Raw genomic sequence first — 72,089 nt, 5'->3', positions numbered from 1 at the left:
GGAAGTGGTGTTCTACGAGTACCACACTCTTTTAGAAAGAAATATCTGAGAAATCGTTTGGTTATTTTTAATATTTTGTTGGGATGGTCACGTCGGTAAATATCTCCTGACAATTCATTTGTTTTCTTTCAATCGATTTGAACTTTCTTTTAAGGACTTTTGCAGAAAATTGACTTCTTAATGTTCATCTTCGTCCAGCTGCTGGATAAATTGATAGGCTATGAATTAAATGTTACCGGCTATTATTAGGGCCATGTCACATACTGCAAAATAGTTAGGCTTAATAACGTTTCTTGAAGTAAGCTAGAAATTTTAGGTTCTGAAAACCCTCATATTATACACAAAGCAAATAAATGTGATGTTTTATCTTCAGTCTACTTTTCCGTTAGTTTAGCCTTTTAGAAAGTCTTGAATTTGGCTTATGATGGCTTTTATCTCTGTAGCTATGTTCATCATCCCATAACAATAAAGTTGTCTTTCCATTTTTAAGCCGTAAATTAATATCACAAATTGTTAAATGTTCAAGACTTTGTCATGTTTGTTCATACTGTATCCCTCCCTTTGACCCACCTGTATTGACCAGTAAGTAAACTGCCTGCCTGAGTCTCTTTGCTGCCTATACACAATATGATAAAGAACCGTAATTCAAATACCATACTAGATACAGGGGTTTCGTACAAAAATGTTAATCATTTTTCGGCTTGTGAAGGAAGTCACCTAGGCTTGTTTCATTTCCTCCTGTGGTAGTTTTGCCTCTTCTGCATAGAAAAAGTGACTCATGTTTTACAATCAATGCCTTTGCAATCTGAAGGTATGTTCTATACCATTATTTCTTGATTCAAAATATTATTATGAGTTTGCACGGGCAATTTAGATTTTTAGTGTTTCTGGCGACACTTTAAAAACACTTAACCTTTTCCATTATATCCTACGCCCATGCATGAAAGAGTAGACTGACAATTGTATAGGTGTCAGCGGCATGAAAAATTGTAGTAGCCTCCTCAGTGGACATGTCTGAAAACAGGCTTATTATCATCGACGGGAGACAGATGGAATCATTCGTAATGGGAATATGGCAGTATGCGGCTTTCTTTTATTCAGAGAGTGTCAATAGAGAGCTTTTTATTGGGGATGATAAGGAAGCAAGACTGTTTTGCAAGAGGCAAACATTTTTAATCACTACAACAGGTTAGTTGGTATTGTTAAGTCACACTTTTCTCCAAATATCCAACTTGAACAATGTCAAAATACTACACAATAGTATTTTACATATACTACACCGATAATTCCACTTGGCTGTCCCTGTGTACTTCTTTTTGTATATATTCCTTGAAACCATGCGTTTTTTTCAGGATACCTGTTCTAAACAACGTATTTACAACATGGAAGCCGCCTTGGCTCTCGCACTGCTTAGAAAGCAATTGTGATTTTATCAATATCAATGAGTGCTGCATCACCTACTTCAAGCACTGACGTCACTAGTCCTTTGTTGACGGGACCGGATGATCCGCACGGCTGTCTGTTGTTGGAAATACCCACAGGAGACAGGTATATAATGGACTCAACATTCAGAAGTATTGCGATGGCGATAAACAAGTTTGGCGTTCTGCAGATATGAAGTAACTCTAGCGAAATACTCATGGTTATACTCATCAATACACATTTTAAGTCCTGTATTATAAATCGAAGGTGTTTGTGCAAATTCGAGGAAGAGAAATAAGATAAGGCTGAATTTGGTAAGTAGAGCCAGGCCACCTTATTTTCCATATTGCTTATATTTCAGACTATTTAGGTGTTGCAAAGGGCACTACAAGGACAAATCTCTCAATATAACAGAGAACTGTATTGGTCGGTTTCATTTTATGTCTCTCTTTCATTTTCTACGTATGTTGTAGACTTCTTTATGTTTGCATGTACAAATGTACCATTACGATGCCAAAATAGTTCTGTTTAATCCAAGATTGTACTACATCGCTTAACATGTATGTTATTTGCTGTCATCGCCCTGCCTTCACTCCCGACTCTGTATCTTTCTTTTTTCGACTATTGTTGTCTACAGAATGTCCTGACGGCCTTTATGGTTCTTTTTGTCAGAAGAATTGTATATGTGAAAATGGCGGGACATGTGACAAACGTGTTGGATCTTGCAATTGTCCTGGACACTATTTTGGAGAAAACTGTCAATTTCCTTGTCATTGTGAAAACAATGCAGCCTGTTCGCCTGATGGCATGTGCTCGTGTACAAATGGCTTTTACGGTACACGTTGTGAATTTCAGTGTTCATGTCCTCCAAAACCAATATGTAACCTTCTAACTGGAGAATGTGTTTGTCAAGATGGTTTCTTTGGACCTTCATGTATACCTTGTAACTGCTCGACAAACGAAAGATGCGATCCGTTCGATGGTTGATGCTTCTGTAAGCCGGACTACTATGGTTACTGTTATAACCAGAGATGCTAGTGTTTTAATGGTGCTACCTGCACTAATATAGATGGGACAGAGTGCAAATGTTCGCCAGGTTGGATAGGGTCTGATTGTACCGCGTGCGACACTGTCAAAAACGGAGCAACATTCTGTGATGACAGATGCCTTCGTTGTTACAATGGAGATACCTGCAGAGTCTCTAATCGTGACTGTTTGTGCACGCCTGGTTGGCAAGGTGACAGATGTGATCAAAAGTGTGATGAAGGTTACTATGGAACTAATTGTTCAAATGTATGTAAGTGTGTACACGGTGATTGCGATCATGTGACTCGTACTTGTCCATGCAAGAACGGATGGACAGGTCATCATTGTGAGCAACCCTGTCCTGCCAATTGTATAATCTGTAAGGATTAAACGGGAATGTTTTGTAAACCTGGATGGTCTGGTGTTCATTGTACCAACCAATGCAAATCTGGTTTCTATGGCAGTGGCTGTAAAAGACAATGTCGCGAGTGTTATTGTGCCAAAACATGTCATCATATTTCTGGAAGCTGTCCGAGCATAGAGAGGTGAGCACCTATATTTCCGTTGAATTCACTTTCTGAGTGATCTTCTGCACACTGTACAAATTTCTAGAGAGAATGATATCGATATAAATCACAAAGAATGATACTATCCTTGGCTTGATGGCAAGTCAAAACAGCGATTCGTCTTTTTTCGAATATTAGAAATGTGGTTACTTAAGTTGAAAACATTTACTTCCTTAGTGTATAGATATTTTAATTATCTCTTTAAGTAATCCAACCCACACTTACACAATTTGTACTCTATACCGTATTGGTACAAAATGTGTAACCAATAGCGGTAATTTACAAGAAACAAAGTGACTGGAATGTATCATGTACTACTGAAAATGTTAACTAAGGGGACTTATTTAAGTTATGTCGTAAATGTAAATCCTAAAACAAAGTTTCAAATGGTGATCATAGTTTTGCTGCATTGAAACCGTTATTTTGAGTTTGAGTATCTGACGTAACAGATGATTCATTTAAAATACTTTCATGCCAATAGCACAGCATTTATAGTAATGTGCTCTTTTCTTGTCAAAACGTTGTCAAAAAACATTAGATGTAAAAACGGTGGTAAATGCATAGAAGATCATCATTTTAAATGTGAATGCCATGATGAATGGAATGGTCCTGTCTGTAATAACTCCGTGAATGTATAGGTAAACAAGTCAGGTAACAATATTTCATACGGACATAATTGTTATCTACAATATATGTTGCTCATTTAAATTCGCAATTATATTTCTTTAAAACAACACTTTTGACGATGTCAGACTTTAAAGATGTCGATTTGATGGTACGTAAAATGCAAATTTTGATGTTCTGCTAAAATATTTACAAGTTGTTAAATTCCGTAGTAAGCAGCCAGTTAAATTTGATTAACATAAACCATTTTACCATTCTACAAAAACAACTTATAAAATAGGATTGTTCTAGTTCACTTGAATGAGAATGCGTTTATAAAGGCATTAATTCTTATACAATACTAGAACATTTGAAGTTTATTTTTGACAGCAATATAGATACTGGAAATATACATATTGGAAGTACAACATAAGCGAACTGCTATTTTGTGTACCAAACAATTGAACTATCTTTCTGTTGACTCAACACGAGCCGTTGAATATTAGGATGGCGCATAAAAACAAAATATCGTCCAGATTTCTACTGATAGTCTACAAATATGTTATATTGTATTTCTTATATCTGCTGCTTTTTACATTGACGACGGCAGTCAAATGACACTTCGCTCGGAGGCTGGTTTTGGAGTCGCTCAGAGAAAAAAAGCAAAGGTCCGTTCTAATCGCTGTACTACTTGGTGTCGTTGCTGCCATTATCGTTGTAACCATATTCATCGTAACTGTCGTTCTCTCTTGGAAAAAGAAAAGAGAAAAGGGGTAAGACGGGCTTATTTTATGCTTTCTTAAAGTTGTTGATCATTTCTTACTTACTGACAAAAATGTTAAAAAATAACACAAAGTAATGCACTAAGAATACAAAACAGCAAATAACAACATGGACTATATAATTATAGTATCGGTCTCACACTTCCGAATGACAATGTACTCTTGAATCTGTGTTAAGGTCTTCCAGGGAGCAACACACTGTTGCATTATGTGGATTCAGAAGGTCACATACAAACGGTGCCTTATCATATTATTTGGTTAATATTATTCGTCGGAGGTATCACATTGCATGTGTATATTAGGGAAAACAAGTTAGCAAATACATTGTTGACTTTCATTTCGTTTGCAGATACGACAATTTACTAAAGGCAACAGAAGCTTTTAAAAGGTGCTAATTCGCGAAACATGTCACATGTATGAATATTCAAAATATGATTTATATTAACATGTTTTCAGAATATTCAAAGCATTTCATACAAAATGTTTCTGCCTTGTGTGCGATCGATTACAGAAGTAGGCAACTATACAGAAAATTCCCTCTAAATCCTCTTCCTGAATAAATACTTTGCCGTTAATTTTAGTCTTAAATCCTTCGTCACCACAGACAAGCAGTCACAAAGTCATTACACGTTCGTTGGTTTCTCTGAGTAATACGATACGCCTACGTTTAGCACTATGTGAGGAGTATCATCTTGACCGACAAGATCCACAGACAATTGAAAGCAAACATAGGTATCAGAATACTGATCAAAATACTATCGTCATAAAACAGGTCATTCGCTTACTTGTTTGTGTCGCTAATAACGTAATTATTGGCATCACAATAAAGAATCTCTTTTCCAGTTTACACATTAAGAAATGCTGATGAAACTGTTGTGGCAGCGGTTGAATCTGAAGAAATGAAATTCTTGGATACATCAGACCATGAGGCAAGGACTAATAATGAAATTGATAAAACCAAGTCATCTCAACCGCCTCATTCCAACGGCCATCAAGAAACTATATTGGCAGTGACCGTTGATGACGAAACGGATGTCAACCCGTATGACTTCCTATGAACAGTGACTCAAGGTCATTAAGGATCGACGATACAGGGATGGCTAATGCTGAAACTGCAAATGGAGTAAACGACGCTGCAATGACAATAATTAACGACATGGGTGACAATCCGTATGATATTCCAACGAACAGTGAGGCAGGATCACCCGATTTAGCAATCCACAGAGAATTACATCATATCTTATGCATGGCAGAAACGAGGTTGTTTCTCAGCAACAGACGTCACGCAACAATTTCTCACGACGGATGAATTCAACGAAGGTCAATATGCCATAGTTCCACTATCCAGCCTTCATTTCAATTTGGGATCAGACATATCAGATAATGTGTACGATAAATTAGACGGACTTCGGTATTCCAAGTATCAGACACAAAGTCATTCAAATGTCACGGCCAAGAACGAAGTGAAGTTTCAGAGTTAACCAAGTGCTGATGACACTGGTTCTTTGCGCACGATCACCATCAACCTAGTTCTGGTCGATTTCGTCAATACAGCACATACAAATGCAGTAAAGTGTCCTGTTCTCCACCAATTTACGTTCTCATAATATGTTCTCGAAACATTGAACAGGATTCCAGTGCACATGAAAAGCCAACAATCCTACATTGATATCGTCATTAACCTTGGCGTGATATTTCCCTTGGCAAACAGTAACGTGTTTTTGTTCGCATAGCTGTGACGCTTAAACCATTCCCTTACTGTTGTTAGACCTAACCCAAGTAAGGAACACCCTAGCTGTACTTCAAACAAAAGCTGCAATACGAATCTAGCTTACAAATTGTATATATGACCAGATCTGCTCGACACAGATAGAACTGTCCTATATAATACCGTCGAAACCACAAAATGTCGAAAGTAAAAATACGTCACTGTACGTTGTTTATGTCTAACTTCATGAGACATGAAAACTTAACAACAAAAGGGGAACGGCATGGTCCTGGCCTAAATACCTCAAAGGAAGGGGCAAATAGAGTACCACTAGAGTTGGAGAGGGAGACACAAAGCTTTGGAATGACTCAAACAATTTGTGTATTCATTCATAGTTCTCACACTTTAACCCATTTGCAACACGTAAATTCTATGTTGACTCTCCAACGTTTATATTGCTTTCTGGCACGCCAATTATAGATTTCATAATGAAATTCACCAAGTAAATACAGCTGTCGCTGGCTTATATTCATGAAAATTTCCACAAAGAGTTGACATAGGTATGATGGCCATTTTGAATTTTAAGTATCGATAAACATAAGGTAATTTGTCTCCAATATTAGATTATGTATGGTTGTCCCCGACGTTTATTCTTAATTTTTAAAGGAATGGTAGAATGTTTCCTTAGTTGTAGCAAAGGACGTTTGTCAATTTCAAGGTGCGCACTATACATTAATATCGACACCTTTTATACCTCTTGTGTGTTTTAATCGTCCAGAGCAAACAATGAGACCGAAATATTATAAATTCTATGAGAGATAGAAAGACCACTACCTCGTGGGCGCCGTCATGAAGTTATTCACTAATTTGAAATATGTGCCATTAGTAATTGGCTATGAATGTCCTGGGAGTTACCATTGCTTTATGTACAGTGCGGAATCATAGCATGATCAATCTCTTGTTGTCGTTTGTACAGTATGAAGCGCCACCTGTATGAGTGACGTAGGGACGCGAGTTACGTACTTTTACTTGGTTGGAAACCTTTTACATAGTTTTATAGCTTCGACGGAAAATCAGACCATGGCGCTTGGCATAGATTTTGGATATCATATAAAAACTACGGCAAGGTTGTAGACAAGAGAGAACCTTGTTTTGAACGCAGCACAAATGGACAATTGAGATCTGGTTTATTTTCGCACTTATTTGGACCACTTGATAGAATAACACCAGAGGCTGCCTTAGTGATTCAATATTCGTTAATTTGGCTTTTTATAAACAATGGATCATGACTTCAGGAGAATAGCAGGACATAACTATCGCAGGAAACTAAATTATGTAATGTATGACAAAAGTCTAAATGTGATCAAAGTCTCAAAGGCTACCTTTGTCCATTTTAATGAATAACAAGGCATAATGGGTTGTCAAACAAAACAATCGGGTTTTATTTAGATCTAGATCCGTATTATTTGTCTAGATGTCTGTAGTTCAGCTGTGTCTTCTTCATTCTCCAACCTAGTCACGAATGGACGGACCATTATTTCCTGGTAGGCAGTGGTTAGGAGAGGTATGCGAGGCGAAGTTGCTAATTTTTCCATTCTCACTGCTTTAGACACAAAGGCCACTCGACTTAATTCGAAAAAAATATGGATTTTTAAACACACTTTATTTAGCCCCCGCTTTGTCCAACAAAATAATAAATTGAGGAAGAGTTATTACTGGAAGCGACTTTTTTCAGAATACTGACTCGAAAATACCTTTAGCCTGCCATCAAAGCTCGACTGTTGATGTAAAATGCAAATGTTTAAATAATGTAAGTTCCTGAAGATGACATGTATTATGTTATCATTTGAATCGGTACATCAGTATTGCAGTATTCATTTGCAAAATACCACGACATTTACACGCGAAAAAGTTGAGTATCTTCATGGAAATTGGCACTAATTAAAATATACATCACCGAAATGTCGGAAAGCATAGAAACTAAATTTGACACCAATTTATAGTCTATATCATTACCCTTAGAGAAAGTGGCAATATTTGATTTGTAAATTTGGTAAAATGAAACTCTATGACATCATACCAGGCAATGTTCATTAACTTACTCGCCATTTTTCCAAAGGTAACTATATATGATGTCGATCTCTTACCTGATCATTGACTCTGACCTGTTGCCTCAACTTAAAGTCGGGTGAAAGGCCATATGAAACTAATTCATCAACTGAATGCTAAGACTCGATGAATCTGGGTGATTTAGTGATATTTTAAACATGATTTTTTTAAACAGTTTGTGAGGTCGAAAGGTCGCAAAAATCTGTATTTAGGCGAGATAATTTCCCCCGAAAACTAGTGCCATATCGAATAACGAAACAGAAGGTGCCCGGTGCTTTCTTTAGTTTGAGAGTACCAAAGCACTTTGGATGACAACGATTGGGAACCCATAATCATTATAACAGGTAAGCAATGCCCTATACTTATCTGTTTTGGTGGGAAAATACTGTCTCAGCAGAGAAGATGGTTCAGGACAACTTGTGATCATTAAGTTGTCACATTTCTAAAGTGAACAAAACTCGCAAGCCACATATAATATGTTCGCACTGGCTTACGAAAAGTTACTTTGACCAAAGATAAAATGCGGGTTATGAAGTGTAACGAACAACCGTTTCAAGTCCGTTTGCCAATTTTATTATCGGTAAATGTCTGATGAATTTTTCGAATGACGTTCTGAGATTCTTTGAGAATTATGAAGAGATAAAGTTTGATAGGTAGGTCACATTTAAAACGATATATCGACACTAAATGGACGTAAAAGAACCTCATACAAAGTCATTCTCTAATTGTTGTTTTACATTACGTAAAAGTATATTAAATAGCACGAAAATGAAACCCGTAAGTCTAACTTATATAGAGTGACAACGTTTCTGAAATAAGTCTGCATAAGCGACATGTTTTGAGACACGTTAAACCACAACAACTGTGAACTCTAGGAACTTAACCTAAAGTTGGTGTAAATTGCGTTTATGGGAAGTAAAACCGAAATAAAAAATGCTTCTCCAGAGTTGATAAAAATGGCGGAAGTCATGTGAGTAATTTATTTAATTTTCAGAACACGTGATCCAATAAATACACTTTCCCCCTTGACGTTAGCGGTATATCTCTCACACCTATAATCAGTTAGTATCCATTTAAAATTTATTTGTCGTCACCAGATGATATCACATTAGTCGCCTACATATCATTAACAGCCGTCAACCTTACGGATCATGTACATTTACTGTGCTAATATACGATTGTTTACTTTTTGCATTCGAAATGTCTGTGATATACAATGTAACGTTCATGTAGACCAGAAAAATCAACGATTGCGCATCTTTGGTAGCATTCAAAGTAATCCCGTTGATTCTTATCATCTTCTATCAGAAACCTTGCAACTTAAACGCTTGATACAATCATGTGTAATGTTGAAGGGACTTAATCGGTCCAATTTTATGTTTGCACACAAAAATGGCTCGTAAAAGTCTATTTCTCTTATTTTAACGACCAATCATAAAACCTGTTAGCATATAACGGAACCTGGCAACGTTTGCCAGTTTCGTTTCATCCTATTAACTCACTACCGTGCTTTTGCTTTTATTTAAATTTATCACTCACTACAGTGTTATTCATATCATTCTGAAGTAGTATACCTGATCTTTTTAGCATAATTCATTATTTATCAAAACGCATTGGCTTAGCTAAAGTGGACATGAATAACATTTTGGCGCTTAACTAATCTGGATTTGAATAGGTATAGGAAATGCCACGATTTTTGTTGTGGGTTTACTATGGAAACCTCACACACTTGGTCAGAGGCTGAAAAAATGGCGGGCAGACTATTACAACCATCATTGTTTAATGACCGCCAAAAGATAGATCTGAACGTCGTCCACACTGCCCGCACTTGTTAGTTTTCACTCTCTGGAGGTTCTAATAAAAGTCAACACAAAAACTCTTTTGTAACAGATTGCATCAGCTTACCTGGACGTTTTCTGTCAATACTAAAACAGGAAGCTAGTTAGTTGACTCTACACGAAAATCCGGTTGGAAAAAAGAAACAAGAAAAAGCTGTAGTTTTCAATTATCTTTCCAAAATAACTAGTGCAATATATGTATTCAGGTCCATCTGCCATCATAGATGATTTGTGCGTAATTTGCACTATCCTCACTTTTATTTCGCATCTTTTGTTTGCAGCCATCTTTGCATTGCGTCAACTACCTTCTTTCCTGTTGATTGTTTTGATAGCAAACGTCCAGGCATTCTAATGCAATCAGTTACAAAAGCCTTTTTGTGATGACTTTTATTAGATCCCCAGACAGTGAAAACTGATAAGTGTGGGTAGTTCAGAGACGTTCAGATTGATAGTTTGGCGGTCCAAAGCTAAAAATGGCTGTACAATAGGGAAATTTGAATCTTTTGTGTCTCAGGTACCTAAGAAAGTATGTTGTTGCGGGCAAAAGTAATACGTAACTGTTATGATGACTGTTGAAAAAGTTTTTAGCAGGGATATGGCAGACACGGATCTTCTGTCATTAGTAGACATCGAAGAAGAAGGGAGGGAGATATGAGACAACTATTTGGTCGAAGGGAAATATTTTCAAATCACATGCAAGAGGGTAGCTTCTTTTAGCTTCCACTTTTCCGTCCACATTCTAATCTCGGCTAATATACTTTGGTTACTATTTCCATCAATAGGATCGTTAGCTTCCCTTGTATACTTCTGTTGATACGTACGTATTCTCAGACAATGTCTTTTTATTTCAGAAAACCCGTTGCAAAAATGGGAATTATACCATGGAAGGATTTTTGCCAATACTGATGCAAGGAAGTGTGCTATTATTGACAATAATATGCACTGCATCCACTTCAAACAGTGACATCACTGTTTCAATGAGGACTTCACCTAGCGATCCACATGGTTGTCTTCTGTTCGTAATGCCGGGCACTGGAGCAAAGTGAGTAACTCGACGTTAGAGTGTTCTGATAATGATGGAATGCCTTTTTCTTCATCAGGAAGTACATCGAGTAAATAGTCATACTCACACTCTGAGATAACTCCAATGTTCTTAACTGAGGCATCTATAGAATATCATGATGAGGCACTACCGTCAATGCCAGGTTCAAATGTTAATAAATCAGGTGACATTATGCTAATTTCACTAAAATGTATTTTCCAGGGTGTTTACGTGTTGTAAGGGTTACTACAAGAATGATACTGCGGGCATTACAGAAAACTGCCTCGGTATGTATCTTTGGGATATAAATCTCTGCCTATTTACTACAATTGTTCTTTACTTGACATCGTTGCCTTACGCATATTGATCATGTTCTAATTCATGTAATATGACGAAATATTTACATGGTAACAAATGTAACTTATGTTTTCCTTATCACATTATCACTGAATTTACTCCTTATACATTCTATTTTGACTCCTTTATGCAGAATGTCCTGACGGCTGGTATGGCTCTGTGTGTAAGAAGAAATGCAAATGTGAAAATGGCGGAACATGTGACAAACTTGATGGATCTTGTGAATGTCCTGGGCACTATTTTGGAGAAAACTGCCAGTTTCCCTGTAACTGTGAAAACGATGCACCCTGTTTGCCTAACGGCATATGTTCCTGTACAAATGGCTTTTACGGTACACGTTGTGAATCCAAGTGTTCATGTCCTCCAAATGCAGTGTGTGATAGTGTTCGTGGAATGTGCCTATGTGAAGATGATTTCTTTGGACCTTCGTGTCTACCTTGTAACTGCACGAAAACCGAAAGATGTGACCCTTTCGATGGACGTTGTTCATGTAAACCGGGTTACTATGGTGACAGTTGTAAACAGAGATGCACATGTTTTAATGGAGCCACTTGCACTAATGAAGATGGGACAGATTGTAAATGTTCACAAGGTTGGACGGGATCTGACTGTACCGTGTGTGACACTGCCGCAGATGAAGAAACATTCTGTGATGACAGGTGCCTTCGTTGTTACAATGGAGACACCTGCAGAGTCTCTAATCGTGACTGTTTGTGCACGCCTGGTTGGCAAGGCGATAGATGTGATCAAAAGTGTGATGAAGGTTACTATGGAACTAATTGTTCACAGGCATGTAAGTGTGTACACGGTGACTGCAATCATGTGACTGGCACGTGTCACTGCCATATCGGATGGAGTGGTCATCATTGTGAGTATTCTTGTCCAGACAACTGTTTAACGTGTGGGGACGGTTTCTGTACGTCCTGCAAACCTGGATGGACTGGTGTGAAATGCACCAATGCATGTCAATATGGTTTCTACGGTAATGGATGCCAACAACAATGTCCTTATTGTTATTGTACTAAAACCTGTCATCATATTTCCGGTGGCTGTCCAACAGTGAAGAGGTAAGCATTATATTCCTATAGAATCGCCTTCTTGTTTCTCTTCCATATCAAATATATGAAAAATGAGAGTGATGGTAACTAAAACCACGAGGAATGATACTATTGTTGACATGATGGCAAAGTATGAACGTACAGATTTGCCTTTATGTTTCAAAGATAAAAACGTGCTCGCGTAAGTTGGAAATATTTCATTTCTCAGTGTAAATTTTTTTTGTTAGTCACCATTCGTACTTTTATGGTATTGTGCAAGATTCGTATCGAACACTGGAAATTATGCGCTCATGTGTGAAGAAAATCACAAACAGTATCATAAGGCGAAAAAAATTTACCTCCCTGGTGTACAGATTGTCTTTGGTAGTAACATTCGTACTGTGCTCAGCATTGTGCAAGGTTTGTAACAGACAGTGGAAATTATACGCCCATATGTGAAAGAGCAACAAACAGTATCAGAAACCACTGGAACATTTTATCTAAGTTTACGTCGCAACTGTAACAACCTTGAAAAACATAGTTTGAAATAGCGTTCATGATTTCCCAACATAAATAGCGTAAATTTGATGCGACATTATCTTAGTAACGGATGATTCATTGGAAAACGGTTCCATGTAAACTTGCACAGCATTTGATGCTCTTATTCTCTTTTTAACGAAAATTTCCCAAAAAAACATTAGATGTGAAAATGGTGGTAAATGCATAGAAGATAATTTTAATTGTGAATGCCCTGATGAATGGAGTGGTCCTGTCTGTAATATCTCAGTGAATTTGAAAGTAACCAAGCCAGGTAAGACAATGTCATAATACGGGGATAAATCTGATCGAGTGAATTGTATATCTGAAATACATGTTATCCACCAGATTCTATGTTTAGACTTTTAAAAGCAGCATTTTGGATCCGGTCAGTCTTTCGGGAGGTCAACTCTTGCTTGTACGTATACTTTGGACTTTCTTTTAAGATAAAGATGACACATTCCGTTGTAAATAGCACCAGTAAATTGGACCTTCATCATACATCATTTTACCAACACAAACAACAACAACTAAACAACAGCTAGACAAGTGGGGTAGAAGTATTGTTCTAGCTCGCTGGTATGAGTGGGTATGAGTGAAGTTTTAATAGTTGCATTATTTCATGTTAAATACCACCTCATTTAAAGTCACTTTTCCAACAATAATGTTTCTGGAATGAAACATCGGAAGAGTAACATAAATGAAGTGGTTTTTTATTATGTCAGGAATCAATATTGCTTTATATAGACTTAATACCTGTCCTTGAATAAAAAGGGGAGGCGTAAAGTAGTCTATCATGCAGCTTCCTGCTAATAACCTACAAATAAAATAAAATTAACTTTGGTAAAAAATCTTCTTCTCTGAAGCAGCATGTCCGATTGCTTTTAAATTCGGTATGCAGTTTACTTAGGATGACTATGTACTTTTGTCTTTTCATGTCAGCTGTTTATAACGTTGAGGGCGGTAGTCAAACTACACTTCCCTTGGTGGTTAGCTTTGTAAGCGCTCAGAACAAAAAGAAAAAGTCCGTTGTAATACCTGTACTGATTGGCTGTTTCCCCCGCTGTGACCATTCTCATAGCCACTGTCGTTCTCATCCTGAAAAAGAAGATGAGAGAGAGGTAAGCATTTACGAGCTTTCTTTACAGTTGTTCATTTCATACTTACTGACAAAAGAAAGTTGACATAATAACGCAAATTGACACACTATGAATACAAAATAGCAAATGATACAATGATATACACGATTAACGATATTACACTTCTCAATAACAATGTTCCTTTGAATCTTGGACAAGGTCTGTTCGGGATCTCTGTCATTTTGCAGTATCTTGATTCAGTAGACCACATATAAACGATTTTGTAACGTCTCAATTATAAATTTCGATACTTTTACAACGAAACGATCAGGTCAATTCACATTTTATAACAACTGTGTACATCACATGCTTGTTTAATTTTTAGAAATGCAGTTATTAAAGCATAAATCTAATGATCCATGATCTAACAGTTTATGGTTTATTAAGTATCAGGTTAGAAGCAATATTTAGCGGATATATAAAGAAGGGAAAAGGTTGTTTTATTACGTTTGCAGATTCAAAAATCCATGAATAGTAACATAAGCAGTTAAAAAACATAGGAGTGCTATTGTACGCAAAATGTCACATACATGAGTACTAAAATATGATTAACAGGAAACTCGATTGGAACTTATTTGGGATAATTTGATGGTGAAGTGATGTGGATGTAATATGTAAATGTGATCTCATCTGCCTTTCTTTTTAAACTTAACAATTGTTTTCATGAGTAATTTGCAATATGGCAACATTCAGCTATAGGGCACCTCATACTTTTGAAAAAATTGAAAAATAGGAAAATCCAATTATCCCAAATTAGTTCCAATCGTGTTAGGAACATATGTAGAGAATATTCGAAATATTCTATACAAAACCTTTCTATATTGTGCTCGATAGAGGTCCTCTCACTGAATGAACGCTTCCGCTGCTTGTTCAGTTCTGGTGTTGACATCTTTCTTCACCAAAGACGAGCAGTCACCCAGTAATTGTACGTTGATTGCTGTGTCATTTCATGATTTTATATTTACTACATTGTGGAGGGTATAATCTTGACTGGCAAAATCCATAGACAACTTTAAGCCAATGTCAGCATCAAGATATTATAGACATGATAGATAGGTCATTTACGAAATTGTTTGTGTTGTTAATAACTAAGTAGTCGTTACAATAAGTCATACCGTATCATTCTGCTTACTTATTCAGAAATGCGGATGCTAATGTTGTAGCAACTGAAGAATTTCAAGATTCGAAATTTTAGTATGCATCGGGCGACTGTCCAAGGAATAATAATGGATCGATATATCTGAGTCATCGAACGGTACATTTCAATGGCTACAGAGTATCCAACCCTGCAGAGACCTCCCAACGAAAAGGCCACCCCGGATCGACGATACTTGGATGACGGATGCCGAAACTGAAAATGGAGAAACGAACGCCGCAATGACAATAATTGAAGAAATGGATGTCAACCCGTATGATATTTCAACGAACAGCGGGACAGGATCACCCGGTTTAGCAATCCACGGAGAATTACAGGATATCTTAAACATTGAAGATTTTGGTAATCACTACTGGCGAAATGCAATTAATTCTTGCCTACCACTGGCGAATTCTACAAAGCACATGTGCCGTAGTTCCACTGTCAATCCTTCACTTTAATGCGGAATTAAACATTGCAGATAGTGAGTGCTGTAAGCTGTTGAAGTTAAATGCCAAGCAAGGAAGATACAGCCGAAGTGATACCAAATTTTTAGGAGATAACGAGAAATGAAAATTAAACATTGAAACTAGATCAGCTCCGATGATCACATAATAGCGGCTAATGTGGGAACCTTGCCAAAGAGGATGTTTAGCAAAACTCCTCCTTATTCGTTGACGATATGATCACTCACCAACCACCATTGACAGCATTCAAGTTGGATCAAGTTCCATTCAACTAGCAGACACAGCGCGCAATATTGGATTCCTGTTTGACAGTAGTCACGATTTCAAGAAACACATAATTCAGACCTGCCAGAGCATCTATCTACTTATCCGCCGTATTGGATTCATCAGGAAATATCTCTCTCAACAGACTTGTCTGACTCGCATGTATTCGACTCTTTCTGCCAAGCTAGACTACAGCAACTCCCTACTCTATGGTTTACCGGAATCATACATCAGGTTACTACAAAGAGCACAAACCTCGATTGCCTGTCTCACAACAAAACACAAAGAAAAGGGATCACATTACATTAATCTTTAAGGAACTTCGCTGGCTCCCTGCGTCTAACGAATTCAGTTCAAAATCCTACTTCTCACATTTAAATCAATACATGGACTCGCTCCTTCATACGTGGCTGAACTCATGGAAGTCAACACCCCTAGCAGATCTCTCCGATCAAGTCTACAAATCACATTTAAAGTTCCACGAACTCGGTTAAAATCATACGGTGACAGGTCCTTCTCCTATTCCTCATCAATTATATGGAACAAACTGCCAGCTCCTATTCGATCAGCTTCCGATATCGCATTTTCTTATCTATGCTTAAGACTCATTTCTTCACGAGAGCTTACCCGTGACCTTGTGTAAAGCGCCAGCTAACATTGCTCATTGACACTAGGCGCTATATAAATTATCTATCCTATCCTTTCCTACTTGATCTACAATCTACAAATTTATAAAGCTAATTAATCCTAAGGGGCCTAGCTCCTATGCAAGGGCCCCCTAAGAAAGAAGATTGAATGCAGTGTTTTCCATGTGCACATGATATTCCTTGGTGCCCTACGCCATCAACGATGGCTTTGTAAGGCCTGTCGACATTGATTTTTCAGCCGCTTACGTGACAAGTCTGGGCCATATATGGCATTTTATTATTTTAAATGTTTTATTTTTCGATGCAAAACAGTTTGCAAGTATATGAATACTAATTTGGTAAAGTATATATGAAACAGCGAGCAACGTTCATATAAATTTTGTAAATAGAATCAGCCAAAAATCTTACGATTATTTGCAAAATTCGGTATCTTAGCGTAACGAGGTTAAGTAAGATAACGTAAAAAATTAGGGTATCAGCCACTTTCAATAAGCTTGGTTCATGGAATGATGCATTTTGAATCAAAAGCTGTATATTTGTATATGTGACAATAATATTTGATTGATATACTACCTTTTTACTTATTCTTCTCTATTTTATTGAAAGACAGACTGCATTCTTAATTCAGTCGTAACGACAACATTTTTTCGATCGATATTTCTGACGAATCTTATTATATACGGATGTTTTACAGACTTGCAGTGATTCGACGTAACCTTCAATCTATCCAATTGTATCAACCATACATATTAGAAATATTCAATATTGTATTCAGTAATGTCTGTGCAGTTACAGCAAAAGTTCTCCTGATATGGATCTTCAATATGTTGCATTTTTATAATATAGTAGATAACAACTGTGCTTCTCTATGGGAAGGTACACGTCTCTATTGTAGGGAGAGAGAGAGAGGAGAGAGAGAGAGAGAGAGAGGAGGAGAGAGAGAGAGAGAGGAGAGAGAGAGAGAGAGAGAGAGAGAGAGAGAGAGAGAGAGAGAGAACATTTTTGATACAAACAGAAATTTACATATATGAAGGCGAAACATGTGTGACTGAACGTCATGTTTCAATTTCGACACAGAACATAAAAGTCGAAAGTGCACATTCTTTACTCTTAGCTTAATTTCTATCTACTGCCCTCTATGTGACAAAGTTTGCATCACTGCTGATTACGTGTGGAATTTCAGATATTGCCGCTAATCGATCGACTTTATGCGATATACACGATTGATCATATTCGTGGAGATTTGTCGCAATTGCACTTTAGAACTCATTTCCAAGTCACTCCCCGCAGTGTTTCAATCACCTAGACTGGCAGTCTCGAGTTTGTTTATTTGGTGTCGTTGACACTGATCCTTTGCGCACGGTCATCGTCGTTCTGATTGATCTTGTGAATACAGCACATATACGTACAGTAAATGTCACCAATTCTTCACCAATGCATTGTCTGGTAATGATGTCCAGGATTTCAATACGTACGACCGTCACCCAAACCTAACACTGATACATTAACGTTGGCCTGACATCGCCATTGGCAAATAATAACGTGTTGTTTTTTGAATTGCTTTGGCGCTGAAACCACTCCCTCACAGTTGTCAAGCTGAACTGCGGTTATTATTATACATAGATTTACCTCCAGCAAAGGCTGTGACACGAGTCTAGCTAACAAAGTGTATGTATGACCAGCTTGACACTACATAAATAGGACTGACCTTATGAATACCGCTGAACGCACTAAATGTAGGTCGAAAGTGAAAATACGTCATGGTTCTTTGTGTATGCGTAACTTCATGTGACTTCATTGGAAAATCAACAACAAAAGAAAGATGATTTATGTTGGCGTAAATATCACACAGGGCAGAGGGCAATAAGAGTTTCAGGTGCGTTTGACACCAACGCTTTGATAGATGCTGTTGACTCATACACTTTGTGCATTCATCACAATTCCTCACACTATAAAGGCTTACTGACGGACTGCAACACGTACATTCTCACTTAAAATTCCAAACTGTTATATTGCTTTTTGGTCCACCACTTGTGGGACTAATTAAGGAATCGATTGAGTAAATTACTTTTTTTCTGAAAATAGAAACTTTAACTTTGCCCATAGAGTTGACACAGGCATGGTGGCCATTTTGAATTTCGAATGTCTGTAAACACTTTTTGGTAATTTATTTCTCTACTATTGGATTTTGTAACGATGACCCCTGACTTTTATGCTTGCTTTTAATGGTTTATTGCTTCCTTATTGAAGCTTGTGCAAAATTTCGTATCCTTTGTTTCGATGTCTCTCTTTCGGCGTGTCTCTTCATTTATCTTGCCTAGTCACGAAAGGGGAGGGGACATTATTTCCTGGAAGGCAGTGATTGAAAATAGGAGAGGTATGAGTGGCGAAATTGCTTATTTTTTCAGTTTCATTAGTTTTGAAAAATAGCAGTCGACTGAAATCGGAAAAAATGGAATTCTAAAACTAGTATGTAAACTATTTTTAAAGTCAAACGAAATTATAAAATTAGGAGTATTTGTTTATGAAAGTGGATTTTTGAGAGAACTGACTCTAACAATCTTTGGTCGGTCACCTAAGCAGATTGGTTTCAGTCACACCCCACTGTTTATGTAAACTGTAAATGTTTGAATGATGCAATTTCCTTAATACAAAAGCATTATGTTACCATTTGACTTTGTACATCGACATTGCAGTATGCATAGTACTTCTGGCAGAGGAATATCAAGGGTCACTTTGCAAATGAGAAGAACAGAAAAACCGCAAAAAAACAACAACAAAAAAACAAAACAAAAATAAAACAAAACAAGACATTAATACCCGACAAAGGTGAGTGTCTTCATAGAAATTGACATTTAATGATACTCTGTTATCACAGCAACGGAATGTGGGAAATTATAGAAACTAAATTTGATACTTATTCGTAGGCTATATTTAGTTTGAAAATTTGGTAAAGTGAAACTCTATGACATCATACCAGGCAATCGTAACCATATATGAGCACTATACTTATATGGTTGGAGTGGGAAAACTTTTTCTCGGTAGAAAAGTTTTTCAGATAAACGTGTCACTTTTTTGAAGTGTACAGAACTCACAAATACATATCATTTGTCACCTCTGGCTTATGATATATGACTTTCACCAAATATACCATGTGTGTTGTGGAGAATGACATACAACCTTGACAGGTCAATGTGTCAAATACATCAAGGGCTATTAAATGTCGACTTAGACCCGAGAACCGGTGAAATTGAAAAAAAAACAATTTTGACAGGTAGGCCATATTTAAGGAGCAACATTCACACTTGTCGGTCGTAAAGGAACATTTTAAATGTATTCGGTAATTGTTGATGATAATCTGTTTTTACATATGTAGTTGAATATATGCACTGTATTTAATATAATTCCGTGATTCACCTCTTCATGGCGTGAAATATAAAATGTCAGTGTATACAGACGGTAGTTTACTGTCAACTCTTGTAAAGTGCGACCTTTCTTCGTGGAAAGTGAGTTATTTATAATAGAATCTCGAAGCGGGTGTAAAGTCGAGACAAATGCTGTTTATGAGTTGTCTACCGTTGTGTAAGTTTCGAAAAACTTTTCGTGTTTGACTCTTTTAACTTAAAAATAAAATAAATGATTATGCAAAGAACTAAATGTACAATCACTAATGGAGAACAAAACAAGCAGCCACGTCTACAGATGCAACTGCAGAATGTCACCTGCAAGTACAACTCGAGACAAAAGAGGTGGACAGAGCTGGCTAGAGTTAGGAAGGGGATAACTGGCAGAAATCGAGACGGTTTGAAGAATAGTGTAAATGAACATGTGTGGCCTTAACGTTATCACGTAACCATCGACCAATGTAATGAAGCGAGCACTGACCTTAAAAATATTGCAGAACCCACCGTGTTGGTCGAAAGCGGAACTACGTCATTTTACTTTGTGTGTGTATGACTTCATATGACGTCATTGGAGAATTAAACAACAAAGGAAAAATGACTTGCTGTCCGCTTAAGTATTACATAAGGCTTAGGGCAATACACGTCCCTCTCTCTCTCTCTCTCTCTCTCTCTCTCTCTCTCTCTCTCCCTGAGGGGAAAGGCATCAACGTTTTCAAGACAATTTAGATTGAAATTCTGTTTTATTTTTCGTACTTGTTTAGACCGCTTGCTGATATCAAACCAAAGACGGTCCTCATGATTTTATATTTGTTAAATCCATGTTAAAATTTAATCGCCCTGCAGCGAAAAGTATCCATGTTGTTGGTGATGAACAATGCTCAGAATGTTATGGAACAAGAAGATAGTCTGCGATAAAATATAGTTGACTAACCTCTCAATTAGCTATGTTATGTATGGACTTCCTGTTTAAGAGGCCCACTCTGTGACTAATAATAGAAACTAAATTTGACACTAACTCGTATGCGTTCTTTAATGTGTAAATTTGGTAAACGGAAATTCTATGACGTCATACAGGAACGTCGTACGCCAGACTTCACGAAAATATTTAACAGTCGCCACTTTTATCAAACGTGACCATATCAGACATTTGGTTTTGACGTAATGTCTAAACTCAAAGGAAGGTTAAAGGTTCAAAACTAGTCCATCAATGGATGCCTGGCATGCCTGGCTACTGCTTAAAATTAAACATCATATCAGCTCTTATATATGTGATTACAAAATGAGAGGTTTATTGTTTATTATGAGCAAACTATTGCATTGCGAACGATAGCGATTGAGAACGAAAACACTGTACTATACTTTATTTAATGTACAAGTCTTGTTTAAATCATATCATTTGTCTCTTCGGCACAAGAATTTAAGTCTCAAATCTTGACATAATTAACAAACTGTACACCGAATGCCGTCAATCTACGACGACAAAGAAAAGCATATAATGTGACCCTTATAGCTTAGTATGACAGCAGCACATTATGTTTTCATTACGTAACAGGGCAAATATTAAAACATGCAGACGACTCAGGCAAAGTACATCGTTTTTTTTGAAAATAGTTTGTATCTGAATATTGCTTGTCAGCTTTATAACCGAAAAGACACCATGACAGTGTGTAGTTTGACTACATTGGTATAAACTTCTTCCAGTATTTCTCGGGTGTGCATTTCAAACGTGAATATATGGTCAAGTAACAAGTAAAACAGGCAGACATATCCATGCGGTAAACTGACGAAAAGTCGATTGTGAATACAGCCGTAGTGACGTTGAGGAGGACTGATAGCAAGAAACAAAGACGAGTTAAAATATATGAAGAGCAGTATTTGTATAGCGTGATTTCCCTTATCATCGACCATCGAAATACAGGTATTATTATGTAACTAATCTAATACTACCGGTTAAGTCATAGCGTGTTATTCGAAAATGAAAATGCCTCATTGTGCATGTGTCACTTCAGGTGATTTAACCTGAAAATATAACGATAATTGCGAGGGTTTTCGTTTACCGCCTTACAGGTTGGAGGTGAATTACTGTCTCACGTACGGGACAGCGAACACAAGCGCTCTGAAAGGCGGTGTTGACTCCTATGCTTTCCCCATATTGTACCACAAACCCATTCGAGTGACTGATGAAGGGAGCCAACTTTGGTCCCAAAACACCGTTCGGACGACTCGCTGTGTGTTTCGGGGACCAGATCACATGACTAGGGTCAAAGCACTATTGATTCATCAATTTCTCGCCATGTTTCCCGTTGTCACGAAACCCCATTTATCTATAGAACCAATCCTGCTCAAGAGGTATTGAGGAAGTGATATACAAAAGAACACATAAACTAACGTTGAATTGGGATGGTGGTCGGTATCAGTTCCCTCGAATCTGGGATAATAATTTTAGATCACGCATGCGCAGTGGTGCTAATCAACACCATTGATAAAGACGGCTAGATAGTTGTCGAAAGCTCTGGATAGAAAATAATTCTCTGGTGCTGTACAAAGTATTTAGCTAAAAGAATATGGATGTATCCGCTTCAAATATAATCCATGATGTAGTTCTTCGAAAGGCGAAGAACTTGTCTGTCGGTTTTCGAGTATCAACGTTTTCCATACATGTTTTTTTTCTGATCGCTCCCTTACATTGTAACAATAGGCAAATATACAGGAGAGAGAGAGAGAGAGAGAGAGAGAGAGAGAGAGAGAGAGAGAGAGAGAGAGAGAGAGAGAGAGAGAGAGAGAGAGAGAGAGAGAGAGTAGAGAGAGAGAGAGAGAGAGAGATTTCAAAGGTTCAGAGGTTACATCAATTACCATACGACTATTGATAAAAAGCGGATGTGGAGTAATTGGCACAAGGCACAACTTCCACCTAGGCTCAGCACGACACCATTATTCTACGTCTTAGTGTCAGTGTTTCGGTTCGACTCAAAATTTCTCCGGATTTACTGCAAAGGAGTGCCCGCTACTGTAAAGGACGAGGCTGAAAGGAGGGATAATGAGTTGCCTAAATCGAAGAAAGTTTGGAACTTTGAAAAGGTATGCATGCTCTGCTTGGGTTTTCTGGAAAATACCAATTCTAAGCTGTCGAAACCTTTCATGATCTTATTTGTATTTGTATTTGATATCCTCCGATAGTAAAGGATCACAGACTATTTAGTATACATGGAAATATATATGATAATTCACATGGGCATAGAGTTTCAGGTTGGTAACTGAAAATTGTCATTTTTTAATTATTCATTTTATTTACTGGCTCAGGAATGCCTTTGGTCGCGTCATCAAAACTAGGAAGTAAAGTGCAAATATTTGACTGACATGTTATCCGGTCTGGAGCAGGATTTATGCTATAACCTGTTTAGAGCATAATACTGCAGATTCTTAGTAGTTTCTCAATAAAACCGCCGTTACGCACGGAAGAAATTGATTTTTCTCCTACAACCAAATCGTACGTTAAAACGCATAGATGTTTTGGAAACTGATGTATGCCAGCCCGGTAGAGTTACGAAACAGGAAGTTTTAAAGTATAGGATAAAGCCCGAGTACGAGGGGCTCTTCAACCCAATGATAAAATGTCGAGGCCGCAGGCCGAGACATTTTATCGTAGGGTTGGACTTTATATACCAGAAGAGCCCGAGTACGAGGGTTTTATCCGACTTAAAAACTATTGCCCCTAACTGATATATTTTCATTTTCAATATGTTTACGTCAACCGTCCCCTTTGTCAATGTAACATGTTTTGGATATGAATTAAAACTTTGGTTTGTGAAATAGCCTTCCAATGTAATGGAACATCCTATAAATGCCCAAGGGCACAATATATAAATGCCCTAGGGCACAGCAGATTTTGTGTTGCGGCTGGTTTCCGCTGTGTTACCAAATTTGAATATTAAAACGTACCAGATGTCTACAAATATGACATGTTCACTTTTGATTGGACAGTACTTTACTACGGCGCTGTCATTTGTTTTTGGAATTCGGTGACCAAGGCTTTACGAGTAATAGACATCAAATCAGGTCCAATAATCGTTATCATTCAAGGTAACTTAGAAAGTTATCAGGTCCAAGGAACATATTGAAAATGACAAAGGCAATGGGGTCATCTTGAACCACAAAGTAGTGTGGTACCAGGTGTCTGGAATGGGTAAGCGTACCCTGCCAGCTAGCCGCACCTGTCAAGATTGAGCCAAAGCGACAAATCCATTGTTATTTGGTGAATTCACCAAATTACTTTTGTGAGTCAAAATTTGGTATGCTGTCACTCATCATTTGAGTAACAGACAGGTCATATTACGAGTAAATAAAACACCCTGAATTGAGCACTCTGATTGGTCAATCTACAGTAGATAGTTTTTAAGTCTGTGATAACGTATATCTTTCTTTTCAGACCATTTTATCTTCAAAATTACAGGTTATTCACTTACATTTATTGTGAAATATTATTCAGTGAAGAAATTAGCCAAATTAGTTCTGCTGCAGTGACATAAAAACGCAAAATATTGCCTGATCGAGTTGAAATGCCGCGCGCGTTTGTTTACAACTTTTAAGTTGTGCACGTGACTAAGAACGCTGATACTGACGACATCATTGAGCTTGCAACACATCTGAGGCCATGGCATGCAGTCCGGGCGATCGTTCATTGTCCATGGCTGAATGACCCGCAAATTCTTATTTTTTTGTTCTTGTCTGTTCAAATACTTCCTGCTTCTGTGTTTCAGAGGATACAGAACTTTAGTCTAGTCGGAAAGTAGGGTTCCCATGCACCCCATGGATGTATTTTTTTAACCTACATTTTGTAATCCTTAGGGTCTATATTTAATGAATTTTGATGTTCCCAAAATCAAATCGTGTCCCATGGGGTTCATTTGGCGCCATCTTTGCCGCCATCTTGGCCGCCATCTTGGATTTCAACAATGGGGTAGGGTCACGTATCTACCGCTCGACGGAAACAGAAACAATAAAATACTATAAACGTTACATTTTTAGAAAGCCAAGATCATGGCCTTTTCATTGATATATAACTTAATAGGGATTAATTAATATTCGAACGTCGATTAGACTTTATATCGGCCATTGGCCGTAAATCGTAAAATTTGCTAAATTTCACACCCAATAATTAAGTTCCCGTTCCTCCAAACAATTTTTCATAAGGTATTTATATATTTTTTGGAAGAACTCAGTGCAATAAACAAGAAAAACAAGATAAATAGTATGTGTCTTGAGATTTAGTGGGTGCATGAGCTTGTTTTCTTATGACGCGGTATGCCACATATCCGTGTGTAACATAAGGGGTAGGGGTAATGTTTCCCTTTCTGTTTCGAATCATGAATGATGAAACCATAAAATGTTACATTTTTTGAAAGTGCTGCATCAGACCTTTCTAAAAATATATAGATTTATGGGGAAAAATTGCATATTCAAAAGTTACAAAGCTTAAACCTTTCGGTTTGTGTCGATTTTAAGTGATTTTTTAAGAACGAAATTACAACATATGGGGTAGGGGTAATGTTTCCCTTTCTGCCTCGAACCATGAATTACAAACCATATAAATGTTATACTGTTTAAAAGCTCTGAAATGGGCCTTTTCAAACATGTATAGTTTTATTGGGAAAAGTCCATATTTGAAAGTTACAAAGCTTATGCCTTTCAGTTTGTGTAAATTTTAAGTGATTTTTTTAAGGACGAAATTACAACATATGGGGTAGGGGTAATGTTTCCCTTTCTGCCTCGAACCATGAATTATGAAACCATATAAATGTTATACTGTTTGAAAGCTCTGAAATGGGCCTTTCCAAACATGTATAGTTTCATTGGAAAAAGTCCATATTTGAAAGTTACAAAGCTTAAACCTTTCAGTTTGTGTCAATTTTAAGTCATTTTTTTCAACAAAATTTTAATATAAGGGGTAGGGGTAATGTTTCCCGTTCTGCCTTGAACCATGAATTATGAAACCATATAAATGTTATACTGTTTGGAAGCTCTGAAATGTGCCTTTCCAAACATGTATAGTTTTATTGAGAAAGTCCATATTTTAAAGTTACAAAGCTTATGCCTTTCAGTTCGTGTCAATTTTAAGTGATTTTTTAAACAAAATTATAATATAAGGGGTACGGGTATTTGAAAGTTACAAAGCTTAAACCTTTCAGTTTGTGTCAATTTTAAGTCATTTTTAAGAACGAAATTACAACATATGGGGTAGGGGTAATGTTTCCCTTTCTGCCTCGAATTATGAATTATGAAACCATATAAATGTTATACTGTTTGAAAGCTCTGAAATGGGCCTTTCCAAACATGTATAGTTTCATTGGGGAAAGTTGCATATTTGAAAGTTACAAAGCTTAAGCCTTTCAGTTTGTGTCAATTTTAAGTGATTTTTTGAACAATATGCACAAAACAGTTAGTCCGTTGGCCAGGTATCGAAATCATCCCCTCTAAGGCATTTTACCCACTATGATTTTCTGTTAGCTAGTATTCTCAGCTGTCATAATCTGCTTATTTTCCATTTAACTGATGGTGTGTGAGAGTGTAACGACTTGTTTGTGAAGGGCTGTCACGCCCTCAGTAGTAAAATAGGAATGGGTTAGGGGTAACATATTTACCGCTAGTCGGAAACAAAAACAAAAAAACCATAAACAATACATTCTTAGAAAGCCCAGATAATCCCCTTACCATTGGTATACAACTAAATGGGGATAAATCGATATTCAAACATCGATTAGATTTTATATCGGACATGAAATGTAAATTGTAAAATTTGCTTAATTTCAAACCAATAATTAAGTTCATGTTCCTCCAAACAATTTTTACAAGGTATTTTATATCATTTGAAAGAACTTAATGCAATAGAGAAGTAAAAAACATTAAAAGAGTGTATCGTCTTGAGACTTATGGGGTGCGTCGATTGTTTACCTAATATATGGTATGCCGTACATCCCTCTATAATATACATTTAAGGGATAGGGGTATGGGTAATGTTTCCTCTCCTACCAAACGCAGCGAATAAAGGAAGCCACATAAATATCATATCTCTGAAACACTAACGCAGCTGTTTTTCCAACAAGATATGGCTTGATGGGGTAAACTCAAAAATATGCAGTGACAATGCCTAAACTCAAAAGTTTGTGTTACTTTACTGACATTTACTTGTTAAAAGGAACATAGAAAAATACTCTATAGGCATTAAATAGCACTAAAAAGCTAAAATGGTGGTTAATAAAAGACGTTTTACTCATTTCAATAACTCAAATTAGGGAAAGAAAGTTAACAGCATATAATTATATATTCCAAACCCACATACACTAAATTGGATGTCATAGTCGTCATGCAAAGTTGATATGACAGCAGCAACAATCATCCCTTTTCTTTAATTGTATCGCGAGAGATATATAAGCAATAAAGCACCACTTTGAAGGATACCACACGGTTTCGACCGGTAAACAACATATACGCACGAACTTCAGTCGTGTGTATAAGGAGTGAAATGGTCAAAACCGAGCTCGATTGGTGTACCCAACTTATAGGGGTTGTTTATCGCTATATTATATCAGTATATTGAAACTTGTGATGAAAATACAAACAATGTGAAAGAAACCCACTTTGGAGATAGGAATGGCAACTTTACAGTATATCGTAAATACATGCACAGTCACGTGACCGTCTGGGCAAATCAGAGCTCACTATTAATAGTGTTACTTTTAATACCACACGGGAACACGAGAGAATCTTTTATCGCTGAAAACCAATCACCATTAATCCACAATATAGCTTCTCCATACTAAGATAGATGGATCGACAACACTTTACCTTCCTTACCAGAAAACAAGAGATCATAACCAATTTTTCGAAATTATTTTACAACGCAGAACACTATATACTCCCAATGAGGATTACATTTTCGACTGGGTACTAAAATTCAATAGCAAAATAATTCTGGAACTAAAACCCGAAAAGCCAAATGTCACAGAACGCATTCAAATTACGCAACTAAATAGTAAACAGAAGGCGAACAAACACTCTCTACACCAAGCAATAAGAAGGCGAGACAAACCTCAGAAAATGACTAAAAAGGCTTATATTCCCATTGACACCTCAATGTTTAAAATGCCTTGTGAGTGAATCTATCATTAGTTTCTTATCATGGATGACATTTAACCAATGTTAGACCCTGACGTCTTTGAAGCAAAGACCCTACAAACGGACGTTTTAGGGTCAATGCTTGAAGATACCACTCCCACCAGCATGATCGAATCAGAGAAGCTAGATTGATCTAACTTTCGACTAGATCAGCCACCAGCAGCTGAGAAAAAATAAGTCAACATAATCATCAGAGTCAAGCGAGCTAGACAACGGCTTCACACATTATACACCACAGAGAGGACATTCTTACACAATTCACAAAAAGCGTTCAAAAGCTTCGTTAAAGGCATTGTTCGCGATCCCAGGGACGGGCATGGCTGGTTGCGTGGCAAATGCAAAATGTTAGTCATGCTGAATCAAGGTTGATCAAGGTGTAATCAAGTAATAGCTTATTTATAGATTGGAAATCCTAATCCTGATAGTAATGATGGAATATAAACTTTGTGAAAAGTTGAGAAAATTTGCCACTTCTTTGATTTGTATGTTTTACATTCCATGTTGTACTAGCCTGTACTGTACATGAACAGTCAATACATCCGGCAAGTATTCGTGCTGTTCTTTTATAGTTAGGTCCCCGCAATCCGAGATAAGTCTTTCTATAGTGTCAACCATTCTCTTCGATTACTGTAATCTACTCCAATAAATTCCCATTTAACTCATTTGTATGATTACAGGGAAGCCTAAGCCTATCTCTTACAATCTAAGATTTGAGATATTTGACAACAATATGTATGCAATTTTCATATTTTTCATAGGCCTAAATAACACACAGAAGAAAGTCATACTCAATGTTTTGTCCAATTGAAAGTCAAATTTTCACCGAAACAAGTAGAGGTGGCAATCTGTAAGCCAAACGAGAATTAATATTAACAAAGATGGATATTAATTAAGCCTTTCCCATTGGCGAAAGCCAAGAGTATCGAATGTGTTGAAACCTAAGTGGCCCCTATTCAGTACCACGTAGCCTACAGGTACACCTTAAAGAATACTTACCAGGCCAAAATACCGAGTGTTGAATTCCTTCAAAGTGGCAACACCTGGAAAGACACTGCGGCAACCAATTTATCACCCTGATCTCTAACTATTTACCTCTACACCCAATAAAGCACCGGGACTCAAGACAGTTGTACATCACAAACTTAAGAGAGCGATCGAAGACACTCGCTACACAGAACGCAGGATGGAAGGCTGCAAAGACGATTCTTCAAATAGGCAAAAAAGAGGCTAAAAACAACACAAACATTCACAGCAACGACGATAGGTCGGGTTTTCTTCCTATACTACGGTACAAAACCAAACCAAAGGGTCTTTCAAAGGCCACCGCACTTCCCTTAAAGCCCGGCTCGAAATGGACTGGGATCATGATTAGTGCCAAGTTTGGTTGGGCGTTTTGGGGCATGGCTCTGCATAATGAGTCTGTTGGTAACGGTTGCGATCATTCGCATTATCTGCGGATCTGTTTGCTCTTAGATCACGCTCAGGCTCGGACTAATATAGATACGTACAGCCTTCGTTTCAAGGTTCGTTTCAGTCATGCCATGGTAAATACTCGAAACAAAAAAGAAAGGAAAACTATCAACTTAATCAAACAAGAGTTTGCTTGAATGAATTTACCGAAGTTTCAGGCCATATCAACGTTCGTTATGTGAATGATTCAGCTGCTGACCGCCATGTACATACGGAATATTGGCGCCATCTAAAGTCGAATAATTATCAAAAAAGTAAAAAGCTTATATCTGGGCTTTCTAAGAATGTATTGTTTATGGTACTTTTTTGTTTTTGTTTCCGACTAGCGGTAAATATGTTACCCTAACCCATTCCTATTTTACTACCGAGGGCGTGACAGCCCTTCACAAACAAGTCGTTACACTCTCACACACCATCAGTTAATGGAAAATAAGCAGATTATGACAGCTGAGAATACTAGCTAACAGAAAATCATAGTGGGTAAAATGCCTTAGAGGGGATGATTTCGATACCTGGCCAACGGACTAACTGTTTTGTGCATATTGTTCAAAAATCACTTAAAATTGACATAAACTGAAAGGCTTAAGCTTTGTAACTTTCAAATATGCAACTTTCCCCAATAAAACTATACATGTTTGGAAAGGCCCATTTCAGAGCTTTCAAACAGTATAACATTTATATGGTTTCATAATTCATGGTTCAAGGCAGAACGGGAAACATTACCCCTACCCCTTATATTATAATTTTGTTTAAAAAATCACTTAAAATTGACACAAACTGAAAGGCATAAGCTTTGTAACTTTAAAATATGGACTTTTCCCAATAAACTATACATGTTTGGAAAGGCCAATTTCAGAGCTTTCAAACGGTATAACATTTATATGGTTTCATAATTCATGGTTCAAGGCAGAAAGGGAAACATTACCCCTACCCTTATATTAAAATTTTGTTGAAAAAAATGACTTAAAATTGACACAAACTGAAAGGTTTAAGCTTTGTAACTTTCAAATATGGACTTTTTCCAATAAAACTATACATGTTTGGAAAGGCCCATTTCAGAGCTTTCAAACAGTATAACATTTATATGGTTTCATAATTCATGGTTCGAGGCAGAACGGGAAACATTACCCCTACCCCATATGTTGTAATTTCGTTCTTAAAAAATCACTTAAAATCGACACAAACCGAAAGGTTTAAGCTTTGTAACTTTTAAATATGCAATTTTTCCCCATAAATCTATATATTTTTAGAAAGTTCTGATGCAGCACTTTCAAAAAATGTAACATTTGTATGGTTTCATCATTCATGATTCGAAACAGAAAGGGAAACATTACCCCTACCCCTTATGTTACACACGGATATGTGGCATACCGCGTAATAAGAAAACAAGCTCATGCACCCACTAAATCTCAAGACACATACTTTTAATCTTGTTTTTCTTGTTTATTGCACTGAGTTCTTCCAAAAAATATATAAATACCTTATGAAAAATTGTTTGGAGGAACGGGAACTTAATTATTGGGTGTGAAATTTAGCAAATTTTACGATTTACGGCCAATGGCCGATATAAAGTCTAATCGACATCCCTATTAAGTTATATATCAATGAAAAGGCCATGATCTTGGCTTTCTAAAAATGTAACGTTTATAGTATTTTATTGTTTCTGTTTCCGTCGAGCGGTAGATACGTGACCCCTACCCCATCGTTGAAATCCAAGATGGCGGCCAAGATGGCGGCAAAGATGGCGCCAAATGAACCCCATGGGACACGATTTGATTTTGGGAACATCAAATTCATTAAATATAGACCCTAATAATTACAAAAATGTAGGTTAAAAATACATCCATGGGGTGCATGGGAACCCTACCTTCCGACCCGACTATTTGGCAGAGGAGGCTAACATTCTATCCTTGCGCAGTGTGTGTGTTATATAAGGATTAAACAGTGTAGTCGGCAATGGCTGGTGCGCAGTGGGTCAGGAAATCCCTTTGCCGATGTAAAATCAATATAAAGACAAGACGACACGGCATACACTTGCCCCACGTCTGTATGCAACTAAATATCAAAATTTAGTATCGAAGCAAGATATTTAGCAAACTTTCCTATGGAAGATCGTGGCATGTGAACGCGATTGACTTTTTTAGCAAGTAAGGGACCTCTAATTATTTATCGCCTAGGGGCCACTCGAAAATTGAAAGCTGCAAGGGGCTGCTCAAGTATGGAAAGGAAAAAGAGGGGGGCGAGGGATAAAATGGACGATTGAGCATTGTGGTATACTGACAAGTTCGTCACACTAAACGTTCAAGGTTTCCATCCCCTTCTGACTGAAACAATGTAAAGTCGATTAGTTGTTCTGCTTTTGGACTGATTTTACGACTTAATATTGACCCCCGGCCATATAAACCTTTCCAGTAATTTTGCAACACAATACACCCTTTTTCATAATTCTAGCGCCCTCATATGGCCATTCTAAATTTGAATTCCAAGCGTGACGCTTGGGAAAACCCTTGGCCAGCTGTCAGCTGGTAATTACTGGGTGTGTTGGCCTGTTTATGTACGAATGTCTGCGCCAATCAAAACATTTTGTCTCGAATTTGGTATAAGTATATATACGAAAGAAGGCTTATCTTATAAGGTGAATCAATCTCGTTTGCATCTCATTTGCATGTCTTTGTGTATGTATGTCCGTCCATATCAAAAACTCCTAAAATCGCAGGACCTACCATCTCAGTCTTTTGTGTGTAGGTACACCCAGGAGTGGAGATTTAGAATTTGTATAAATGAACATGTTAGTGTGAAACATATGCAAAAGAGGGATAAGAGGAAACAATCCCACAAATGGCTAAAATTACGTAGCTGTAGGTCAGACGGGGTTGAAACTTGGTATACGCGTTTTCTTTAAGTATCCTTAGGTGTTTACAAAATAGGGTGAATTTTTCATTATTGTTTTTTGGTAATTGTGTCTGTTTTTAGTCAACAAATCTTCTCTGAAACGGCTTGGCCGATTGCGTTAAAAGTGGGTATCCGTGTTCCTCAGGATGACCTCAGTCAATTTTGTAAAAATTGTAGTGAAATTTTTATATTTGTAATTTTGGGGCGATTTTCCAAATTTCAGGTCAAACGTTTTTTCTCAAAAAATTACTCATCTGACAGTTTTGATATTTGGTATACATCTTCACATGCTAAAAGGTTGATCAAATTAATGTATTCAAATGTGATGAAATGTGCAAGTTCGTATGTTTGGGGCATTTTTTGTCATTTTTGGTCAAGAAATTTGTTTCTCAAAAAGAACTTGTCTGATAGCTTTATATTTAGTATACAGGTTCCTCGGGTATATCTTAATATGATATTGTGAAATTAGGATGAAATCTGCAATTTTGAATTTTTTGGGCTATTTTGCGATTTTTTTGTCGAAAACTTTGTTTTTCAAAAAACTACTTGTCTGATAGTTATGATATTTAGTAGATATATTTCTACCTATAATCTTAATTTAATATGTTCAAATGATGACGAATCGTCAATTACATAGTTTTGCAGCTAGCATTTTCTGATACCAATGATGTCAATGTTTTCTGTGTGCCTTTGTTATTATAAAAACTAAAATTGAACGCTCGAACCGAATTTGATTATTGTCACTAACAGCGCAGGGCAGAGATAACAGTTAAAGATTTCAGCTGAGTGCTACGGCAACTTATTACGCAAATGTGAGGGCGTCTTTCCCCATAGCGTTACACAGGAACGTGGCTCGAGGTATATGATAAGTTTTGTTATAATAGTCCAAATGAATAATGTATCGGCCTATTAAGCCATGTTGCAAAGGTAAACTCATATGTGCTGTTGCAATTGAAACTTGAAATAAATATCAGGTACTGCATGTATTATCGTCAATTTATCTTACCGTTATACAGATCCACCATGGAAAGTATAAATAGGGTAAAAATAAAGTATCATCCATGTACAAGGTATATGCTTATGTCATGTCTCACAGCTTGCATCTACCTTCAGCAATATCATACTAAGAGGCTGCTATCGCCAGTGTACTTGTGAAGTTTGTATACACTTGACTCGACAAGAGGTTAAAAAGACTCATGTACTTGTTTATACAGACTTAAAAGCATAACAACTCTCTGAAAAATTGCTTTTATAATTCCGGAATGCTATTTTTACAGGACCATAGGTCGGTCGGACTACTGCTCATTTTTTTCGAACGTTTGAAGTCATCATATCTGTGAAATCTTTTAGTAATTTTAATATCTGTTGCGATGATCAGTTTAGTAAATGTGTTCTGACAATTCATTTTCGTTTCTTTTCTTCAATCGATTTTAACTTGCTTATTGAAGACGTCTTCTGAAAATTAACGGAATAATTATATATCTAAACATTTAGCGAGTATATACTTTTTACATAACATTCTAGCATCTTCATCTTCAACCGGCTGTCGGATACATTGATAAGCTGTTAATTAAATGTTGTCGGCTATTCTTAGGACCATTTCACATACTGCAATTAGTTAATCTTAAAACTTATAGTGATTTCAGGTTCTGCAGACCTCGACATTATATACAGAGTAAATGTTATGTTTTATTTTCAGTCTGCTTTTCCGTTGACTGAAAGTCTAGTAAGCTCATCACGGCCTGTATCTCTATGGGTATATTCATCATCAGATGCAAACAAAGTTCCTTACTTTTTAACCGTGAGGTAGCCTTGGGTAATTACAGGGGGTGGGTCGGGGGAATTCCGTGTGTATCTGTACTGTAAAATATGACCTCCCCTATCCTTGTGTATAAAATGTGACCCTCCCCCTTGTCCCGCATTCTAAAACTTGATCCTTCCCAACCACTGAAGTCTTCTCCCCAGGAATAACTAAAAACAGTACCAGCTAATTTGCATAACAATTAGTGCCCCCTCACACAACAAGCTATATCTATACACTTGTATACTTTTGATAATATATGTAAATGTACTTGCTTGAAGTGGGAAGAACGTGCATGTGTGTGACAGAAATTTGATTCTTGGATCTTATAGAAAATCTTGATTTACTGTACATGGTAGTCTATGACGCAACTGTGAGTAATTATTTTTTAATACAAAATAGGTACATCACGTGCTTTTTGTACTCTTGATTATTCATATTAATGTTGTGGATTAGATAACGGTGGTTACAAATGGATATGTGTGCAAGAAATTGGATTATGGAATTTCACCGAACTGTTGATCCATTATATATGGTACGTAGTCTATGAGAAAACTATGATCAATTTTTTGCCAATTTAAAACATAAAACTAACAATATCTGTGCATTTGCAGACATCCGATAATTGAAACACTTTGTCCGCTGTCCCATATGTTTTTGTCTCTTGGATCCATCAGTTTTAACTGTTCAAGGTGTTCAATGTAGGATACCATTTCATCTTCTTTGCTTGTGAAGCTTGTCGATAATGTTTATGTATTTAACGGAATCAATTTATTTTGTCGGCAATTTCTTATTCAGGAGATATCAAGTGGAAATTCAAAGGTTTGGAGGTAAAATCGTCTTCTGTCAAAAGTGACTCTCCCCTAAGATAGCTTTATACAAAAAGTGACCCTCTGCCTTTGACACTTTTCTAAAAAGTGACCCTTCCCTAATTCCCCTGGTCCACCCCCGTTAATTACTGAAGGCTCCGAAAGGTTGAACAAAACTGCTTTATTGTGTTAAATTTCCAAGAATTTGTCATGATTGTTGATGCTGCATCCCTCCTGTTGTGTCCAGTAAACCGATTGCTTAGTTGTGCCTCTATGCTGACTATACACAATATGATAAAGAACTCTAATTGAAATACCTTGCTGGATATAAGTTTTCGTACAATGGTCTGGTGAGGGAAATCCGCTTGGCTTGTTTCAACTCCATCTGGTGATAGTTTGCCTTTTCTGTATAGAAAAAGTAGCTCATGTTTAACTATTTTTGCGTTTGCATTCCAAATGTATGATTTATATTCAAAATTTTTATGAGATTGCGTAGGTAATTGAAATTTTTAGACTTTTTCTTCATTTCCTTTGCTTCATGCATGAAAGAGTAGACCGACAGTAGTGTAAACGTCAGCGGGATGGAAATCGTATTATCTTTCTCAGCGGATATCTCTGAAAAAAGGCTTGTTATCATCAAGAGGAGACAGTTGAAATCGTTCGTCGTGGGGATATGGCAGTATGCGGCTTTTCTTTATTCAGAGAGTGTCAACAAGGAGTTTGGATACAGGGGCTGATAACGATAAAATACTGTTTTGCAGGAGGCACACATTTTTTATTCGTGAAAGGAGGGAAGTTGTTAATTTCCAAGTTGAACAATGTCAAAATATTAAAGGGTAGAATTTTTAAATATACGACACACATAATTTCACTTGGCTGTCCCTGTATACTTCTGTTTCTGTACATATTCATTGAAAATATCCGTTTTTTCAGGATACCTGTTTTCAACAATGTATTTACAAAATAGAAGTCGCCTTGGCTCTCGAACTGCTTACGAAAGCAATTGTGATTTTATCAATATCAATGAGTGCTGCATCACCTACTTCAAGCACTGACGTCACTAGTCCTTTGTTGACGGGACCGGATGATCCGCACGGCTGTCTGTTGTTGGAAATAGCCAAGGAGACAGGTATGTCATTGATTCAATATTCAGAAGTATTGCGATGGCGATAAACAAGTTTGGCGTTCTGCAGATATGAAGTAACTCTAGCGAAATACTCATGGTTATACTCATCAATACACATTTTAAGTCCTGTCATGCAAATCGACGGTATTTGTGCAAATTAGAGTAAGGGAAATTCGAATTTTATGAAGTCAGGCCTACTTATATTCCATAATACTTATTTTTCAGACTATTTACGTGTTGCGAAGGGTACTACAAGGACCAGTCTATCAACATAACAGAGAACTGTATTGGTAGGTTTCTTTTTTATGTATTTCTTTTTTTTATATTTCTCATCTAGACTTCATGTAAGCTTACATGTATAATTGTACAATTAATATGCCGAAACAGTTCTGCGTATTTAAAGATAGTACCACATGGCTTTACATGTAAGCAGTTTGCTGTCATCGTCCCTGCCTTCACTCCAGACTCTGTATCTTTCTTTTTTCGACTGTTGTTGTCTGCAGAATGTCCTGACGGCCTTTATGGCTCTTTTTGTCAGAAGAATTGTACATGTGAAAATGGTGGAACATGTGACAGACGTGTTGGATCTTGTATTTGTCCAGGACACTATTTTGGAGAAAACTGTCAATTTCCGTGTAATTGTGAAAACGATGAAACCTGTTTGCCTAACGGCATGTGTTCCTGTACAAATGGCTTTTACGGTGCGCGTTGTGAATTCGAGTGTTCATGTCCTCCAAATACGAGATGTAACAGTCTAACTGGAGAATGTGTTTGTCAAGATGGATTCTATGGACCTTCATGTTTACCTTGTAACTGCTCGATAAACGAAAGATGCGATATGTTCGATGCCCGTTGCTCCTGTAAGCCGGGCTACTATGGTTACGGTTGTAAAAAGAGATGCTTGTGTTTTAATGGTGCTACCTGCACTTATGAAGATGAGACAGATTGCAAATGTTCACAAGGTTGGATGGGGTCTGATTGTACCGTGTGCGACACTGCCGCAAATGAAGAAACATTCTGTGATGACAAGTGCCTTCGTTGTTACAATGGAGATACCTGCAGGGTCTCTAATCGTGACTGTTTGTGCACGCCTGGTTGGAAAGGTGATAGATGTGATCAAAAATGTGATGAGCGTTTCTATGGAACTAATTGTTCACAGGTATGTGAGTGTGTGCACGGTGATTGCAATCACGTGACTGGTACCTGTCAGTGCAAGAAAGGATGGACCGGTTATCATTGTGAGCAAGCGTGTCCTGAGAATTGTATAATCTGTCAGGATAATACCTGCACATCATGTAAGCCTGGATGGACTGGTGTTAATTGTACCAACCCATGTAAATATGGTTTCTATGGCGAACGCTGTAAAACAGAATGTTCCGAGTGTTATTGTGGCAAAACCTGTGATCATATTTCTGGTAGCTGTCCGAACATAGAGAGGTGAGCAATGCTATTTCCTATGACCTCACTTTTTGAATAATCTTCTGCACCATAGATACAAATTTCTAAAGAGAATGATGTCGAATTAAACCACAAAGAACGATACTATCCTTGGCTTGATTGCAAAGTCAAAAGCGATTCGTCTTTTTTCGAAGATAAGAAATACGATTTCTTAAGTTGAAAATATTTGCTTCCTTTGTGTATAGATTTTTTAATTGCCTCTTTTATTAATCAAATCGCCACTTACACAATTTGTATTTTGCACCGAATTGGTGCAAAATATGTTACCAGCAGCTGCAATTTACAAAAAACAAACCGATTAAAGTGTATCATATGCTACTGAATATTGAAATTAAGGGGACTTATTTAAGTTTTATCGTAAATGCAAATCCTAAAACAAACTTTCAAATGGCCATCATAGTTTCGCTGCATTGAAACCGTTATTTCGATTTTATCTTTGGTAACAATAGATTCATTGAAAAATAATTGCATGCCAAGTAACACACCATTTGATACTAATGTTCTCTATGTTCTCACTATAATGAAATTTGCCAAACCATTAGATGCGAAAATGGCGGTAAATGCATCGAAGAGCATTCTACTTGTGAATGCCCTGATGAATGGAGTGGTCCTGTCTGTAATATCTCCGTGAACGTACAGTTAACCGAGCCAGGTAACAATATTTCATACGGACATAAAATGTTTTATCTGAAATATATGTTGCTGATTTAGATTTGCAATTAAAAATTCTCTCAAACATCATTTTTGATGTTAGTCTTTAAAGAAGTCGACTTTGCTGGTACATATGATGCGAATTTTTGATGTTCTGTTAAAATATGTAAAGGCTGGTAGATTCCGTGGCAATTAGTAAATTTTCATAAAACATTTTACAATTCTATAACAGCGACTAATGAAACGGGAATGTTCTAGTTCACGAGAATGATAGTGCGTTGATAGTGGCATTAATTAATGTATAATGCTAGCATAAATAAAGTTTATTTTTGACAGCAATACTGATACAGGAAAGAGATATATCGGGAGAACATCATAATTGGTATTTTTCTATATCAACAACTCAAACTAGCTTTCTGTTGACTCAACTCTAGTCGTTGAATATAAAGACGCCGCGTACAAAAAATCTGTTGTGCAAATTTCTGCTAACAGCCTACAAATAATGTGATATTGTATTTTTTTATTTTAGCTGATTACTACATCGGCGATGGCAATCAAACGGCACTTCCCTTGGAGGATGGTTTTGGAGGTAATCAGAACAAAAAGCAGGAAAAGTCCGTTCTAATGGCTGTGCTGATTGCTGTCGTTGCTGCAATTATCGCTGTGACCATACTCACAGCAACTGTCGTTCTCTCTCTCAAAAAGAAAAGAGGAAAGAGGTAAGAATGGGCTTATTTTATGCTTTTTTAAGGTGGTTGATAATTTCTTACTGGACAAAATGTTCAAAATAACACAAAGTAGAAACACACTAAGAATACAAAATAGCAAATATTAACATGATATATACGATTATCGGTCTTGCACTTCCGAATGGCAATGTACCCTTGAATCCGTGAAAAGGTCTATCGTGTAGCAGTACACTGTGACATTTATGTGGATTCAAAAGGTCGCATGTAAACGGTGTCTTAACATATTATTTGGTTAATATTTTACGTCGGAGCTATCGATATTACATGCTGGATGTATTTTTGAGAAAAGGGCTAAGCAAATGATTCTTTACATTTCATTGTGCTTGAAGATACAATAATTTACTAGAGGAAACAGAATCTTTTAAAAGGTGCTAATCGGCGCAAGATGTCACATGTATGAGTATTCAAAATGTGATTTACGGGAACATGTTTAGAGAATATCTAAAGCATTTTATACAAAATGTTTCTGCCTTGTTCGGGATCGAATTACAGAAGTAGGCAATACAAAGAAAGTTCCCAAGTAATCATCGTCCTGAACAAATACTTTGCTGTTTATTTTAGTCTTATATCCTTCGTCACCAAAGACAAGCGGTCACAAAGTTATTACACGTTCGTTTATTGCTCTGAGTCATACGATAAGCCTACGTTTAGCACAATGTGAGGAGTACAATCTTGACTGACAAGATCCATAGACAATTGAAAGCCAGCATACGTATAGCGTTCTCAGTATGTGTACCCTCTCTATGGAATGATTTGCCGTTTGAAATTTAGACTGCCAGAAGTGTAGATAGTTTTAAGCGCAATTTGAAAACCCATCTTTTTACTCAGTTTCTTGTGTGGTTGTACTTTTTAAATTATTTTATCCAGCCATGTACAAAGCACTGAGACGTACGTGTAGTGCATTTTTAACAATTTTTTAATAATAATTAATAATACGTATCAAAATACTTATCAAAATATTATTGATATAAAACAGGTCATTCGCTAAATTGTTTGTGTCGTTAATAACTTGTCTAAATCTCTTGTTGTGTGTGCACATTTAGAAATGCTAATAAAACTGTCGAGGAAACGAACGCATCGGAGGAATCGAAATTCTTGGATACATCGGACGGTCGGGCAAGGACTAATAATGAAATTGATACATCAGAGTCATCTCAACAGCCACATTCCAACGGCCATCAAGAAACTATCTACGCAGTTATCGTTGATGACGAAACGGATGTCAACCCGTATGACATCCCAATGAACATTGACACAAGGTCACCCCAGATCGGCGAAACTGGGATGACGAATTTTGAAACTGAAAATGGAGAAATCGACGATTCAATGACAGCAAATGACAAAATGGATGACAATCCGTACGATATTCCAACGAACATTGAGGTAGGATCACCGCCACTTAGCAATCCACAGATAATTACAGCAGATCTAAAGCATGGGAGAAGCGAAGATTTCGCTCAGCGACCGACGCCACGCAACAATTCATCGACGGACGAATTCAACGAAGGCCCATATGCCATAGTTCCACTTTCCGACCTTCATTATAATTTGGGATCAGACATCGCTGATAATGGGTATGATAAATTAGACGGACTTCGGTATTCCAAGTGTCAGAAACAAAGTCATGTGAATGTCAAGGCAAAGAATGGTGTTGAGTTTCAGAGTTTACCTAGTACCGATCATACAGGCTATGATTGCTTATCAAATAGTCAGAACTCTGAAGAGTTCATGTGTTTATCTAACACAGTTGAAACAGGGTACGATGAATTAGGAAAAACCTCAAAATAAAAACAAATTGCGAGTCAAATGCCAGCAACCAAAGAGAACCCAAAATCCGATTTTCAAGGGGATATCAAAAATTGAGAAGTAAAAATTACACGCAAATTGGAACTAGACAAGCTGTGATAATCGCGAAATAGCAGCGATTGAAGGTAACTTTGCGAAACATGACGTTTAGCAAGACTGAAAAGGCTGGACCTACACTGAACATATTTATAATGTAAATTAATGCAAGGGGCCAACCTGCTATGCGAGGGTCCCCTAAGAATGACGTTTGCATTCCCTGTTTTAAAGATGCACATTATATGACTTACGCCATCTACGACAATTATGGAATCGCAAAACCTGCTAATATGAACATTTCTGTCGATTATATGACCACTAGCCTGATCACTAATAATGAATACATAGCATTTTAACATTCAGAATGTTGTATTCACAACTCTAGACATTTGCGAGTAGGTATACTACTTTCTTTAATATCGAAAAACAAAAATAAAAAGAGTGAGCGCAATTTCAAACAAATTTAGTGAATAGATATGGCAAGAAATCATAGTTATTTGCAGAATTCATAATCGTGAAGCAACTCACACTTTAGAATAGGATAATAAAATACCCTTATCAGTTATAAGATACATTTTGAATCAAGAACTCCATATATGGATCACAATATCTTGTGAGTTTAATACTTTTTTACTCATTCCTCTCTATTAGATTTAAAGACGGAGGCGTTTGAAATTCAATCATGAATAGACAGCATTTGTTCGATCAGTATTTCTGCAGGATCGTTTTTTATTCATGTACAGATGGTTTCTGGACTTTCTGTGATTTACTTAATCTACAGTCAAACCCAGTTTATTACCCACACAACTTATAACACAACTTTCAGTGTTGTATTTATTACTTGGACATTTTTCTTATGTGAATCTACAATACATTGCATTTTCGGAACATTATTTTCGTATTTTTTTTACAAGTTTGAGACAGCATTGGACACAATATATAGGCTTTGAAAAGTGCATATAAGACATATAAGATTTGCAAACGTGAATGATAACATCTTCTGAGGTAATGCCACAGGACGCTTCTTGCTATTTCAATTTCCATAAAGGCTAGGAGAAAGAATTGGCACCACCTTTGCACCCTTTATTCCAGATCATGCTTTACTAGGAAAATGTATCATGATTTAAGTTTCAACTATAAAAATAAACTAAGGAGAATCTTAAAAGTCTATATTTATCATTTATTAACCTGCATGACGAGTTGCATTAATAAGTAATAAGACAAATCGTTACGATTTACATTTGATTCAAAGTGTATGCCAGGAGTATATCTATCTATCTATCTATCTATCTATCTATCTATCTATCTATCTATCTATCTATCTATCTATCTCTCTCTCTCTCTCTCTCTCTCTCTATATATATATATATATATATACATATATATATATATATATATATATATATATGGAGAGAGAGAGAGAGAGAGAGAGAGAGAGAGAGAGAGAGAGAGAGAGAGAGAGAGAGAGAGAGAGAGAGTATTGTCCATGCAACGCCCTCTATGTTCCTTTGTTTCAATCACTGCTGATTATATGTGGAATATTTATTTCTGCTAATTGTTCGGCATTAATACGATCATACAACGAATGCTCTTTAGAATTAATTTTCAAGTCATTCCCAGTTTCAACCATCTGCACTTGTAGTCTCCAGTTTGTTTGATTTGTATCGTTGACACAGACTCTTTGCGCATGATCACCGACAGCCTCGTTCGGAGCGATCCCGTCAGTATGAAGCATCCAAACACATGGTCAGTGCCAGTACGCACGTACCAGGAGTATGTTATGAGTATGCCCTCAATTGTTACCTCTCATTCGTCGAAAATGTGATCCTCTCTTGAATTGCATTGAAATTATAGGCCTTACTGGTGCAAAGTATCGTGTTTTGAGTTGCCTGAAACCATAGACCGTATCTCTACTGTCTATGCTGAAACATGGCAATAAATTTTCGGTCTTGGTAAGCGATAGGGAAGTGAATTTCTTATTTTTCAATGGTGAAACAAAACAGGAACAATGGTGACACAGGACTCTTTATTTTAACAGATTTTATTAATTTCAAATACCGTATTATACATTGTTAAAATGTCCTGTACTACACCCATACATGTTTTTGTAATGCTGAACAGGATTCGAGTACACAAGAAAAGCAAGCAAACCTTACAATGATATAGCCATTAACCTTGGGAAAAAGTAACGTGGTTTTTATCCGAATAGCCGTGGCGACTAAACATATCCTTTACAGTTGTCAGGCTCAACCGCGTGACCAACACCCAAACTGTGCCTCCAGCTGTGACAAGTCTAGCTACAAAGCGTATAAATGACCAAATCGACACTACATATATAGAACTGACCTTATTAATCCATTAAATTTCGGTCGAAAGTGTAATTTATGTATGCGTATTTCAATCTGACTTCATTGAAAAATTAACAACAACAAAAGAAGAATGACTTGGTACTGGCTTACATGCCACAAAGGCCAGGGGGCAATTCACTAGCTTTGTAGAGGGAGACACCAACGCTTTGAAACATTTTGATGACTCAACACTCTGTGTATTTATTGTCAAATTCTCACACTATTACTCACAGACAAACTGCAACACATGCATTCTCAATAAACACCAAAACCTCTACATCGCTTAATGGTTCACCAACCACTTTTGGGGCTCATTTTGGAATCCTTTCAATCCAAAGTTTTCGCCAGCATGCTTTTATGGAAATCGACAATTTAATTTTTCCCTAAAGAGTTGGCTCAGATATGGCGGCCATGATGATTTTGAAGTGTCGGTAAACATTAGCTACTGTTTCTGTAGTATTGGATTTTTTATAGTGACCCCTGACATTATTCTTTAATTTGAAAGGGAATTATTTTCTTTTGAACGTTTGAGCAAAAGATCGAAGTTAATTTCGAGGAGAGCAATGCCTTAATATATCATCAGTTTTTACAATTGTTATGTAAGTACCTCTTGTGTGTTCATAATAGTCATCGAGCAAACAACGAAACCGAAATACATTATTTGAGAGACAGAAGGACCATTACCTCACGGACGCCCCTTGAAGTAATTCATTAATTTGAAATGTGTGCCTTTAGTAATAGTCGCGCCAGCGGCTTACTGACTACGCATGCGCATATTTAAAATATACTATGCGAGTAACCGGAAGTGTACTCTTCTTTCATGGGCGCCGCCATGTTTTTTTTTCGAGTACTCGTAAATAAACAAATACGAAACAAATTACTAATATATAACATGCCATTTACAAAATATACCTCTTTTCGTAGCCAGTAAATGATATTATGCACCTTGTCGCCGATACAAATATCGTTTATGTAGATAAAGGGAGAAAACTGTCGTGCATATGAACGGGGGCATACGCAAAGAATGCTGGGATTTAATTTTAGAAAAGCGCCCCCTGTGTCAATAATTAGATTCAAAAATTGCCAGTTTTTAGACGGAACGCTGTAGTTTTCAGCACGAGGGACGGTGTTTTCAGCTTGCAAGTGGAAGGTGGGCAGTGCGGTCACCATTGCAATGATAATGATTGCATAATACGTCCCTTGTTTAACGCAATAGGCTGTTATCATTGTAAAAATTGCCAATTTTTGTCCAAAATTTTTACACGTTACAGAAAATCTATACCTGCTCTGCTGCAGGGTTTGACGTCGTGTACGTACGTGAACTGCTTTCATCAGAGGGAAACTGGGCATAGTTGTCATATAAACGTTTATGAAGTAACAATTAATTACATTTTATCATGAATCAATACAAATAACATTGCCAATCTTAACCCCTGGCGCGACACCAAGGGCTGAGCCCTATATAATAGTCGCGCCAGCGGCTTACTGACTACGCATGCGCTTATTCATAATATACTATGCGAGTAACCGGAAGTGTACCCTTCTTTCTCATGATGGGCGCCGCCATGTTTTTTTTTTGAGTACTCGTAAATAAACAAATACGAAACAAATTACCATGATATAACATGCCTTTTATAAAATATACCTCTTTTATTAGCCAGTAAATGTTATTATACACCTTGTCGCTGATACAAAGTATCGTTGATATAGATAAACGGAGAAAACTGTCGTGCATATGAACGGGGGCATACGCAAAGAATGCTGGGATTGAATTATAGAAGAGCGCCCCCTGTGTCAATAATTAGATTCAAAAATTGCAAGTTTTTAGACGGAACGCTATAGTTTTCAGCTTGCAAGTGGAAGGTGGGAGTGCGGTTACCATTGCAATGATAATTATTGCATAATACGTCCCTTGTTTAACGCAATAGGCTGTTATCATTGTAAAAATTGCCAATTTTTGTCCAAAATTTTTACACGCTACACAAAATCTATACCTGCTCTGCTGCAGGGTTTGACGTCGTGTAAGTACGTGAACTGCTTTCATCAGAGGGAAACTGGGCATAGTTGTCATATAAACGTTTATTACTACTATATAGTAAAAAGAATTCAGGTTGACCTATTTACGCCCGGATCTTTTTTTCACCCGTTCTCCAAGCACATATCGTAAAGAGACCCTGTTTTGTGGCCACACGTTCTCTTCTCATCCAAGAACACGGTGGTACAGTAATATGTTGATAAAAAATCATTATTTTGATAAAAAATGCGATTTTTCAAAATCTCTCGCAAAATCCCGTGTACTCTCGCTTACCCTAACAATTGACGGTGCCCCCGCGCGAGAAATTATAATAAAGGCAAATATAAACAAACACAATCGCATTTAATGAGGTACATTTTGGTAAGTTTCTTGCGGATTATTCTGACATTCACCTGATTTAATTTGTTTGCTTAAATTATCTCCGTGTTTGCGATTAATAATTATAATATTCCGTCTCCGGTGGGGGGCTCGCGACCGACTTTTGTTTGTAAGTGCGCCCGACCGCTATACGTGACCCCGTCGCTTACCCTTAAAGTTCTAACGGAACAAATTCAGCACAAACGAAAACCGCTAATTTCAAGTATCTCTACGCGTATAATGTCCCGAAATATGTTAATTTACTCCAGCCATACCTTCATTTACTCGTCCCGTCTTTAAAATTGTGAATGGGTTTGATTTAATGTGAATTAGCGACATCAAACGAACACTCCGGACAAGCCGCGGATTAGCACCCCCCGACCATGTTTTGCCTGTGCAAACAAACATGAACCTGTGACCGAAACGGTATACCCTCGTAAAAGAGGCGTAGATTTAGACCAATAGATAGGAATATTATAGGAGCCATGGAGCTTTTAAAAATTATAACATTCAAACAACATGAACTATTCAAAACTTCCAATTTTTAAAAGATATTTCGATTTCGCGCGCGTCGCCCAGTCGGTCGCCCAGACGTACAATGAGGTCAACGAACTCCTATGTATGTTACAAGCCGATGAAAGGCGTGCCGTATCTCCTCTGGCCTGGGAAAACGTATATATGTGCATATCGCGCAAAGTGAGGAGTTTGTGAAAGGATGTTTGGATAATAATGTCAGAAAGATAAAGTTTTACAATGAGTAGGGATGTAGTGTTTTTCTTTTCAAGTATTGCTGTCAAATTGCCGTGATTAAACACATCCAGTCCGGCCGGGGCTGACACCGGGATATACGCGGGATGGAGTGGCGGAGGTCGATCATGCATCGTGATGCATGATCACGAAAGGACGTGGAAATGTTCTGATGCGACGTATTCCGTCCCTTGATTTATTCTCAGTGCATGGAGCCTAAGCTTATTATTTACGCGATTGGAAATTTGTGATTTACAAAATATCCGCAAAAAAGTAATGCGAGTATAGTAGTAAGAAAACTTTACATGGTATGATCTATCAACGCCAACGCCGGTCCCTGGGTAAATAATTGTCGAGGCCGGGTGATCATACTCAAACATCCCCGGGCCCCGGGCTCTCGCTTTGTTCAAAGTTGCGACTTGGCATCAATGAATGACTTTCCTTCAGGATGTCTATAAATAAATCCAAACTATCATTGGATGATATTTTAAAATAAAGCCCTCCCATATCCGTCTTCTCTAAAACTTGCGCAATGATTGGTCCTTTCCGAATATTGTCTCAATTTTATACCACATGGGGGGAAGTTCATCAACAACAAGGTCTGTGAGTGGTTCACAAATTGCAACTTTCATCTCACAAAATTGTCAATCAAACAGTGTGGCGTCCCACAACGTTTTGTCTCCGCACTCCAGGGTGAAAAAGAATCACTTTGCGAGCAGACAACGAACATTTTAATGAATTGATCATTTTTCAACATTAAAAGTTATATAAATGAAAACTTAACTCACAAAAAAGAACATGATGATGAGACAAAGATTGAATGAGGAAAAGTCCTGACACATTTCCATGAAATCCAGGATAACTATTTGTTCTGTTGTTTGTTGATAGTTATAATTTTGAACAGGTATGTCTCTTTTCAGGTCATAAATACAACACTTTACTCATTCCTTTAGCAATGACTCACACTTTAACATCTGCACAATTTATTCTTCAACACACAAGTCACTTTTCTTTGGCTACGGTATCTCCACTCTCTCTCGAAAGAAATTATGACACCTTCAATATCCAGAAAACAGTGTAGCACGTAGGGTTGTTTATTTCAAATACTACATGAACATGCAGGCAAACATCAGTAGATGAAATTTTGTTCAATGCTATACATGTATATCATTGATATAGGAAATATACCAGTGTATCCAGAAATACCAAGTTACAAATATAGCGTGAAATAAATTTGGCATCTACTTGAATTTTTAGGGTTGCCCAGAAATAAATATTAAATAAACATTATTTATTGCTTGGTATGCTTTTCACAAAACTGATGCAGAATGAATGAATGAAAGTCAAGGTGACATTTTAGTATGATTACGTGTAGCTATGAATACCATGTTATAGGCTACAGTTTGAAATAAGATAACCAAGGTGAAAATCAGCAAGCTGTAGATCTATTATTGACCCTATTTGAAACTGGCCCTCAGCTACAACATCATGAATTCACCTGGAGATTCAAGAATCTCACCCACCTAAATCTAACGGTACCCTTCTAAACACAAGTTGCCTGAGCTCCACCAATGACCGAAGAGACACAATGAACACAAGATGCTGGAGAATCATAATTTTATTTATTTGATCATTTCTTCCCGACCTTCCTTATTTTCATTTTCGGACAAATGATACTATAATATGGAAGGGATTGAAAGATATCAATCCCCAACTCTTTCTGTATAGTACAAAATAACTAATAACTTAAAAAAAAACATGGAGAGGCTTAATCACGTCATGGTCTCCAAACCGATTCTGTATAATAGTTTACCCTAATTGCCTTTTTGGGAATGTGCAACTTTGTGATCAACTTGCTGTGTGTATTTCAGGTGAGATAAACACTTGCGAGTGTAAAATTGGCGTCATCCTCATACTCACTTCAGCTTCACAGGGCAGGTATGGATTTTGAGTGTGAGATGCCGCGGTGTCATAATTCTTCACTAGACTGACGACGGTCAGATCTGACTATTCCCGACAGTACAAGCATCATATCATTCATTTTCAGTTATCTCTTTCACAACATTCATTCAGTAGGGTTTTGCGAAGCATCTTGTGAAGTAACAATTACAGTTTATCATGAATCAATACAAATAACATTGCCAATCTTAACCCCTGGCGCGACACCAAGGGCTGAGCCCTATATAATATTATTATGAATGTTATGGAGTTACTTTATTCTTATGTACTACGCCAAATTATGGCTCACAGCTCAGTGTCTTTGACACTATCGTTTCAACAGTATGTAGTCTCGGCTTAATGTGTGAAGTAAGAATGAAAGTTACGTACTTTCTCGGGTGGAGATTTTGCGCAGTGAAATAAGTAGTTTTACGGCTTTTACAGAAAATCAGAGCATGGCGCTTGACGTAGGTTTCTAGTATCATACAAAAACTACGGCACGGTTTTAGACAAGAGAAAGCCCATTTTTTGAGAATATACAGATACAGAATTTAGATTCAGTTTTTTTCTCACTTATTGGCAAGGCCTGCTAGTTTTACACCAAAGACTGTCTTCGTAATGTAATCCTTGTTATTTTTACGTGTAATAAACAATAATAGTTTATGAAACTTAGCAGAATAGCAGGGCATAACAATGGCAGGAAACTAAATCAGGTGCTATAAGGCAAAGGTAAAAAAGATATGATCAAAGTCTCCAAGTCCATAATAAGTCCTCGGTAATAGGTAAGCGGTATGGACGGCCAAGCAAAACTACTGAGTTTTGTTTAGCTCTACATTCGTATTGTTTGCCTGTTTGTGTCTTCATTTTTCCGTCTTAGTGACGAAGGGAAGGGCCATTCCTGAGAGGGAGTAATTGAAAATAGGAGACGAATGCGTGGCGAAATTGCTTATTTTTCTGGTCTCACTTTTTTGGTAAAAAACCCACTTGGCTGAAAAAATGTGGAAGTCTTGAACGATAAAATGGGGAAGGTTATTTTTGAAAGCGGCTTTTTTCAGAGTGTTGACTTAAAATGCCTTTTCGTCGGCCATCAAAACCGACAGTTTTCAGTCACATCCGACAAGTTGATGTAAAGTGTAAATGTTTGAATGATGTAATTTCCCGTTTGCGAAATGCATTATGTGATCATCTGTTTCGATTCATAAGTACTGAAGTATCCATTGTATCTCTGACAGAAAAATATCGAAGACAACTTTGCAAATGCAAAGCACACGATATTCGCACCCGAAAAAGTGATTTTCTTCCTAGAACTTCGCGCGAATGGTACTTTAATCGCACAGCAACGGAACATATGCATGTTTTTGATGATTACCAATGCGGGAAGCCATAAAAACTAAGTTTCACATGATTGATGTAAAGGCTTTATATAGTTTATAAATTTGATAAACTGCAGTTTAATGACAACATACGGGGAGAAGGCCATAGACTTACATTTGTTGGTTACGGCAGCCATCAAGCAAATATTTAACATAAGATGATTTCGCCATTATTTCAAAGGTAACCATATATGACTTGTATCAGTTAACTGACCTTTGACTTTCATCTGGTACATCAATTTACAGTCAGGTGAAAGGTCGTTCAAAAGTAGTTCATCAATTGATTCCTAAGATTTAATTACTTCGAAATGATTTAGTGATATGTTTAAACTATTTGTGAATTCGAAAGGTGGCCATAATACGAGACAACTTTTTCGGAAATCCATTCTCATTTCGAATTACAGAATACAAAGTAAATAATGCTCTCTTTAGTTTGAAAAAAATACGAGCGTTGAGGATGACAACGACTGGACACCAATTTTCTTTTTAACAGGTAAGCAAAGGCCTACACATATTTGTCGGGTTGGGAAAACATTTTCTAAGCATTAAAATTGTTTCAGACAAACATGGTTATGTTTGAAGTGTACAACAACTAAAAAAACTACAGTTCATATATCGTTGTGGCTTATGATAAATGACTCTTACCAAATATAACACATGTGTTGTGGAGTATGACAAACAACACTTTTATGTAAGTGTTTCTATTACATCTGACGAATATTTGTCGACGTAGACCGCAAAAGCGTTTTAAGATCCCGGAGAAATTACGAAAAACCTCAAAGTTTTAAGGTAGGTCAAATTTAAGAGGAAACGTCAACCCTAATCGGAGGTAAAGGGAACCTCATAAACGCACTCTGCAATTGTAGTTTTATATGGTTGAGTGCAGATTTGCATTGCGTTAAAATAATTCGTTGGTCCAATTTTCTTTACCAGCCACGGAATGGCAAATTTTCTAATATAAGCCTGCATCGGCAATATGATTTTTAAAGGGGAAAACACATGAAAATTGGGACCTAGTATCTTAAGGAATTTAATGTGAAGTTAGTGTTAATTTGAAATAAAACAAAACCGCATGTCCAGAGTTTAAATTAATGACAAACTGTTTATGTGAGCAATTTTATTTAATTTTCATAAAAAGTCGAACTTTTACGACTTTTAAAATGACATTCGCGCTGTAATTCTTAAAACTAAAACCAGTCAGTATCTCTTTAACATTATTTGCCGTCATCAGTTGATATTAGATTAGTCGACTACGTGATTTCCGCTTAAATATATAAATATGTAGCTTTACAACTATAACACAAAAATAACAATTATCGCTTTGCGTAGTTTTTCGATATCATATAAACATAAACGGCTTGGTTGTAGATAAGAGGTAACCCCGTTTTTAAAGAAGAACAGAAAAACAATTTAGATTAAACTGTTTTCACACTTATTGGGATTGTTTTGCTGGTACTACACAAAGCGTATCGTAGACATCTAATGATTTCCTTTTTTTAATTTCATACACAATGGTTTATAAAACTTAGAGAATAGCATGACATAACAATAGCAGGAAACTAAATCAGTCTCACCCTACTGTTGAAGTAAAGTGTAAATGTTTGAATAATGTAATTTCCTGTTTACCAGATGCATTACGTTATCATTTGTTTCAGGTACATAATCTGCATATGCCATTGTACCAAAGGGCAAAATAATATCACAGATAACTTTACAAAGTGCACAAAATACGAAATATTTACTCAAAAAAGGAGTCTCTTCATAGAACTTGGCGTGAATGATAATCGCACAGCACCGAAACATGGGAAAGCATAGAAACTAAATTTGACATTGATTGGTTGGCTGTATTTAGTTACTAAATATGGTTGATTGAAAATCTATGACATCATATCAGGCAATGTGCATTAGCATATAATTGTTTCAAAGGGAACCATATATGACCTCGATCACTTACCCGACCTTAGACTGTGACCTGTACCCTCAACGTACAGTCCGGTAAAAGGTCGCTCAAAAGTAGTTCATTAATGATTCCTACGACTCAATGAACTTCAGATGATACTTGATATGTTGAAAAATGTTAGGTTGATAAGTTGCTAAAGATCTATTGTGTGGGATATAACAGTTTTTCCGGAAATCTATCGATTAACGAAATAGAAAGGTATCTTATGCTATCTTCAGTTTGAGAAAACCAGGGAGCTGAGACTGACAACGATTGGGAAGTCATTCTCATTATAACAGGTAAGCAGTGCCCTATACTTATTTGTTTTCTTTTGGAAAATGCTTTCCCGGCAGAAAACTTGACAAAACTGACAAGCCACAGATCATATGTTCGCTGTGACTTATCATAAATGACTTTAACCACAGATAAAATGTGCGTTATGGAGTATGATAAACAGTCCTGTCAGGTCAGTCTTTCTAATTCATCATTCACGAATATCTGTAGAAATAAACCATATACACTTTGTGCAAAGCACTGAAAATTATAAAAAGACAAAGTTTGACAGGTAGGTCACATTTAAGGGGGAATATCCCCACTAATTGGACGTAGAGGAACCGCATACAAAGTAATTCTGTAATTGTTGCTTTACATTACTTATATTAGCATTGTATGGACATATAACTTGTAAGTCAAACTTTCTTTAACTGCCATAGAATGATAAATTATCTAAAATAAGTCTGCAACGGCAATATGACAACTGCAAGCGCGCTGTAGGAAAATAATCTAAAGTTTGTATAAAAGTGCGTTTTGGGAAATAAGACAAAATAAAAAAAAATGCTTCTCCAGAGTTGATATCAATGGTGGAATGTTGATGTGAGTCATTTTATTTAATTTTCAGAACAAGTTATCGAATACCTACATCTTTTCCCAAGATATTAGCAGTGAATTTCTTAAAACTAAATCAGTCAGTGTCCGATTAACAGATATTGTATATGTTGTCAACAGTTGATATCAAATTAGTTGAATATATATTTACAATATCATCAACAGTCGTCGACCTGTACGGGCCATATACATTTACAGTTCTGATACAAGATGGCATACTTACTTTCTTGTATTCGAAAAGCCTTTCACATACAAAGTAATTTACACGAGAAAAATTAAACGGTTTTTGCTTACTGGTACTGCCCTTGAATGGGAAAGGATGTCATGGGAAACCATGCAACAAACACATTTAGCGCTGTTCTACTTTCTGTTTAAGTTTACAACCATATGTAAGGTCTAATAGATTGAATCAGCTCATATTTTTGCATTCAACAATGGCTCATATTTATCGTTATTTAAAACCTGGTGAGCATATAAAGGGCACCGGCAACATTTGCCTTTGTTCTGGTCGTTCCTTTCATCCCGTAGATCTACCACCGAGGGTTTGTTTTCATGCAAATTAAGCATTCACAGCATTGTTATTGATATACGAAACAATAAACGACGTTTTTTTGAACAGAATTGATTAATGTATCAATCTTTGTTGGGTTAACCAAAGTGAACATGAGTGAAAGTGTGGCGGTTAACTAATCTGGATACAAATAGGTATAGGAAATACAACGAATTGTAATGGCGTTACGATGGTAACTTCACACATTTAGTCAACGGCTTGATAAAATACGACAGACTATTAAATCAACGAGTGGAGAAATTTTATCTGCTACCTCCAAAAATCACTTTTTTGCGGGCAGACGTAAAACTTTGTTTTGCTGACTTTTGAAACAGATTTTAGCAGCTGTATGGGGGATACGGATCTTCTTATCTATTGTAAAGATCAGCTCTTCGGAGAAGAAGAGGGGGAGGTGTGAGACAAATATTTGGTCAAAGGGAAACATTTTCAAGTCACAGTTAAGAGAATAATTTCTATTAACTTTCACTTTTCTGTCCATATTTTAATCTCGCCTGAAATGCTTTTGTTACAATTTCTTACAATAGGAGAGTTAGCTGCCATGTGTACTGCTGTTGAGTTTGCGTACGTACTTTCTGAAAATATCTTTTTGTTTCAGGAAACCCGTTGTAAACATTGCAATTTATAGCATGGAAGGATTTTTGCCAATACTGATGCAAGGAATTGTGCTATTATCGACAGTAATATGTGCTACATCAACTTCAAACACTGACTTCACTGTTCCAACGAGGACGCGACCCGACGATCCACATGGTTGTCTTCTGTTTGCACTCCCTGGTACTGAAATAAAGTAAGTGATTGGCTCCTCATTAAGTTTTCTGATAACAATGGAATGCCATTTTTCTGCACTGAGATATGCAGTGTGTTAATAATCATACTCACACTCTGAGATATTAAAGCTCCCGTTAACTAAACTATAGATTTTCTTGTGGAGGCAAGACCATCACCAGGGTCAAATATGAAATCAAGTGACCTTCTGCCAATATCACTACAATTTATTTTCTAGGGTGTTTAGGTGTTGTGATGGTTATTACAAGAGTGATACTGCAACAATTACAGAAAACTGCCTCGGTATGTATCTTTCGGATTTTAATCTCTGCCCATTTTCCTGCAAATGTTCTTATCTTACCATCCTTGAGTTAATGATCATGACCGAATTCATGTAATACGACAAAAAATTACTTGGTAACATATATGTGCGTTATCAGAGTGCCACAGACTTTTATCACATGCACAAGCCATTTTGTCGTCTCCGAACAAAAATACGGGATTTATTCTCTGGTCGTTCTACGTCACGACAACCCGCGTCTATGTCATCAATGTTGGTGCGTCGGACCTTTTTTGTCGATCTTCGGTGTGCTCGTAAATATGTAAACAAACAACATGGCGGCCGATGTTTCTCCCACGATCAAAAGTCATGTAATGAAATCGATATTTTCACAGACTACGACATTACTAATCCGAACAATGTAAACACAAGAGTGTACCGCCTGTATATTCCGAAGGAATTACGTGAATAATTTGCGGAAACAACGAACTCGAAGCTGGTCGCGTATACCGTGGGTTCCGTACGCATTGCAAACAGGGTCAGGCGCGACGTTTACAGTGTTCGCGCCGTCGAGATTCAGTCAATATTTGTTCCCGAAAAATAGCGTATCTTCGTCTGTGATAAATTTCTAGGACTATACTATCTTTGAAATAGAGTATAACTTTGCGGAAGGTAGCCTACGTGTAGACCGAGAGCTGTCATTTGCTCCACACACGAACGAACGTGAGCGCTAACTAACACGACGGACGACTGAAATGATTGACAACTTGTGCACGGCGTACTGATATTTATTTCTAAAGTAGTCCAAAGTTTAAACGCGGAATCGTCATGGAAAACTTATTTTATTTTGCAAAAAATAACGAATTCTTGGCTTGTGCATGTGATAAGTATATTATTCCCTAATATTTTTCTTCGTTCAGCTCGGAAAATACTCGTGACGTAATGACCGTGTCACCACTCGTCTTCGACTCGTGGTGACACGGTCATTACGTCACTCGTATTTTCCTTCGCTGAACGAAGAAAAATATTAGGGAATAATATCTAATTATTCCTTATACGATCTATTTTCACTTCTTTTTGCAGAATGTCCCGATGGCCGGTATGGCTCTGCGTGTAACAATAATTGCAAATGTGAAAATGGTGGGACATGTGACAGACGTGACGGATCTTGTGAATGTTCTGGACACTATTTTGGAGAAAACTGTCAAATTCCGTGTAACTGTGAAAACGATGCACCCTGTTTGCCTAACGGCAGGTGTTCGTGTACAAATGGCTTTTACGGTACACGTTGTGAATCCAAGTGTTCATGTCCTCCAAATGCATTGTGTAACAGTGTTAATGGAATGTGCATTTGTCAAGATGGTTTCTTTGGACCTTCCTGTCTACCTTGTAACTGCTCGATAAACGAAAGATGTGACCCTTTCGATGGACATTGTTCATGTAAACCGGGTTACTATGGTGACAGTTGTGAACAGAGATGCACATGTTTTAATGGAGCCACCTGCACTAATGAAGATGGGACAGATTGTAAATGTGCAGATGGTTGGACGGGGTCTGAGTGTACCGTGTGTGACACTGCCGCAAATGAAGCAACGTTCTGTGAGGACAGGTGCCTTCGTTGTTACAATGGAGACACTTGCAGCATTTCTAATCGTGACTGTTTGTGCACGCCTGGTTGGCAAGGCGATAGATGTGATCAAAGTGCGAGGAAGGTTACCATGGAACTAACTGTTCACAGGTATGTGAGTGTGAATATGGTGACTGCGATCACATAACTGGCACATGTCAGTGCAGAAACGGATGGACCGGTGATCATTGTGAGCAACCCTGTCCTGACAATTGTGTAATCTGTAAGGATAATACCTGTATATCTTGTAAACCTGGATGGACTGGTGTGAAATGTACCAATCCATGTAAGTCTGGTTTCTATGGCAACGGCTGCAAATACCAATGTCCCGAGTGTTATTGTACTAAAACTTGTAACCATATTCACGGTAGCTGTCCGGCTATTGAGAAGTAAGTATTTATATTTAGGGGCCTAATTCCCAATTCATCTTCGAAAATCTTATCCAAAGCAAGTTAGCAACTGGAGTTAAAATTCTGCCCATAATACTATTAATGTGAGTACTTGTAAGTTTGGGAAAGGCGATGTAATAGGTTTCAATTCGTTAAGTGATTTGGCCGTTTGTGGAAAACGCACATTAATACTAAAATAAATTTTAAATCTTCCTCTTTAAAACCGAAGACAAATTGAGCTGACGTTTTGCCCATGCAATCATTAAGGTTAGAAGTTATGTGGTTAGCGCACGTACCTAAGCAACTACAGTGGCAAGAATTATTGTTTGTTTAGCATTTCGACCGGTATAAACCAGATTTTTCAAAAATCATTTGGGATGAACTTTGATAACTTTACCAACAGTCGCATATCTCATTGACTGCAAGTGTTCCAGTTTAGTTTTGGTTTGGTCTTGTCCTGGACAGAACCAATCTTGTGTATGACCTTGGTTGACCTTTGATCTAATTGCATGTTTGTCTTCGATAGCAATGCTACAGGTTTAGGCGTTTTTTATATCGACCGATATGGCAAGAAAAACATTCCCCGTAACTTGTTGGATGACCTTGGATGCGGACCTTGCCATACTTTTAGAGGTCTAACGAAATTCAAGACGTAAACCTCGGCTAGCAAGTTTCACTGTGCACTCATTGGATGCCTCCATTGAGTAACAAACCTCTTAAGTTATTTGCAAAGTAAACGTTATTACAAACTTAGCAATCGGGCTTGAGATCTTGTTTTTCTAAGATATGGTTAAGTCTTTCACTAAAATTGGTTCCTAAATTTTAAAGAGTTTGGGCGAAATTAAATGACCTTTTATCAACGTCCACTCATGTTAGAAACATAAATAGCGGCAATTTTGGCAATTCAATGGCATAATACAGCTTCTTGAAGGCCTTTTCTTATGAAATTCAATTCGCGACTATGTGTCTGTGTTATTCTCTTCTCAAAATAGGGACAAAAATGGTCATTGTTGCATGTAAGTTTTGGCTCCACCAGCGTTGCTTACATTTTTTATATAATATGATTCGGCTTCTTGATTATAGTACAGTATACCTGAAATGCGACGCTCAGAGAAGCGTGATGTCGACGACATCGCAATCAATGAAATACACCCAACAGTGTTGCCAATGTGTAGTCGCTAAGATTTGTCTTATTGTCTGATAGATAACTGGTTAAATTGAAAACATTTCACTTCTTATGTTGTATGATATTTCGATACCCTTTATTAGCCTGTACGTGTATTTGTTAAACCATTTATGTCACCGTAATGTTAAACATCTGTAAACGTTAGAGACAATTTAAAACTGACATTTTTAAAGAGATTGTTTTTCTTAGTTATCCTATATGGGTTTCTTTTAACATATTTGACCAAATTATCAGGAAAACCATTGTCCAGTGATAACCACCTTTTATTTTCTATTCGATTTGAATTGTTCTGACTGATCTACGAACAATATTACTGCAAAATGACTCTTGGAAAAAGCCACGCTTGTGTGCTTGAGCTGTGAAAATTAGCCCCTCCCGAAATCATTTAAAGTTCATTCGCAAAGGTACTAACATTCACAGTATTTAATACAATTTTTTTGTCTGTGGACGATAATTTGTCAATAACTGTAGATGTGAAAATGGCGGTAACTGCATAGAAGATGGTCCTAGTTGTCAGTGCCCCGATGAATGGAGTGGTCCTGTTTGTAATATCTCCCTGACTGTAGAAGTCACCAAGCAAGGTAAGATTTTTTACGATGAGAGGATGAGTATATGTTTGATCATAAATAAATATAACTGATAATATTGTGGAAATGTCTCAGACTGATTATTCAAACTACTAACAACACGTACATCTTTATATTTATTTGATTTTTTTAACTTTAAAGTCACAACTTTAATTTCCATCATTTTTATAATAATTAATTATGTTTATCGTACGTTTGTTGTGAAATGTTGATGCCCTTTTAACCAAAGTTTTATAAATTACATGGTAAAGTTTATTGAGATAAATTGCTGTAACAGACTGTACGCAATAGGGAACAAAGATTTGAAAGTGACATTTTTCTTTGATAACACTAATACAGTTAAAGTTATCTCTGATTACAATACACGGCAAAAACGAAACAGATCGGAAATTAAAAAGAAAAAAGTGATTTTTTTTTTAAATTTTAAATATCTGAAATACTTCTTGATTTTTAGTTTTTGTCGGCAAGATAAAAGAAGAGGCGTACAACTACATATTGTGTATATTTTGTGGAGTGATCGTGCCAAACCTATTGGACGTTGTTGAGTGGAGTTCAATAGCAGCGTCTTATCTGAAAATGGAAGTCAAAAATCGCATAAGACTCTGCACAATAGAGGGAAATGCAATTCACGACCAAAAACAATGTGGCACGGTCACCGAATTTAAACGTACATTTTCGTTAACAAAGACATGCAAATTACCACAAACGTTGAAACAAATCAAATTGTCTGATAATAAGCTACAAATAACGATGAACGTTTTCTCTTTTCGTGATTCAGCTGAATATGACGTCGACGATGGTCGTCAAACTACAGCCTTCACCGGAGTTGCTAATTCAAACGCTCAAAATAAAAAGCAGGGGTCTGTTGTAACCGCTGTACTGATTGGCTGCTTTGCTGCCATAATTGCTGTAAAGTTATCATAGTTACTGTCGTTCTCAATCTGGAAAAGAAGACTAGAGGGCGGTAAGGATACGTTGATTCCTTGTGTTCCTATAACTAATCGTTTAAGGTACATTCATTTTGAGGGCGCGCCCGTCGATGCATTTGAAATACATTTCTCAAACGGGTGCTAATTGGCGCTATATATCACAAATTGTTATATATTACAGACCAGAATTATCAAAGCCATATGTAGAAGGCATGTGTATTCTATAATTAGGAAATTTAAAACGAAATACAATACCTCTACATTTTCCATATCACGAAATGATTACGTTGATCATGAAATAATTTTAAAAGACAATGATTATGTTGTTTGCTGTTATATTTCCCGATCACCTTTGTTATCGAAAGCGTGACGAGTAACATTCTTGACGGAAAATATATTCTATCTGTAGAGGACTCATATAAATCATCGGATATAAGTATCAAAAATTATCGGTATGCGAAAGGTTTACTTTGTTGTCATAAACTTTCAAATTTCGTCATTATAATGACTCTCTCCCATTTCATTCTACTTACTTGACCAGAAACGCTGACGCCACCATAGAGGCAATCGACGAATTTCAAGAAACGAAATTTTCTGAGACATCGGGTGATGCTACAAGGAATAATAACATCTTCGGTATATCACAGTCATCTCAACAGCTGCATTGTAATGGCAACATGGTAACCATCCACGCATTTAAAGTGGATTAGCAATACACGGAGAATACAGCCGATACTAATGGAAGAAATGATGCTGATGCTCACCGACAAGCAAAATGCAATAACATTTCACCGACGAAGGACAAGTTTTACGAATATGCCTTAAGTGATGACTCTCCAAATTTCATTTGCATGCAGAATCAAATATTACAGATAGCTATAACCAGTGGGTTCGGTAAATTAGACGGACTTCAGTTTTTCAAGAGTAAGAAACAAAGTAGTTAACAAATAATCAGAATTGTCAAGCACAAGTAAATAACATTACGACGAATTAGCAAAAGCCAGAGACAGAACATGATTAAATGCCAGCAAGGACAATGCAGCCACACCTTGCACCGAAACGGCGACTTTCCCCTGAAATATCGGACATTAGGAAATGCAAATTAGACGAAACTTGAATCTTGAACTGCCTTGACGGTCATGTAATCGTGTTGAATTATAATACCAAATATGACATTTAGCTTGGGCACGGTAACAGAATGAACATTTGGTACGCCTGTAAATCAACATAATGCGAGGGGTCCAGTTGCTATGTGAGACCCCTCAATTCTCATCAATGACAGCAAGATTCCAATACCTGTGCTAATAATCGTGAACATCATATTAATCCTAATCAATGTTATTGATACATTCATCGTTCTTAAGCTCACGCAAAACACACGTGAGCTAATATCGTAGCGATGTCTGTCTGTCCATGTATTTGTTTTGTATGTTGTGTCCGTCTGTCAGTTCACACGATAACTCGAAATGCCTGAACAGATTCAAGTCAGGTTTAGTAAATAGGTACCATATGCTAATTGCAAGAGCCGATAAGATTTTAATTAATATGGCTTGCATATTAATGAAGTTCTGAAATATCATTAGCTCACGTGGTCACACACGTGAGCTTATGTAGTAGCGATGTTTGTCTGTCTATCCGTGTGTGTATGTGTTCTAGTATATGTGTGCGTATCTGTATGTCTGTTTACGTAATTACTCAAAAACAGCTAAACGGATTCAAATCAGATTTTGTCGACAGGTACTGTACACTAATCACAAGAACTTATTAGATTTTGGTTGGAGTGGCTGGCATATTAATGAAGTTATGAACTTGATGTTTTCAATATATGGTTTCCGATGAAGACAGTAACGACGGTGTCGACATATATCTAGAAATTTTGCCGAAACTTGAATTTGAAGAAACTGTTCACAAGGACAATCTCTGAACATTTTGATAATACTGTGAATGTCATGTCAATTATCTGCTCATTTGAATAGTAGTGATACAACTCCGAAATTCCTACACGAAATTTGATGATACCTGCTACAGATATTGATCTGATAGATATCTAACTGTACTGAGAAGCATTGGGCAGTGTCAAGTTAATAAAAAACTCTTTTGCATATTTGGTGAAGTTACATTAACTTTGTAAATATTGATATTATATTACAGCATTCAATGTGACGAAACTTGTTACAGATGTTAATGTGATAGATATATAATTGTCCCATGAAGCATTGAGCAGTGTCAATTTAATATATGGCTCATTTTCAAATTAAATGAAGTTTTGTAATGAGTGTTTTAACTCGTAAAGTACTGTGCTAAAAGTTGATGAAACCTGCTACATTTAAGGATCCCACAGATATAAGATTGTTTTATGAAGCATGCAACTATGTAATGAACCTTTTGTAAAACAGGCGAGCACATGTAGTTCACATGCGGGTAATTTATAAAATGGCAAATGTCTTGAAGAACTCCAACTCGTTCTATGTATTGAAATTGCAAAATATGTTACTTGGATATCTCTATTTTTAGCCTGTTGCAGTTCACGTTTCAGAACGCAACTTTGGAGAGAGAGAGAGAGAGAGAGAGAGAGAGAGAGAGAGAGAGAGAGAGAGAGAGAGTGAGAGAGAGAGAGAGAGAGAGAGAGAGAGAGAGAGAGAGAGAGAGAGAGAGAGAGAGAGAGAGAGAGAGAGAGTTAGTCGGGTCGGAAGGTAGGGTTCCCATGCACCCCATGGATGTATTTTTTTAACTTACATTTTTGTAATCCTTAGGGTCTATATTTAATGAATTTTGATGTTCCCGAAATCAAATCGTGTCCCATGGGTTCATTTGGCGCCATCTTTGCCGCCATCTTGGCCGCCATCTTGGATTTTAACGATGGGGTAGGGGTCACGTATCTACCGCTCGACGGAAACAGAAACAATAAAATACTATAAACGTTACATTTTAAGAAAGCCAAGATCATGGCCTTTTCATTGATATATAACTTAATAGGGATTAATTAATATTTGAACGTCGATTAGACTTTATAATCGGTCATTGGCCGTAAATCGTAAAATTTGCTAAATTTCACACCCAATAATTAAGTTCCCGTTCCTCCAAACAATTTTTCATAAGGTATTTATATATTTTTGAAAGAACTCAGTGCAATAAACAAGAAAAACAAGATTAAAAGTATGTGTCTTGAGATTTAGTGGGTGCATGAGCTTGTTTTCTTATTACGCGGTATGCCACATATCCGTGTGTAACATAAGGGGTAGGGGTAATGTTTCCCTTTCTGTTTCGAATCATGAATGATGAAACCATAAAAATGTTACATTTTTTGAAAGTGCTGCATCAGACCTTTCTAAAAATATATAGATTTATGGGGAAAAGCTGCATATTTAAAAGTTACAAAGCTTAAACCTTTCGGTTTGTGTCGATTTTAAGTGATTTTTTAAGAACGAAATTACAACATATGGGGTAGGGGTAATGTTTCCCTTTCTGCCTCGAATTATGAATTATGAAACCATATAAATGTTATACTGTTTGAAAGCTCTGAAATTGGCCTTTCCAAACATGTATAGTTTTATTGGAAAAAGTCCATATTTTAAAGTTACAAAGCTTATGCCTTTCAGTTTGTGTCAATTTTAAGTGATTTTTTAAGACGAAATTACAACATATGGGGTAGGGGTAATGTTTCCCTTTCTGCCTCGATTTATGAATTATGAAACCATATAAATGTTATACTGTTTGAAAGCTCTGAAATTGGCCTTTCCAAACATGTATAGTTTAGTTGGGAAAAGTCCCTATTTTAACTGTTACAAAGCTTAAACCTTTTAGTTTGTGTCAATTTTAAGTCATTTTTTTAAACAAATTTTTATATAAGGGGTAGGGGTAATGTTTCCCGTTCTGCCTTGAACCATGAATTATCGAACCCATATAAATGTTATACCGTTTGCAAGCTCTGAAATGGGCCTTTCCAAACATGTATAGTTTTATTGGGAAAAGTCCATATTTTAAAGTTACAAAGCTTATGCCTTTCAGTTTGTGTCAATTTTAAGTGATTTTTTAAACAAAATTATAATATAAGGGGTAGGGGTAATGTTTCCCGTTCTGCCTTGAACCATGAATTATGAAACCATATAAATGTTATACTGTTTGAAAGCTCTGAAATGGGCCTTTTTAAACATGTATAGTTTAGTTGGGAAAAGTCATCCCCTCTAAGGCATTTTACCCGCTATGATTTTCTGTTAGCTAGTATTCTCAGCTGTCATAATCTGCTTATTTTGCATTTAACTGATGGTGTGTGCGAGTGTAACGACTTGTTTGTGAAGGGCTGTCACGCCCTCGGTAGTAAAATAGGAATGGGTTAGGGGTAACATATTTACCGCTAGTCGGAAACAAAAACAAAAAAGTACCATAAACAATACATTCTTAGAAAGCCCAGATAATCCCCTTACCATTGGTATACAACTAAATGGGGATAAATCGATATTCAAACATCGATTAGATTTTATATCGGACATGAAATGTAATTTGCTTAATTTCAAACCCAATAATTAAGTTCACGTTCCTCCAAACAATTTTTACAAGGTATTTATATATCATTTGAAAGAACTTAATGCAATAGAGAAGTAAAAAACATTAAAAGAGTGTATCTTCTTGAGACTTATGGGGTGTGTCGATTGTTTACCTAATATATGGTATGCCGTACATCCCTCTATAATATACATTTAGGGATAGGGTATGGGTAATGTTTCCTCTCCTACAAACGCAGCGAATAAGGAAGCCACATAAATATCATATCTCTGAAACACTAACGCATTTGTTTTTCCAACAAGATATGGCTTCATTGGGTAAACTCAAAAATTATGCAGTGACAATGCCTAAACTCAAAAGTTTGTGTTACTTTACTGACATTTACTTGTTAAAAGGAACATAGAAAAAATACTCTATAGGCACTAAATAGCACTAAAAAGCTAAAATGGTGGTTAATAAAAGACTTTTACTCATTTCAATAACTCAAATTAGGGAAAGAAAGTTAACAGCTATAATATGTCAAGAATTATATATTCCAAACCCACAAACACTAAATTGGATGTCATAGTCGTCATGCCAAGTTGATATGACAGCAGCAACAATCAATCCCTTTCCTTTAATTGTATCGCGAGAGATATATAGGCAATAAAGCACCACTTTGAAAGGATACCACACGGTTTCGACCGGTAAACAACATATACGCACGAACTTCAGTCGTGTGTATAAGGAGTGAAATGGTCAAAACCGAGCTCGAGTGGTGTACCCAACTTATAGGGTTGTTTATCGCTATATTATATCAGTATATTGAAACTTGTGATGAAAATACAAACAATGTGAAAGAAACCACTTTGGAGATAGGAATGGCCAACTTTACAGTATATCGTAAATACATGCACAGTCACGTGACCGTCTGGGCAAATCAGAGCTCACTATTAATAGTGTTACTTTTAATACCACACGGGAACACGAGAGAATCTTTTATCGCTGAAAACCAATCACCATTAATCCACAATATAGCTTCTCCATAATAAGATAAGATGGATCGACAACACTTTACCTTCCTTACCAGAAAACAAGAGATCATAACAATTTTTCGAAATTATTTTACAACGCAGAACACTATATACTCCCAATGAGGATTACATTTTCGACTTGGTACTAAAATTCAATAGCAAAATAATTCTGGAACTAAAACCCGAAAAGCCAAATGTCACAGAACGCATTCAAATTACGCAACTAAATAGTAAACAGAAGGCGAACAAACACTCTCTACACCAAGCAATAAGAAGGCGAGACAAACCTCAGAAAATGACTAAAAAGGCTTATATTCCCATTGACACCTCAATGTTTAAAATGCCTTGTGAGTGAATCTATCATTAGTTTCTCATGGATGACATTTAACGCAATGTTAGACCTTGACGTCTTTGAAGCAAAGACCCTAAAAACGGACGTTTTAGGGTCAATGCTTGAAGATACCATTCCCACAGCATGATCGAATCAGAGAGACTAGATTGATCTAACTTTCGAGCTAGATCAGCCACCAGCAGCTAAGAAAAAATAAGTCAACATAATCATCAGAGTCAAGCGAGCTAGACAACGGCTTCACACATTATACTCCACAGAGAGGACATTCTTACACAATTCAAAAAAAGCGTTCAAAAGCTTCGTTAAAGGCATTGTTCGCGATCCCAGGGACGGGCATGGCTGGTTGCGTGGCAAATGCAAAATGTTAGTCATGCTGAATCAAGGTGTAATCAAGTATAGCTTATTTATAGATTGGGAAAATCCTAATCCTGATAGTAATGATGGAATATAAACTTTGTGAAAAGTTGAGAAAATTTGCCACTTCTTTGATTTGTATGTTTTACATTCCATGTTGTACTAGCCTGTACTATACATGAACAGTCAATACATCCGGCAAGTATTCTGTGCTGTTCTTTTATAGTTAGGTCCCCGCAATCCGAGATAAGTCTTTCTATAGTGTCAACCATTCTCTTCGATTACTGTAATCTACTCCAATAAATTCCCATTTAACTCATTTGTATGATTACAGGGAAGCCTAAGCCTATCTCTTACAATCTAAGATTTGAGATATTTGACAACAATATGTATGCAATTTTCATATTTTTCATAGGCCTAAATAACACACAGAAGAAAGTCATACTCAATGTTTTGTCCAATTGAAAGTCAAATTTTCACCGAAACAAGTAGAGGTGGCCATCTGTAAGCCAAACGAGAATTAATATTAGCAAAGATGGATATCAATTAAGCCTTTCCCATTTCCGATCCCAGTTACTCATACAACGGGGTATAAGCGAAAGCCAAGAGTATCGAATGTGTTGAAACCTAAGTGGCCCCTATTCAGTACCACGTAGCCTACAGGTACACCTTGAAGAATACTTACCAGGCCAAAATACCGAGTGTTGAATTCCTTCAAAAGTGGCAACACCTGGAAAGACACTGCGGCAACCAATTTATCACCCTGATCTCTAACTATTTACCTCTACACCCAATAAAGCACCGGGACTCAAGACAGTTGTACATCACAAACTTAAGAGAGCGATCGAAGACACTCGCTACACAGAACGCAGGATGGAAGGCTGCAAAGACGATTCTTCAAATAGGCAAAAAAGAGGCTAAAAACAACACAAACATTCACAGCAACGACGACAGGTCGGGTTTTCTTCCTATACTACGGTACAAAACCAAACCAAAGGGTCTTTCAAAGGCCACCGCACTTCCCTTAAAGCCCGGCTCGAAATGGACTGGGATCATGATTAGTGCCAAGTTTGGTTGGGCGTTTTGGGGCGTGGCTCTGCATAATGAGTCTGTTGGTAACGGTTGCGATCGTTCGCATTATCTGCGGATCTGTTTGCTCTCAGATCACGCTCAGGCTCGGACTAATATAGATACGTACAGCCTTCGTTTCAAGGTTCGTTTCAGTCATGCCATGGCAAATACTCGAAAAAAAAAGAAAGGAAAACTATCAAACAAGAGTTTGCTTGAATGAATTTACCGAAGTTTCAGGCCATATCAACGTTCGTTATGTGAATGATTCAGCTGCTGACCGCCATGTACATACGGAATATTGGCGCCATTTAAAGTCGAATAATTATCAAAAAAGTAAAAAGCTTATATCTGGGCTTTCTAAGAATGTATTGTTTATGGTACTTTTTTGTTTTTTGTTTCCGACTAGCGGTAAATATGTTACCCCTAACCCATTCCTATTTTACTACCGAGGGCGTGACAGCCCTTCACAAACAAGTCGTTACACTCGCACACACCATCAGTTAAATGGAAAATAAGCAGATTATGACAGCTGAGAATACTAGCTAACAGAAAATCATAGTGGGTAAAATGCCTTAGAGGGGATGATTTCGATACCTGGCCAACGGACTAACTGTTTTGTGCATATTGTTCAAAAAATCACTTAAAATTGACACAAACTGAAAGGCTTAAGCTTTGTAACTTTCAAATATGCAACTTTCCCCAATAAAACTATACATGTTTAAAAAGGCCCATTTCAGAGCTTTCAAACAGTATAACATTTATATGGTTTCATAATTCATGGTTCAAGTCAGAACGGGAAACATTACCCCTACCCGTTATATTATAATTTTGTTTAAAAAATCACTTAAAATTGACACAAACTGAAAGGCATAAGCTTTGTAACTTTAAAATATGGACTTTTCCCAATAAAACTATACATGTTTGGAAAGGCCCATTTCACAGCTTTCAAACAGTATAACATTTATATGGTTTCGTAATTCATAATTCGAGGCAGAAAGGAATCATTACCCCTACCCCATATGTTGTAATTTCGTTCTTAAAAATCACTTAAAATTGACACAAACTGAAAGGTTTAAGCTTTGTAACTTTAAAATATGGACTTTTCCCAACTAAACTATACATGTTTGGAAAGGCCAATACCAGAGCTTTCAAACAGTATAACATTTATATGGTTTCATAATTCATAATTCGAGGCAGAAAGGGAAACATTACCCCTACCCCATATGTTGTAATTTCGGTCTTAAAAAATCACTTAAAATTGACACAAGCTGAAAGGCATAAGCTTTCTAACTTTAAAATATGGACTTTTCCCAATAAAACTATACATGTTTGGAAAGGCCAATTTCAGAGCTTTCAAACAGTATAACATTTATATGGTTTCGTAATTCATGGTTCGAGGCAGAAAGGGAAACATTACCCCTACCCCATATGTTGTAATTTCGTTCTTAAAAAATCATTTGAAATCGACACAAACCGAAAGGTTTAAGCTTTGTAACTTTTAAATATGCAGCTTTTCCCCATAAATCTATATATTTTTAGAAAGGTCTGATGCAGCACTTTCAAAAAATGTAACATTTTTATGGTTTCATCATTCATGATTCGAAACAGAAAGGGAAACATTACCCCTACCCCTTATGTTACACACGGATATGTGGCATACCGCTAATAAGAAAACAAGCTCATGCACCCACTAAATCTCAAGACACATACTTTTAATCTTGTTTTTCTTGTTAATGGCACTGAGTTCTTCCAAAAAATATATAAATACCTTATGAAAAATTGTTTGGAGGAACGGGAACTTAATTATTGGGTGTGAAATTTCGCAAATTTTACGATTTACGGCCAATGACCGATATAAAGTCTAATCGACGTTCAAATATTAATTAATCCCTATTAAGTTATATATCAATGAAAGGGTTATGATCTTGGCTTTCTAAAAATGTAACGTTTATAGTATTTTATTGTTTCTGTTTCCGTCGAGCGGTAGATACGTGACCCCTACCCCATTGTTGAAATCCAAGATGGCGGCCAAGATGGCGGCAAAGATGGCGCCAAATGAACCCCATGGGACACGATTTGATTTTGGGAACATCAAAATTCATTAAATATAGACCCTAAGGATTACAAAAATGTATGTTAAAAAAATACATCCATGGGTGTATGGGAACCCTACCTTCCGACTAGACTAAGTTCAGTCGTTAAAATAATTTTTTTATCTGACTGTCTTTTATGCGGATGTTTCAAAACTAACGCATATATGCCTGCAAAGCTATTGTTCCATTGCTATTGAACATTGGATATGTACTTATTGCGACTTCCATGAAGGTCGTTGGCGCTAGCAAAACAATGCTTATTTGAAATAAAAAAAATCAAAGTGAATACCTTTATCTGGTCATGGCTATGTATGGCATGGATGGCTTCACCAAGAGGTAGAGATGACCCCATCGTGTATCCATTTAGCTGTCACGCCTAGCCCTTATATGTGTATCCACATATTTCCCCCTGTTAATGTTTTAACGCATTCATGACGTACATAGTTTGAACGGTCTCATGTGATCCGTGCCAGCTGTGCGGCACCAACATGATCTGATATTAGTGTTTGAATGTCTGATATTACTGCGAAGCAGAGTCCATAAGCTCAGGCAGGGTTAGGTTTAGCTATCCTGCCACTCCAGAGGATTTTAAAGGTATTTTCGATTTCAAGTGAGTAATATTGTTATGTTTAATAAAAATACCATACGTCGATGGCACGGACGGCAGTGCAACGGAGCAAAGTGCCCCATTAGGCAAGGGTCGAACAATGAGCTGTTCGATTTCTCTGCAACGTCCTATTCTATCAAGAGATACCATAGAGCTCTAAATGATGAGTGTGGAAATCTTTAAGTCTTTCTGTGACCTATGAGAATGCATTATTGATTTATTTATTATTATATTATAGCTTTGTCAATACCAGTGAATTTTGTGACGTCATATCCATACATTATTACTGATAATGTATTCCATTATTCAGCATTGCGGCCCCACAGCGAGCAAATTTTTTTTTTGGAAAACGAAAAAAGGACTGCGCATTTAAAAGGAGGGAAAATATCGGATAAACCATGTAATACACAAAACTATAAATCTTGACAATGGTTCACAATATTGATAATAATATCTTACTGTACGATTTATTACATTTTTTTGAGTCCTCACTCACGCACTTGCCGTCTGTCTGGCTGACGCTCAGCATGCAGTCCCCGTCCGATACGCTGGTTGTACTACTACGTTTGTTTACAACATGGTTCGCTTCGTTGCCGTATAGGTGAAACAGAACTCAGTACGCTTGCAAACTCCTAGACGATACTGGGTTTGACACATGGCATATTATGTATGTCAGTGGCCATGTAAACGATGCAAGCGTGAAAGGCTACTCGAACCAGCCGTAAACGGGCCAACAACGGCAGCTTGCTGTCATCAACCTTGACCGGAAGTGTCTACGGAAATTACTACGGAGCCATTCAAAGTCTCGGTCCAAGGTCAGCTACTACTACCAACAATCATGACGACCGTGGACTCTTCGTTGATCTAACACCTAATTCTGATGCACTGACTGTAATCGGAGACAACTTTCATTCATCGTTTTTTTCTCCATGTCTGTGATTTTACCTTGCCTTGTTTCTCGATATCGCGACGGTACCGAAACCCTCCAGTATGTTTGTCACTGTACCTTTCAAGCACCCGTTTATGTCAATTTCTGTTCAATCAATCAATCTTTTATTACTCAACACACACTGACAGAGAGTGTGGTATGGTACATTTCAGATGAAAGAACAACATGTCGAAAACTGAACACCATCAAATGGATATTAAAATCCAAGTAAATTGAATTGAAATACACATATAACTCTAACTGTAACCAGCTAACTGTAGGTAGCTACTGGAGGGGTCAGCAAACACCAGAACCATCAAGGTTTAGAAAATTCTGTTCCATAATCTTTTTCATCTCTTCTACTTTTTCTTCGACACTCATAGTGATAGAAAAATCTGTTCCGCTTTTCTGGCACAAAATCAATCTCTCAGAAATATGACACTTGCATGTGAATAAAAGTGAAACGCATCATCTATTACATTACTATCACATCTCAAGCAAATTCTTTCGTTTAAAGGTAAATGAGGTTTACATTTCCTACCAATTTCAACACGCAAATTATGATCACTCAGTCTATATTTTGTTAAACTTCTACGTAACCTGAAATCTGAAATATCTCTTAAATAGTTTTTAAAACCAAACTTGGTCTTGAAGATTCTATAAGTGCGCAGTTTGTTACCACTTCCATTCTTCCTTGAATCATTGAAAAGGGTTCTCTTCCAAGTTTCTAAGTATTGATTTTCATACTCATGTTTTAACTTTTTACATAACTGAGAATAAGAATTTACTCTAAATTCACTGAAAACACGACTGTGATTGTAACTTCCCAAAACGTGATGAACACATTTTGCCCATGGAGAATTGATTGATTCTGTTGTTCGCCGAAATAAAATAGTTCTTCTCAAAGAGCCATCGAAAATTAAATTTATAGACACAATTATTATTGAAATATAAACATTTGAATAACAATGTTGAACTCTGTTGATATCGTTTGCAATGAATGTTGTACTACAAGCGACATAATAATGATCGTATTGATCAGCTGATACCATGGCATGCAGCTCGCTGATCATACTGATGTCGATGCATGAACATTCCGTTTTCCCCATCTCTGGCATTTCACAGTGTCGACTTTTGAATGGTATGATATTTAAAGGTGATGTTTCAAGTTTGATATAGACGGTAGGGATGCGGTTACTTTTCATTTCCTTCGAAAATACATCGTTTTTCAATTCGAAATGAACCGTGAAAGTGCTGGATATTTTTTGTGCCGAACGTGCATGTTCAGTGCAGTGCACTGTGCAGTGTGGAGTGCATGTATGTACAGAGTCAGGGCCGATCATGCTGGGCGACGCTCACTGGCTTCAAATTCAGTTAAAGGGGAAGTTCACCAAGGATGATTTTTACATATGTGCTAGCTTTGTGGTCACTTACCCCGGAAAAGCTATTTTCGCCATTTATAACTTGCAAGATTTTTTACAAAAAACGATAGAAATAGTACAGGAAGTTGCCCATGTAATTTGAATCATGGGAAAAAGCGCCAAGCTTGGAGCTTGCATAATGTGATATGGAAGGGACCATTTTCCCATGGGTATGGCATTGTCCACTCACCCATGCTTAAACCAGGCTGTGCGTATTTACATTATTTTTGTTTATACTGAGTATCCTTGCATAAACAATGAATCACTTGTAATAAACTTTCCACTGTCAGATTTTGTATTGCTGTTTACTACTGTGTTACTGTGAGTGGACAATGTGGGGGCCATACCCATCCGAAGATGGTCCCTTCCATATCACATTATGCAAGCTCCAAGTTTGGAGCTTTTTTCCCATGATTCAAATTACATGGGCAACTTCCTGTACTTTTTATCGTTTTTTATAAAAAATCCTGCGAGTTATAAATGGTGAAAATACTTTTTCCTGGGTAAATGACCACAGAGCTACCACATATGTAAAAATCATCCTTGGTGAACTTCCCCTTTAAAATTTCATTTTTTATTCGTTTTCTACGACTACAAATTCACTGGAATTGCCAAAACTATAAAATAATAGCAATAATGCACCCCCTCCCGGCCCATAATGGACTCAAGCAAACTTTGCACTCCATAATGTACTCGGCTTCGCCTCGTACATTATGTCGTGCAAAATTTGTTTTCGTC

The 72,089-nt window shown here is 37.0% G+C and overlaps 1 protein-coding gene and 1 long non-coding RNA gene across 2 annotated transcripts; both read left to right on the top strand.

Moving 5' to 3' along the window:
• The first annotated feature begins 12,443 nt into the window (after nucleotides 1-12,443).
• LOC139125070 (uncharacterized) lies at nucleotides 12,444-14,104 on the top strand. Its single transcript, XR_011550144.1, has 3 exons — nucleotides 12,444-12,520; nucleotides 13,192-13,301; nucleotides 13,970-14,104. It is a non-coding gene; the product is annotated as an uncharacterized lncRNA (long non-coding RNA).
• An 8,878-nt stretch (nucleotides 14,105-22,982) lies between these two features.
• On the top strand, nucleotides 22,983-42,214 carry LOC139124640 (multiple epidermal growth factor-like domains protein 11). The gene is made up of 7 exons (XM_070690768.1): nucleotides 22,983-23,161; nucleotides 36,161-36,356; nucleotides 36,579-36,643; nucleotides 36,857-37,790; nucleotides 38,354-38,463; nucleotides 38,992-39,181; nucleotides 40,255-42,214. Exons 4-7 carry the CDS (start codon nucleotides 37,027-37,029, stop codon nucleotides 40,997-40,999), a joined length of 1,809 nt encoding a protein of 602 aa, XP_070546869.1. The 5' UTR covers nucleotides 22,983-23,161; nucleotides 36,161-36,356; nucleotides 36,579-36,643; nucleotides 36,857-37,026; the 3' UTR covers nucleotides 41,000-42,214.
• Nucleotides 42,215-72,089: the final 29,875 nt, after the last annotated feature.

This window comes from Ptychodera flava (genome assembly GCF_041260155.1).
Source record: "Ptychodera flava strain L36383 chromosome 23 unlocalized genomic scaffold, AS_Pfla_20210202 Scaffold_24__1_contigs__length_23054250_pilon, whole genome shotgun sequence".
Taxonomy (NCBI): domain Eukaryota; kingdom Metazoa; phylum Hemichordata; class Enteropneusta; family Ptychoderidae; genus Ptychodera; species Ptychodera flava.
Note: the sequence above shows the minus strand (reverse complement) of the source record. Positions and strands in the feature narration are given on the sequence as shown.

Coding starts and splice junctions, on each gene's coding strand:
- LOC139124640 (XM_070690768.1), top strand. CDS start 37,027: ATGTGTTCCTGTACAAATGGCTTTTACGGTGCGCGTTGTGAATTCGAG. Junction 38,464..38,991: donor CGTACAGTTAACCGAGCCAG/GTAACAATATTT, acceptor TTTTTATTTTAG/CTGATTACTACATCGGCGAT. Junction 39,182..40,254: donor AAAAAGAAAAGAGGAAAGAG/GTAAGAATGGGC, acceptor GTGCACATTTAG/AAATGCTAATAAAACTGTCG.